The sequence below is a fragment of the Arachis hypogaea genome, chromosome 19, assembly GCF_003086295.3.
Source record: "Arachis hypogaea cultivar Tifrunner chromosome 19, arahy.Tifrunner.gnm2.J5K5, whole genome shotgun sequence".
NCBI lineage: Eukaryota > Viridiplantae > Streptophyta > Magnoliopsida > Fabales > Fabaceae > Arachis > Arachis hypogaea.
The window spans coordinates 34,075,746-34,147,834 of NC_092054.1; the positions used below are offsets into that span (position 1 = coordinate 34,075,746).

The following is a 72,089-nucleotide window of genomic DNA, read 5'->3' on the forward strand; positions in this document are numbered from 1 at the left end:
GACGCGGACGCATGAGGGACGCGTATGCGTGATAGGGCTTGTGCTTCCAGCACCCTTCCAGCCCCACTTCATCATAACCCTCTGCCATACACCTATTTACGTCGATTTTGTAGGGTCACACGTGCGCGTGGGTGACGCGCACACGTGGGAGGCTGATTTTTGTAAGTGACGCAGAGACATCTGGGACGCGTTCACATGGGCGTGTTTGTGCCTAAGGCACGCCTCCAGCCATGCTCCCGCGTGACTCTCTGCTTCTTTTCTTTATTGTCCCAAATGCACTTATGACGCGTACGCGTCAACGACGCTCGCGCGTCGCGTGCCCCTTTTTTTTTATGCAGAATGCATATGCAAATGCAGACTATATGCAGAGATTATGAGAAGAGTCATTAAGAAAAATAAAGTAGAATAAAATAAAATAAAACTAAGACTAAAACGGAATGATCATACCATCCTGGGTTGTCTCCCACCTAGCACTTTGCTTTTACATCCTTAAGTTGGACAGTCTTCAAGCTCATTCTGCTTCTGTTGGTGGGTCTCCCAAAAGGAAGACCTCTAGCTCTTTGTGATCCTTCATCTTCTCACCATGATAGAGCTTTAGGCGATGTCCATTGACCTTGATGAATTTGGAGCTAGAAGGATGACGCAGGTGAAATACTCCGTATGGCTCTGCCTTTTCTACTCTGTAGGGACCTTCCCATCTTGATCTCAGTTTGCCTGGCATGAGCCTCAATCTGAACTCTCTCCTTTTTATGTGCTTGTCATGGACAGCCTTCATCTTCTCTTTGTATCGCTTGGAGTTGTCATATGCTTCTAGGAAAAGGTTCTCCAATTCTGCCAGTTGTAGCTTCCTTTCAGCACCAGCTTCCTCCAAATTCATGTTGCACTCCCTCACAGCCCATAAAGCATTGTGTTCCACCTCTACTGGAAGGTGGCAAGCCTTTCCGTACACTAAGCGGAAAGGGCTCATCCCAATGGGTGTTTTATACGCTGTTCGATATGCCCAGAGTGCATCTTGTAGCCTGGCACTCCAGTCCTTCCTATGAGGCTGTACTATCTTCTCCAGAATACGCTTTATTTCTCTATTAGATACTTCTGCTTGCCCATTAGTCTGGGGATGATAAGCTGTTGCTACTTTGTGAACAATCCCATACTTCTTCAGTAATCCTGTTAATCTCCTGTTACAGAAGTGAGTGCCTTGATCACTCACGATTGCTCATGGTGATCCAAAGCGACAGATAATATGATTTCTAACAAAGGAAACGACAGTGTTAGCATCATCAGTACGGGTAGGAATTGCTTCTATCCATTTAGAGACATAATCTACAGCTAACAGTATATAAAGGTAACCACTAGAGAAATGGACCCATGAAGTCAATGCCCCAAACATAAAAAATTTCACAAAAAAGCATAATCTGTTGAGGCATCTCATCCCTCTTGGATATATTACCAAACCTTTGGCATGGGAAACAAGATTTACAAAAAGCAGCAGCATCTTTAAAAAGAGTAGGCCACCAGAATCCACAGTCTAAGATTTTTCTAGCTGTTCTTTGAGGGCCAAAATGTCCTCCACTCTCAGAAGAGTGGCAGGCCTCTAAAATGGATTGGAATTCTGATTGGGGCACACACCTTCTAATTACCTGGTCAGCACCACACCTCCATAAATATAGATCATCCCATATATAATATTTAGACTCGCTTTTCAGCTTGTCTCTCTGATGCTTAGTAAAATTAGGAGGGAAAGTATGGCTAACTAGATAATTAGCTACAGGTACATACCAAGGAACTACTTCAGATACTGCATGCAAGCTATCAAATGGGAAAGTATCATTTATAGGAGTGGAGTCATCCTTAATGTGCTCAAGACGACTCAAGTGGTCTGCCACTAAATTCTGGTTACCACTCCTATCCTTAATTTCTAAATCAAATTCTTACAGTAACAGTATCCAACGTATTAGCTTTAGACTCTTTTTTAGCTAATAAATACTTTAGAGCTACATGGTCCGAGTATACTACCACCTTAGTACCAAGTAAATAGGCTCAGAATTTATCTAGAGCAAAAACAATAGCTAGAAGCTCTTTTTCAGTAGTAGTGTAATTAGACTGCACAGCGTCTAAGGTCTTAGACGCATAAGCAATTACGAAAGGATCCTTACCTTCGCGCTAAGCCAGCGTCGCTCCTACTGCATGGTTGAAGGCATCGCACATAATCTCAAAAGGCTGGCTCCAGTCTGGTCCTCTCACAATCGGAGCTTGAGTCAGGGCGATCTTCAGCTTATCAAATGCTTGCATGCAATCCTCACTGAACTCGAACTCAATATCTTTCTACAGCAGTCTGGATAAAGGTAATGCTACCTTACTGAAGTCTTTAATGAATCTCCTGTAAAAACCTGCATGGTCCAGGAACGAACGGACTTCCCTCACGGAGGAGGGGTAAGGCAAATTAGAAATGACATCTACCTTTGCTAGATCTACAGACTAGTATTAGACACAACATGTCCTAGAACAATCCCTTGTTTTACCATAAAGTGACATTTTTCAAAATTTAAAACAAGGTTTAAACTAACACACCTGTCTAATACTTTAGCTAAACTATCCAAACAAAGGCTAAAGGAATCACCCTATACGCTAAAATCATCCATGAAAACTTCCATACAGTTCTCAATAAGATCTGAAAAGATACTCATCATGCATCTTTGGAAGGTAGCCGGTGCATTACATAAGCCAAAAGGCATCCTCTTATATGCATACGTTCTAAAGGGACATGTAAAAGTAGCCTTCTCCTGATCATCAGGAGCTATATGAATTTGAAAGTAGCCTGTATAACCATCTAAAAAGTAGTAATGGGATTTACCTGACAGGCGATCTAGCATCTGATCAATAAATGGCAAGGGGTAATGATCCTTGCGAGTAGCTTGGTTGAGACGCCTGTAATCAATGCAAACTCTCCATGAATTCTGCACTCTAGTTGTTAGGAGCTCTCCATGCTCATTCTTTACTGTTGTGACTCTGGACTTCTTGGGCACCACTTGTACTGGACTGACCCATTCACTGTTTGAGATGGGGTAAATGATATCTACTTCAAGTAGCCTAGTCATTTCTTTCTTGACAACTTCTAAGATGGTGGGATTTAATCTTCTTTGGGGTTGACTGACAGGCTTTGATCCCTCTTCTAAGAATATCCTGTGCTCACAAACTTGAGGGCTGATGCCTACTATATCCGCCAAGCTCCACTCAATTGCTCTCTTGTGTCTTCTCAGCACACTAAGTAGCTGCTCCTCCTGTTGGGAAGTGAGCTCCCTTGCAATGATAACTGGGAACTTCTGATTATCCTCAAGGTAAGCATACTTGAGGTGGGGAGAAAGTGGCTTTAATTCCGATTTCTGCTCATAGCTAGGCTCTAGATCATCCAGGGCTAGTGATATTGGTAAAATATCTTCATTATGTTCAGAGGGTGTTCCCACACTTGGACATTGCTCCTTGTGCTTCTCTTCTACTTCTTCTTGGTGAACTTCAGCTACAGTTTCATCAATGATATCGCACTGGAAGATAGAATGATCTTCCGGAGGGTGCTTCATAGCTTCATTTAAACTGAAACTCACTGCTTTGCCATCTATCTCAAAGGAGTAAGTTCCTGAGAATGCATCCAGCTTGAACTTCGAAGTCTTCAGGAATGGTCTTCTAAGCAGGATTTATGATGGTCTTCCTAAGTCATTAGGGGGCATTTCCAGGATATAGAAGTCAATGGGAAATGTGAGCCCCTTAATGCTCACTAATACATCTTCAGCAATTCTAACCACTGTAATAATGCTCTTATCTACTAACACAAAACGAGCTGCCGACCTTTTTAAGGGAGGGAGCCTCAAAGCATCATATATAGACAATGGCATTATACTAACACACGCTCCTAAATCACACATACAATCAGAAAATATTACACCTCCAATGGTACAGTTAACCATGTATGGACCTGGGTCACTACATTTTTCAGGTATACCCCCCATTAAAGCAGATATAGAACTACCTAAAGGAATAGTTTCTAATTCATTAATTTTGTCTTTATGTATGCATAAATCTTTCAGAAACTTTACATATTTAGGTACTTGCTGAATAACATAAAAAAGGGGAACAATTACCTCAACTTTTTTTGAAATTTCTACCATTTTGGGATCAAGTTCCGTCTGCTTCTTGGATTTTCTTGCAAGGTGTGGGAATGGGATAGGGATGGTGCCACTTGCCGCCTCTGCATCCCTTGGTACTCCATTCCTTGGCTGAGCTACTTCTTCTTCAACCTTATCTTGTATTTCTTCTTCCTCTTCAGCATCTTCCACTTCAACTATATCTTCAACTGGGACGTGTTCTATTAGGCTTGGCTCCTCCTGGTTCCTCTCTTGCAGTGTGGTTCCGAACCTCAAAGTGATGACATTGATGCCATCCTTGGGTTTAGGTAGGGGTTGAGAAGGAATTTCACTGGAGTTTGAAGGTTGGTTGGTGGAAGCAGGTAATGAATCTATTTAGGAGACGAGAGCTTGTAAAGTGGCATTTAGACCATTTAGAGTAGAGTTCAGTGTAGTCTGCATGTCTTGTTGTCCTTGTGCAAGAGAACGAAGCATCTCATCATTTGATGAGGAAGGGGGATAAGTGATCTGAGGGGCCTGTTGTTGGTTATGCTGGGGTCCTTGTGACTGCCTTAGGTGAGGTGCTCTGTAAGGCTGGGTCTGATTCTACTGTCTGTTGTTGTTATTCCACCTCTAATTTCCATTGTTGTCTCTACCTCCTCTGTTATAGTTGTCCCTCCAGCCATGGTTGGAAGTATCTCTCCAACCCTGGTTGGAGTTGTCCTGCCATCCTTGGTTATAGTTTCCACCTTGGTTGTAGTTGCTGCCTTGTTGATTGTATCCTTGATTCGGGCAGTCATAGAAGTTATGAGTAGCTGCCATAGTGTTGTCTTCTTATTGGAGTTACGGGCACTCATCAGTATAATGACTATAATCAGCACAGATTTCACATACTCTTTGGGGAACTAACTGTTGGCTTTGTTGTGGTGGGGGAGGCTGAGTTTGTTGTTGATTCAACTGCATCTACTTCAGTAGGTTGGTCATTTCACATATACTCTGTGTAAGAGCAGTAGTTTCACTGCTAGAGGAAACCTTTGCAACAGTCTTTGAGTGGCTGTTACTGTGCCTGTGGTTCCTAGTGGACTCAGCTAAGTCGCTGATCAGTTGCCATGCTTCATCTACAGTCTTGTACTTTTTCAAAGAACCATTACTAGCACATCTAGTGTAGTTTTATCCCGAGGCTTCATGCCTTGAGTGAAGTAGCTGATCAACACTAACCTGTCAATCATGTGGTGGGGGCATGCGTCCAGAAGGTTTTTAAAGTGCTCCCAGTACTCATAAAGAGTCTCTGATTCTCCTTGAACAATATAGGAGATCTCTTTTCTCAATCTATCTGTAACTTCAGCTGGAAAGTATTTTTCTAGGAATTCTCTCCTGAGCGTATCCCAGTTGGTGACAGTTGCTTCAGGTTGGGAGTAGTACCACTCCCTCGCCATTCCCGCAAGAGAAAACGGGAAGGCGGTTGACAAAATAGAAGTTTTATTTGCACCATGACGCCTAACAATAGAACAGGCTGTCTAAAAATTCCTGAGGTGCTTGATGGGCTCCTGAGCAGGTAAGCCATGAAACTTGGGCATCAAGTTGATTAGTGCAGTCTTCAGCTCAAAATCTGCAGCCAGAGTTGGATGATGTACTTGATACGGCTGTAGTGTAAAATCTGGAGCTCCAGCTTCCTAGAGAGAAATTGATGAGCGGATAATTTATACCCTTTTTGGCATTATTTTTACATAGTTTTTAGTATGTTTTAGTTACTTTTTATTATATTTTTATTATTTTTTATGCAAAAATTACATTTTTGGACTTTACTATGAGTTTGTGTGTTTTTCTATGATTTCAGGTATTTTCTGGCTGAAATTGAGGGACCTGAGCAAAAATCTGATTCAGAGGCTAAAAAATGACTGCAGATGCTGTTGGATTCTGACCCTCCTTCACTTGAGGTAGATTTTCTGGAGCTACAAAAGCCCAATTGGCATGCTCTTAATTGTGTTGAAAAGTAGACATTTTGGGCTTTCCAGTAATATATAATAGTTCATACTTTTCCCGAGATTTGATGGCCCAAACTGGCGTCCAAAGCCAACCTAAAATATCTTGGCGTAAAACGCCCAAACTGGCACCAGAATTGGAGTTAAACACCCAAACTGGCACCAAAGCTGGCGTTTAACTCCAGGAACAGCCTATGCACGTGTAAAGCTCAATGCTCAGCCCAAGCCATACCAAGTGGGCCTCGGAAGTAGATTTCTGCACTACCTGGACTTAGTTACTCATTTTCTGTAACCCTAGGCTACTAGTTTAGTATAAAAACTACTTTTAGAGATTTATTTTATGTCTTTGGTTGATCATATGCTATCATAGACTATTTTTACATTTGGAGGCTGGTCTCACGGCCATGCCTAGACCCTTTTCACTTATGTATTTTCTACGGTGGAGTTTCTACACCCCATAGATTAAGGTGTGGAGCTCTGTTGTTCTTCATGAATTAATGCAATTACTACTGTTTTTCTATTCAATTCACGCCTACTTCTTCTCCAAGATATTATCTCATACTTAATTTAGTTAAGTCAGAATGAAGGGGTGATCCGTGACAATCACCCAATCTTCGTTACTCGCTTAGCCAAGATTGCGTTCCTGACAACCACAAAGCGATCTACATGATGTTCAATGTAGTCATTGGACGACAGCCGGAGTATACTCTCTTGGGTTTCTAATCAATGATTCACATCATCTCTCCTGACAACAGAGCATCTGGATCTGAGATTAGAACCTTTGTGGTATAAGCTAGAACCATTGGCAGCATTCCTGAGATCCGGAAAGTCTAAACCTTGTCTGTGGTATTCCGAGTAGGATCCGGGAAGGGATGACTATGACAAGCTTCAAACTTGCGAATGCTGGGCACAGTGGCAGTGTGCAAAAGGACAATGGTCTTATTCCGATGCTAGCGGGAACCGACAGATGATTAGCCATGCGGTGACATCGCATATGGATTTGTTTTCATCCGAGAGGATCATACAGCTTGCCATGGAAAGAGGTAACGCATGGTTGGAAGAAGGCAATAGGAAAGCAGAGGTTCAGAAGCAACAAAGCATCTCCATACGCTTATCTGAAATTCCCACCAGTGAATTACATAAGTAACTTTATTTTATTTTATGTTTTATTTATGTTTTAATTATCAAAACCTCATAACCAATTGAATCCGCCTGACTGAGATTTACAAGGATGACCATAGCTTGCTTCAAGCTGACAATCTCCAGGATCGACCCTTACTCACGTAAGGTTTATTACTTGGACGACCCAGTGCACTTGCTGGTTAGTTACGCGGAGTTGTGAAGAAGTGTTGAAATCACGATTTCGTCGTGTACCAAGTTTTTGGTGCCGTTGCTGGGGATTGTTCGAGTTTGGACAACTGACGGTTCATCTTATTGCTTAGATTAGGTAATTTTATTTTATTTTTATTTTCAAAAAATTCAAAAAAAAATATTTGTTCTTCAGAGTTTTTAAGAATGAATTCTAGAGTTTCAGATGATATGTGAAGCCTGGCTGGCTGCTAAGCCATGTCTAATCTTTTGGACTGAGGCTTCCACTTATCATTGCAAGAGCCTTTGGATTCCCATCTAATTGGCTGTTGTATGTCTAATTTGTATGCTGAAGCTTGGCTGGCCATTTGGCCATGTCTAATCTTTTGGACCGAAGCTTTCACATAAAGCTTAGCTGGCTATTTAGCCATGTCTAAATTTTTGGACCGAAACTTTAGACTAACATTGCATGATTCCTGGAATTCTTATTAAAAATTTTGAATTTCTTATTTTTCTCTTTCCAAATTATTTTCGAAAAATCCAAAAAAAAATTTAATAAAATCATAAAAACCAAAAATTTTATGTTTCTTGTTTGAGTCTTGTGTCAAATTTTAAGTTTGGTGTCAATTGCATCTTTTTAATCTTTCTTTAAATTTTTGAAAACTCATGCATGGTGTTCTTCATGGTCTTCAAGTTATTCTTGATGATTGCCTTTGTTTAATCTTGTGATTTTCTTGTTTTGTGTTTGTTGTTGTTTTTCATATGTATTTTCAATTTGTTAGTGTCTATAGATTAAAAATTTCTAAGTTTGGTGTCTAGCATGTTTTCCTTTTCTTAAAAATTTTCAAAAACATGTTCTTGGTGTTCATCATGATCTTCAAAGTGTTCTTGGTGTTCATCTTGACATTCGAAGTGTTCTTGCAAGCATTAGTTATTTTGATTTTAATTTCTTATGTCTTGTGTCTGTTTGTTGTTTTTCTCTTTCCTCATTAATTTCAAAAAAATAAAAAAATATATCTTTTCCTTAAATTGCTCATAATTTTCGAAATTTTAGATTGATTTAGTCATAAAATTTTAAAATTTAGTTGTTTCTTGTTAATCAAGTCAAAATTTCAAATAAAAGATTCTATGTTTTTTAAATCCTTTTCAAAAATCAAATCTTTTTTATTTTTTTTACATTTTCAAAAACTTTAAAAATTTGATTTTCATAAGTATATTCTATGATGGTCTGTCTGAATTGTCCAAGATGTCATTGGATCACTCTGCTGGTGGATCTCTTCATCTGAAGAAGATACCTGCAGAAGCCCAGGAACTTATTGAAATGGTTGCAAATAACCAGTTCATGTACACTTCTAAAAGAAATCCTGTGAATAGTGGGACAACTCAGAAGAAAGAAGTTCTGGAGATTGATACTCTAAATGCCATATTGGCTCAGAATAAAATATTGACTCAGCAAGTCAATATGATTTCTCAGAGTCTGTCTAGAATGCAAGCTGCATCAGGCAGTACTAAGGAAGCTTCCTCTGAAGAAGAAGCCTATGACCTTGAGAACCTTGGAATGGAAGAGGTGAATTACATGGGAGAATCCTATGGAAACACCTATAATCCTTCATAGAGGAATCATCCAAATTTCTCATGGAAGGATCAACAGAAGCCTAATCAAGGCTTCAGTAACAATAATGGTGGGAGAAATAGGTTTGGCAATAACAAACCTTTTTCATCATCTTCTCAGCAACAGACAGAGAATTCTAAGCAAAGCCACTCTGACTTAGCAACTGTAGTCTCTGATCTATCTAAGACCACTCTCAGTTTTATGACTGAAGCAAGGTCCTCCATTAGAAATTTGGAGGCACAAGTGGGTCAGCTGAGTAAAAGAGTTATTAAACTCCCTCCTAGTACTCTCCCAAGCAATACAGAAGAGAATCCAAAAAGAGAGTGCAAGGCAATAAACACGTCCAACATGGCCGAACCTGTAGAGGAGGGAAAGGCAGTGATTTCCAGTGAGGAAGACCTCAATGGACATCCACTGGCCTCCAAGGAGTTCTCTAATAAGTAACCAAAGGAATCTGAGGCTCATACAGAGACCATAGAGATTCCACTAAACTTACTGTTGCCATTCATAAGCTCTGATGAATGTTCTTCCTTTGAAGAGGATGGAGATATTATTGAAGAGCAAGTTGCTCAATATCTAGGAGCAATCATGAAGTTGAATGCCAAGCTATTTGGTAATGAGACTTGGGAGGATGAACCCCCATTGCTCATCAATGAACTAAATGATCCGGTTCAACTGAAATTACCTCAGAAGAAACAGGATCCTGGAAAGTTCTTAATACCTTGTACCATAGGCACCATGACCTTTGAGAAGGCTCTGTGTGGCCTGGGGTCAGGGATAAACCTCATGCCCCTCTCTGTAATGGAGAAACTAGGGATCTTTGAGGTACAAGCTGTTAAAATCTCACTGGAGATGGCAGACAATTCAAGGAAATAGGCTTATGGACCTGTAGAGGATGTCTTAGTGAAGGTTGAAGGCTATTACATCCCTGCTGACTTCATAATCCTAGACACTGGGAAGGATGAAGATGATTCCATCATCCTTGGAAGACCCTTCCTAGCCACAGCAAGAGCTGTGATTGATGTGGACAGAGGAGAGCTAGTCCTTCAATTGAATGAGGACTACCTTGTGTTTAAGGTTCAAGGATCTTCTTCTGCAACCATGGAGAGGAAGCATGAAAAGCTTCTCTCAATACAGAGTCAAACAAAGCCCCCACACTCAACTTCTTAGTTTGGTGTTGGGAGGCCACCAGTAAGCTCTGAGTCTCTGTGAAGCTCTCTAAGAGCTTCATGGTCAAGCTATTAACATTAAAGAAGCGCTTGTTGGGAGGCAACCCAATATTATTTAATTATATTCACTTATTTTCCATTGTTATTTTATGTTTTCTTTAGGTTGATGATCATATGAAGTCACAAAAACAAATGAAAAATAAAAAACAGAATGAAAAACAGCATCAAAAATAGCACACCCTGGAGGACAGGCTTACTAGCGTTTAAACGCCAGTAAGGATAGCAGAATGGGCGTTTAACGCCAGAAAGGGCTGTCTGGCATATTTAAAGTTGTGTTATTCAAGTGTGAGTGGTTTATTGCTGAGGAAGATGATTATGGTCTGACATACGTTCTTTTCAACAAAAGATGTTACCAAGACGAACCATTTGTGTTGGCAAGCCAAGCACACCAGTGCTTTTATGTGAAAGATCCATATATTCCCCAAAAGCATTATGTGATGAAAACGGTTCCAAGAGACTTGTTTAACATTGGGGTCCAATTACAGTTTGACCCTAACATAAGAGAGCCACATGAATCGGCAAATAGTCCGATACCCTTGATGATATTGGCGATGTAGACTTGGTTAGACAGGGTGTGCGACCCACTATTGTTGATGTGACACCGAACAAGATCAAACCTAACCACAAAGAAATAGAGTCTGATGATTTTGACAGTGAAGCTGAAATTGAGGTAGTACAAAAATTGTCCATGATGCTTTATTTGTTCATGATGCTTTATATGTGGCTGCCATATGATTTATTTGTACAAAAATTGATATGACAATAGTGGTCCATAGCCCTCTTAAAATATGTGGCTGTCATATAATTTATTTATCCATCAAGCTTTATTTGTTCATACTTTATTTGTTCCTGAAATCTCAATGTTTGTTTACTTTATTATGTGGCTGCCGTATGATAATGCATATGTCTATTTCTTTATTAGTTTTGATGCTTTATTTTTCTCTCTTCATGCAATTTAATTATGTTGATGCTTTATTTGACATTTTTTAATACAGGATGAACAATGAAGGAAATCCCAAAAGAAAAAGGTTAAGTACCCTATCACAAATAGAGTCACAAAGAAGTCCCTTGAAGATGAGGAGTCCAGTAAAAAATTCAGGAAAAATACAATTCACAAGTGCTTATGCATTGCTAAAACAATTTCAAATCAAAAGGGAGCATGTTTTAGCTGCATGTGGGGATAGTAGTAAACATGAGACAATGAAAAAGGGAAAGATGCCGAAAAAGAAGCTGACAAGAGTTGACGATGAAGGTCAAAGCAAAATGGCAACCAAGAAGATAACAAACATGAAAGATCGTGAAGATCAAATCAAGATGCCAACAAAGAACTGCAATGAAGAAAATCATCTAGTCAAGATGAAAGCCAATGAAATTGAGGGTCAAAGTGGGAAGAAGCCGTCTAAGAAGAAGGTGCCAATGAAGAAATCAAAGGTGGAAGATGATAAAACCAAGATGAATACCAATGACGCTGATGGTCAAAGCAAGAAGCCAACCAATAAGAAGATGCTGATGAAGAAATCGAATGAAGAAGATGCCAATGAAGAAGAACATAAGATTGAGTCTCTTATCCCAGCTATGACTTTGGATGAATTCTTCGAAAAATATGGGATATCGTTGGATGAAAATGATGAAGAATATGAATATGATTATGATGATCACAATCCAAGTGTTGGTGATAGTAGTGATAGTCAACTCGGTAATTCCTTTATCCTTTTTTTTTCAATAGCAAATAGTGAAAGACATCAACCTAACTCTTGTATTTAGTTGATTACTCTTTTATTTACTTTAATAGTATTCTTGTTAATATTCTCTAGTAATGACATTGGAAATAGGTACCAAAAAGAAAAAAGTTCGTGGTCCCACCCAACTCAAGCATATTCATGCTATGGAGACACAGATAGAGTTAACATGGTGCAACGACAGACCTATAGGCCCAACAAAGACACAGGTTCAATTGTTTAGTCGATTTTTAGGTACACTTGCAAGAAACTCTAATTTGGTCACGTTATTATATACTAGTTGGCAAGCTGTGTCAAGTGAGACTAAAACTTCAATGTTGGATTATGCAAAGGTAACTAGACCATTCTCCTTTTTAAATTGTTTACAATTAGGCTTAGCATTGTACGGTAAAATAACATAATTCACTGTTTATTCATAGTCTAAATATAAAATTCCAAGTGATGCTGAGCCTTGGGTGATAGATACCATTGGAGAGTCATAGAAGCAATTTAAGAAACGCATAAAAAAATATCACTATACACCATACAGCTCATTCAGAGAGATGATGAAAAATCATCCGATTACCGTACCTGAACTGTATTTTAGAAAATTAGTTCAATTTTGGAGTCTTGATATCATCAAAGTAAGTTATTTTCACAACTTTCTTGGCTTTATTAATGGTATCGTGTATTTAACTAACTTAATGTATTTTTACATTACAACAATATGTAGGTTATTTCTGACAAAAATCGTGAAAATAGATCCAAACAAAAATGGAATCATCGAATGGGTCTAGTTAGTTTTGAATTAGTACGAGCTGAATTGGTATTATATTTGTGCTTCGCATTTAAGTATCTTTGCATCTTTCATGTCATCTGTGCTGACTTCGAGTAATCTTTGTGGTTTCTTTGTAGCGTACAAAAAAAGAGGGCAATAAAGATCTATCACAGTCTGAGATGTTTGTTGTAACTCGTACTAACAAGAAAGGAGAGACTGATTCGGGAACACAAGAGACGATTGTGAGTTGTTTAGTTTCGTAGAAATGTACACTAAAAGAAATGTGTAAATCATTTTTTATATTTTTAGCATATACGCACATGAACTTATTTCAATTTTCCTTCTATGTAATAGGATCATCTTCAAAATTTGAAGCAAGATGGATACAGTGATGATGAAGCGCTTCAAACGGTTTTTGGAAAGGAGAGACATGGTAGAGTTCGTTTCTATGGTCGATCAGTCACAAAATTCTCTCTTAAAAAGGATAAGCAAATCCGACAAATGCAATAACAACATGCTGAAGTGGTTTCAACTATGGAGAAAAATCAAAATAACTTAACTTCCAAGTTGGATGGTTTAACGAGCTTGATCAAAACGGTGTTGCAACAAGTTAATCCTGGTATGAGTGCGGAACAAGTGCAAGTAATGATAGAAGCTGCCCAACAATCTCCGCCTGATGCAAGTAGTGTACCAAATGATGCGAGGCGAAGCATTCCTCCTTCACTGGGATCGAACCATGTGTCAAAAGATATGGAAGTAAGTACTGTCAAAATTAGTAGTTAAATTAATGGTGGCTGATTGCTTAATAGTGGGTGATTGCTGTTGATGTTAATTTTATTGTTGATTTTATTCGCTAATTGGCTCCATGAGTACATATTAAATAGAAGGGTAAGAAACTAATTACGAACTAAGATGCATAACCTACCATTGTTTCTCTTTAGAAGGTATAGAAAAATAGATAAAGCAATAATAATACATGAAGGTGAAGTGGTAGCAATCAGCATTGAATTAGTACTCAGTAATATATAGCAATCAGCATTATTATTATTTTAAAATTTACTTTGTCTATTGATTTCACACTCGATCTGGTTTTTCTGTTTCGCTGGTGTTGATTACTTGATTTGTTTGATGGGTTGGAAGCTAATAATAGTATTTCGGTATTACCTTATTTTTTAAGCTTCTATTTTGGTTGTGGTTGTTTCTTTGTGCTGGATTTTTTTCAGTTTTAAGCGACTTCAACAGGGGAGTTGAAGTTCCACTCAAAGATAGATTAAAAACAAATAAACATTACCAAATGGCTCAAAACCACATGCAAATACTCCTTGTTATTTAGTTGTTGAAATTTTCATATTGATTGACTTACTTAACTTGTACTCCATATTCATTACTCAACTGCACTGCATGTGCATCATCAAAAATATTTTTGTTCTGTTCTAACTTCTTTATTTCTTTTGCTAGTAGGAGGACATGATGTGAAGAAAATATGTTCTATACAAATATAAGATGGGATGGGTCTTATAATGATTTTGGTTATCTAAATGTATTATTTTGATGTGTTCTTTACATTTTGATAAGAGACTTTATCCGATAATACATGTAATGGATAAATTACACCCTATTTTGATTAGTGTTGTAATGGATATCTACTTTTTAATGAAACTTTTAGGATTTACATTTATTGAATTTCTCATTCTTAGATTTATTTTGTGATTATCATCATTTTGGAATGTGATTATGCTTCAAAAAAAATTCATAAAATAAAACAGGTTACCATAGATAACTTATGGCCACGATTTTAAGGAGGGGTGACCATAGATAAGCTATGGCCACGGTGAAAACAGTGACTATAGATAAGGCTATGGTCATGGTTTTAAGGCGGGGTGACCATAGACACTATGGTCACGGCAAAAAACCGTGACCATAGATAAGGCTATGGTCACGGTTTAAGGAGGGGTGACCATAGGGGCTATGGTCACGGCTAAAACCGTGACCATAGATAAGGCTATGGTCACGGTTTTTAGGTGGGGTGACCATAGAGGCTATGGTCATGGTTTTTGGTGGAGTGACCATAGAGGCTATGGTCACGGCCAAAACCGTGACCATAGATAAGGCTATGGTCACGGTTTTGGGAAGGAGTGACCATAGAGGCTATGGTCACGGTCAAAACCGTGACCATAGATATGGCTATGGTCATGGCCAAAACCGTGACCATAGATAAGGCTATGGTCACTGTTTTGGAAAGGGGTGACTATAGAGGCTATGGTCACGGTCAAAACCGTGACCATAGATATGGCTATGGTCACGGTTTTTGGTGGAGTGACCATAGAGGCTATGGTCACGGCCAAAACCGTGACCATAGATAAGGCTATGGTCATGGTTTTGGGAAGGGGTGACCATAGAGGCTATGGTCACGGTTTTGGGTGGAGTGACCATAGAGGCTATGGTCACGGCCAAAACCGTGACCATAGCCTTATCTATGGTCACGGTTTTGGGAAGGGGTGACTATAGAGGCTATGGTCACGGCCAAAACCGTGACCATAGATAGGCTATGGTTATGGTTTTATCGCGTGACCATAGATTAACCTATGGTCACGGTAAAAAAACGTGGCCTAAAGTGCCAGAATTTGAATATTACAACCGTGACCATAGAAACCATGACCATAGATAAAAAAACGATGACCATAGGTCTATGGCCACGAGAGAATAGGCCACGGCAGAAAAACCGTGACCATAGGTCAAAAACCGTGACCATAGACCTATGGTCACCCTTTTCACTAGCTATGGTCACGGTTTTTCACCGTGACCATAGACCTTTTTTTTGTATTGGTAGAGGAGGGAAATGCAGTGATTTCCAGTGAGGAAGACCTCAATGGACGTCCAATGGCCTCCAAGGAGTTCTCTAATGAGTAACCAAAGGAATCTGAGGCTCATACAGAGACCATAGAGATTCCACTAAACTTACTGTTGCCATTCATAAGCTCTAATGAGTGTTCTTCCTTTGAAGAGGATGAAGATATTATTGAAGAGCAAGTTGCTCAATATCTAGGAGCAATCATGAAGCTGAATGCCAAGCTATTTGGTAATGAGACTTGGGAGGATGAACCCCCATTGCTCATCAATGAACTAAATGATATGGTTCAACTGAAATTACCTCAGAAGAAACAGGATCCTGGAAAGTTCTTAATACCTTGTACCATAGGCACCATGACCTTTGAGAAGGCTCTGTGTGACCTGGGGTCAGGGATAAACCTCATGCCCCTCTCTGTAATGGAGAAACTAGGGATCTTTGAGGTACAAGCTGCTAAAATCTCACTGGAGATGGCAGACAATTCAAGGAAACAGGCTTATAGACCTGTAGAGGATATCTTAGTGAAGGTTGAAGGCTATTACATCCCTGCTGACTTCATAATCCTAGACACTGAGAAGGATGAAGATGATTCCATCATCCTTGGAAGACCCTTCCTAGCCACAGCAAGAGCTGTGATTGATGTGGACAGAGGAGAGCTAGTCCTTCAATTGAATGAGGACTACCTTGTGTTTAAGGTTCAAGGATCTTCTTCTGCAACCATGGAGAGGAAGCATGAAAAGCTTCTCTCAATACAGAGTCAAACAAAGCCTCCACACTCAACTTCTAAGTTTGGTGTTGGGAGGCCACCATTAAGCTCTGAGTCTCTGTGAAGCTCTCTAAGAGCTTCACTGTCAAGCTATTAACATTGAAGAAGCGCTTGTTAGGAGGCAACCCAATATTATTTAATTATATTCACTTATTTTCCATTGTTATTTTATGTTTTCTTTAGGTTGATGATCATGTGAAGTCACAAAAACAAATGAAAAATAAAAAAACAGAATGAAAAACAGCATCAAAAATAGCACACCTTGGAGGACAGGCTTACTAGCGTTTAAACGCCAGTAAGGATAGCAGAATGGGCGTTTAACGCCAGAAAGGGCTGTCTGGCATCTGGCTGGCGTTAAACGCCAGAAATGGGCATCTGGCTGGCGTTTAACGCCAGAAATGGGCAGCAAACTGGCATTTAACGCCAGGAAAGGTAGCAGAGCTAGCGTTAAATGCCAGATTTGGCACAGAGTGGGCGTTTGAATGCCAGAATGGTGCAGGGACTCAAATTCCTTGACACCTCAGGATCTGTGGACCCCACAGGATCCCCACGTACCCCACCTCTTCTTCTCTCCTCTTCACACCTTTCCATAACACTCTTCCCCAAACACCCTTGACCAATCCCATCAATAACTCTTCCCCAAATACCACTCACTTATCAAATCTTACCCTCTTCTCCATAATCTCTTCACCACTCAACTCTATCCATCATAAAACCCTACCTACCTCACCATTTAAATTGAAACCATTTCCCTCCCAAACTCAAATCCTCATACACGGCTACCCTCTCTCTCCTACCCTATAAATACCCCTCCTCACTACCTCCACTTTCACACATCACAAACACTTCTTCCCCCTTGGCCGAACCTCTCACCCCCCTCCATCTCCTCCATTTCTTCTTCTTCTACTCATTTCTTTCTTCTTTTGCTCGAGGACGAGCAAATATTTTAAGTTTGGTGTGGAAAAAGCTCTGCTTTTTGTTTTTCCATAACCATTAATGGCACCTAAGACCGGAGAAATCTCTAGAAAGAAGAAAAGGAAGGTAATTGCTTCTACCTCCGAGTCATGGGAGATGGAGAGATTCATCTCAAAAGCCCATCACTAAGAAAAGGATGGAGCAAACAAGAGAGCCCACTCATGGACCTCAACAAGAGCATGAGGATATTCCTCATCATGAAATCCCTGAGATGCCTCAAGGGATGCACTTTCCTCCACAAAACTATTGGGAAAATCAACACCTCCTTAGGAGAATTATGTTCCAACATGGGACAACTAAGGATGGAGCACCAAGAGCATTCCATCCTCCTCCATGAAATTAGAGAAGACCAAAGAACTATGAGGGAGGAGCAACAAAGGCAAGGAAGAGACATAGAGGAGCTCAAGCACTCCATAAGATCTTTAAGAGGAAGAACTAGCCGCCATCACTAAGGTGGACCCGTTCTTTAATCTCCTTGTTTTTATTTTTTCTGTTTTTCGAATTATATGCTTTATGTTTTGTCTATGTTTGTGTCTTTATTACATGATCATTAGTGTCTAGTTTCTATGTCTTAAAGCTATGAATGTCCTATGAATCCTTCACCTTTCTTAAATGAAAAATGTTTTTAATTGCAAAAGAACTAGAAATGCATGATTTTAAATTATATCTTGAAATTAGCTTAATTATTTTGATGTGGTGGCAATACCTTTTATTTTCTGAATGAATGATTGAACAGTGCATATTTTTGAATTTGTTGTTTATGAATGTTAAAATTGTTGGCTCTTGAAAGAATAATGAAAAAGGAGAAATGTTATTGATAATCTGAAAAATCATAAAATTGATTCTTGAAGCAAGAAAAAGCAGGGAATAGCAAAAGCTTGTGACAAAAAAAAAGAAGCGAAAAAAAAAAGAAAAAGAAAAAGCAAGCAGAAAAAGCCAATAACCCTTTAAACCAAAAGGCAAGGGTAAATAAAAAGGATCCAAGGCTTTGAGCATTAATGGATAGGAGGGCCCAAAGGAATAAAATCCTGGCCTAAGCGGCTAAACCAAGCTGTCCCTAACCATGTGCTTGTGGCGTGAAGGTGTCAAGTGAAAAGCTTGAGACTGAGCGGTTAAAGTCGTGGTCCAAAGCAAAAAAAGAGTGTGCTTAAGAGCTCTGGACACCTCTAACTGGGGACTCTAGCAAAGCTGAGTCACAATCTAAAAAGGTTCACCCAGTTATGTGTCTGTGGCATTTGTGTATCCGGTGGTAATATTGGAAAACAAAATGCTTAGGGTCACGGCCAAGACTCATAAAGTAGCTGTGTTCAAGGATCAACATACTGAACTAAGAGAATCAATAACACTATCTGAATTCTGAGTTCCTATAGATGCCAATCATTCTGAACTTCAAAGGATAAAGTGAGATGCCAAAACTGTTCAGAAGCAAAAAGGCTATAAGCCCCGCTCATCTAATTGAAACTAATCTTCATTGATAAGTTTAGAATTTATTGTATTTTCTCTTCTTTTTATCCTATTTTGTTTTCAGTTGCTTGGGAACAAGCAACAATTTAAGTTTAGTGTTGTGATGAGCGGATAATTTATACCCTTTTTGGCATTGTTTTTACATAGTTTTTAGTATGTTTTAGTTACTTTTTATTATATTTTTATTAGTTTTTATTCAAAAATCACATTTCTGGACTTTACTATGAGTTTGTGTGTTTTTCTGTGATTTTAGGTATTTTCTGGCTAAAAAAGGACTGCAGATGCTGTTGGATTCTGACCCTCCTGCACTCAAAGTGGATTTTCTGGAATTACAGATACCCGATTGGCGCGCTCTTAATTGCGTTGAAACCTAGACATTCTGGGCTTTCCAGCAATATATAATAGTCCATACTTTGCCCGAGATTTGATGGCCCAAACTGGCATCCAAAACCAGCCTAAAACATATTGGCGTAAAACGCCCAAACTGGCACCAGAATTGGAGTTAAACGCCCAAACTGACACCAAAGCTGGCGTTTAACTCCAGGAACAGCCTATGCATGTGTAAAGCTCAATGCTCAGTCCAAGCACACACCAAGTGGGCTCCGAAAGTGGATTTCTGCACTACCTGCACATAGTTACTCATTTTCTATAACCCTAGGCTACTAGTTTAGTATAAAAACTACTTTTAGAGATTTATTTTATGTCTTTGGTTGATCATATGCTATCATAGACTATTTTCACGTTTGGAGGCTGGCCTCACGGCCATGCCTAGACCTTTTTCACTTATGTATTTTCTACGATGGAGTTTCTACACCCTATAGATTAAGGTGTGGAGCTCTGCTGTTCTTTATGAATTAATGCAATTACTACTGTTTTTCTATTTAATTCATGCCTACTTCTTCTCCAACATATACTCTCATACTTAATTCAGTTAAGTTAGAATGAAGGAGTGACCCATGACAATCACCCAATCTTCGTTACTCGCTTAGCCAAGATCGCGTGCCTGACAACCACAAAGCGATCTACATGATGTTCAACGTAGTCATTGGACGACAGCCGGAGTATATTCTCTTGGGTTTCTAATCAACGACTCACATCGTCTCTCCTGACAACAGAGCATCTAGATTTGAGATTAGAACCTTTGTGGTATAAGCTAGAACCATTGGCAGCATTCCTAAGATTCGGAAAGTGTAAACCTTGTCTGTGGTATTCCAAGTAGGATCCGAGAAGGGATGACTGTGACGAGCTTCAAACTTGGGAATGTTGGGTGCAGTGACAGTGTGCAAAAGGACAGTAGTCCTATTCCGACACTAGCGGGAACCAACAGATGATTAGCCGTGCGGTGACAGCGCATATGGATTTGTTTTCATCCGAGAGGATCATACAGCTTGCCATGGAAGGAGGTAACGCATGGTTGAAAGAAGGCAATAGGAAAGCAGAGGTTCAGAAGCAACAAAGCATCTCCATACGCTTATCTAAAATTCCCACCAGTGAATTACATAACTTTATTTTATTTTAAGTTTTATTTATGTTTTAATTATCAAAACCTCATAACCAATTGAATCCGCCTGACTGAGATTTACAAGGATGACCATAGCTTGCTTCAAACCGACAATCTCCGTGGGATCGACCCTTACTCACATAAGGTTTATTACTTGGACGACCCAGTGCACTTGCTGGTTAGTTACGCGGAGTTGTGAAGAAGTGTTGAGATCACGATTTCACCGTACCAGTAATCCTCCTAGGTGCTGCCATCCTATCTGCACGTGAATCAACTGAATCAGTAGTAAAGGATCTTGTTTCCTCCTCAGATGGCGGTTCAGATTCGCCCTCAGATGAGACTGGTGAATCGATAACAATCACTTCACCATCCTCTGAGGCTAACATGCGCCGAGCTCGCCTAATACGTGAAAGAGTTCTTTCAATTTCAGGATCAAATGCAGCTAAGCTCGGATCAGCCATTGAACGCGTTATTCAATGAAAGAAACATACAGATCATGGTAATAAAATAAAATAAAATATGCAAATAAAATAGAAATATGTACACTAATTAATAATTTAGCACACAATTGCAACTCCCCGGCAACGGCGCCAAAAATTGATGTGTGGCAGAAATTAGAACAATTAAGAGATTATAATATAAGAACAGCGTTGCGAGTATAGCTCTTAACCAGCAAAAATCTGCCTCATCAATTTAGAAAGGTTGTCACAAAAGTTTAGAATAAAAAATACTGGGAGTATGAGTCCCAGGTCATCCCCCAACGAGTTTCTTGAAAGGGTGCTAAGTTATTAATCAGGAGTTTTCCGAGGATTTTGAGAGTTGAATGACAGAAAATAAATAATTGTAATTTAAAAGAGAAATATATGTTTCAATTAAAAATCCTTGACTGGGGGAATGATTAATTGGAAGTTCTATCCTTGTTGGAAATTTCTCAAGTGTAGTATAAAGAAGTTGTTGTTTTCACTTAGTTAACCCTTACTAAATAAAGGAAAGTCAAGTAATTGAGCTAATTCTTATTCGCAAATCCTAGTCCTCTCCCGTGGGAAGGTCTAGTGTTAGTAAATACAGAATTAGCCAACAACTTCCAATTTAACTAATCACTTAAGCATTCCAACTCAAGTGTCTCCTCTTAATCAACCCCCATGTCAAGTTGGGAATCTACTCCATTGACATGAAAATTACTTGCATAAAATTAAAAAGGGAATAAAAGAAAGACATGATAGACAATAACTGCAATTTAATTGAAACTAAAAGTAATCCTTTTCATTAACAATCCATGAAAATAATCCAATTGTAACTTTAAACAAGAATTAAGAATATGGAATAAATAAAAGAGTAAGGAAACAAACTAGAATAGCATCTTCAACGGAGGTGATGACTCTTCAATATCCAAAAGCAAAAGCAATAAACTATGAATGTAAAGAAAACCTAGAGGAAGAGTAATTTTTCTCTCTAGATTCCGATCTAAAATCCTAAAACTATGCTAATGAGAATGTGTCTTGAGTCTCTGCATGTTCCTTGGCTCTAATATGTGTTTCTGGGCCAGAAATTGGGTCAAAACTTGGCCCGAAATCGCCCCCATCATTTTCTGTTATTTCTGCAGATCGCGCATGTCACGCGAACGCATCAGTCACGCGTGCGCATCGCTGGTCGTTTTGGCGTGTCACGCATACGCGTCATCCACGCGTGCGCGTCTTTTGTGCAAACTCCAACCCACGCATACGCGTCAGGCACGCGCACGCATCGTTGCAATTTTCTCCATGTCGCGCGCACGCGTGAGCCATGCATGCACGTCGATGCTCGCTTGTTATCTCCTTGGTTTCTTGTGTTCCTTCCATTTTTGCAAGCTTCCTCTCCATCCTCTAAGCCATTCCTGCCCTATAAAGCCTGAAATACTTAACACACGGATCACGGCATCGAATGGTATAAAGGAGAATTAAAATATACAAATTAAAGATCTCTAGGAAGCAAGTTTTCAACCATAAAACAAAACTAGGAAGGGATTGTAAAATCATGCAAATCATATGAATAAGTAGGTAAAGACTTGATGAAACCACTCAATTAAACACAAGATAAACCGTAAAATAGTAGTTTTATCACTTCTCTCTTGACATTCTTGCATCTCGGCAATGACATCGTCAAAGGCTCGGTGCAAAATTCTGGTTAGCTCCTAGGACTCTGACGTAAATTCACAGATATTGTGTGACCAAAACACCAAATCATTGAATCCCTTGCTTCTTAGCTCCAGTAGCGGCTCGTCTTGGTTGCTCTTGATGTGCAGATGCCTCCTCTTTATGTTCTTGCTCTAGCATTCCAGTATGTATTTCAGTGTCACGTTATCTACTCGCTCGAAGCTTAAGACGCTCAGGGAATGGCGGCACAGTATGCCCCTTGACTCAAACAGCAGGCACTGGCACTTTACCTCTCGTGATACTGCATCGTAGGTGACAAATAACTTGTTGAATGTGGAGTTAGAAACCTGATTTACGACTTTGTATGTTGTGAAACCTAGGGTGGAATGCATTGATCTTGTGATGCAGTTCACCTTTTCTCTGAATTTTCCTTGAACTTTCCTGAACTTCTTGTGGGTATACACGTGCTGAAACTAGGCCTCTATTGGTGATTTTGTTATGCATGGTATCACGGTGTGAAAATCTGCAGCGTCGAATTCTCTCTCTTTCTCTCTCTTTACTCTCTACTTGCTAGGCAATTGTCGTATTGCTTCACGAATTGACTCAAGGAGCTATTGCGTGTGATGAACTTGTTGAAAAATGTGTGCAAGCTCTCGCACCTTTGTGTGCTTCTCATCTCAGCCCAGAAGTGGTGATCCAGGTAAACTTGAATCCATATATGCCGATCTTCGTATAGCTCTGCATAATGAACCAAAAACATGAGCTAGGATAGACCGAAATTTGTGCACGTTTAAATTGAAAAAGCAACAGCGTGAAAATAATTCGAATTAAAACCTTGGTTACTTGAGAGCCACTTGTTGCCTCCGAGGCCGTACTTTATGTGAAAATCGTTCTAGTTTCTGTCGAATGCATCTTTTGTGAACGAGTTCCAAATGACGTGGCTCATCTCTTGTTCTATTTCTTCGTGTCGCTTGTAGCCGTTTAGTTTGTTTAGGATCTTCTTCATGATGTGCCAAATGCACCACCGGTGAATTGTTGTTGGCATGCACATCTCGATGGCTCTTTGCATCGATGCGCATTGGTTGGTAAGAATGCCTTTTGGTACCTTCCCTCCCATGCAACGGAGCCAACACTCGAATAGCCATTTGAATGATTGGGTATCCTCATTTTTCATCAGGGCGTATCCGAGAAGTGTCGACTGACTGTCATGATTCACGCTCACAAAAGAACAAAAAACCAGATTGTACCTGCATAAATGGACACTCTCACAATGTGATGAACTAAAATGTGTAGATTTGGTGAATTTAAAGACTTAATTTGGGTGAACCGAATTAAGTGAACAACTTGGCACTCTTCTGTTATCTGTTTAGATAGCTGCTGTCTTGTCTGATCCAATTGTACTTCCATATTCCTGTTAGCATTTTTAGTGTCTTGTAGCATCTCTTTAAATTCTACTAACTATTTTGTTATAAAAAGCAATTGCTGATTGAGTTCAGCAACTTGTTCTGGAGGACTAAGTTCAGAGGATACTGCTTTAGCCTCTTCTTTCATGGAGGACTCACTACTTAAGTACAGATGCTGATTTCTAGCAACTGTATCAATGAGCTCTTGAGCCTCTTCAATTGTCTATCTCATATGTATAGATCCACCAGCTGAGTGGTCTAGAGACATCTGGGCCTTTTCTGTAAGTCCATAGTAAAAGATGTCTAACTGTACCCATTCTGAAAACATTTCAGAGGGACATTTCCTTAGCATCCCTCTGTACCTTTCTCAGGCATTATAAAGAGATTCATTATCCTCTTGTTTAAAGCCTTGGATGTCCAGCCTTAGCTGTGTCATCCTTTTTGGAGGGAAAAATTGATTCAAGAATTTGTCTGATAACTGTTTCCATGTTCTTATGCTTGTTGTGGGTTGGTTATTTAACCACCTCTTAGCTTGATCTTTTACAGCAAATAGAAATAGTAACAATCTGTAGACATCCTGATCTACTTCCTTATCACGTACTATGTCAGCAATTTGTAAGAACTGTGCTAGAAACTCAGTAGGTTCTTCCTGTGGAAGACCGGAATACTGGCAATTTTGCTGTACCATGATAATGAGCTGAAGGTTTAGCTCAAAACTGCTGGCTCTGATGGGGGGTATACAGATACTACTCCCATATGAGGTAGTAGTGGGGTTAGCATATGACCCCAGAGTTCTTCTGGACTGTTCATTTCCAGTTAGATCCATGATGGAGAGAAAGGGAGATGATGTGGATTGTGAATAAAAATTTTATTCCCTTTTTTTTTAATTTAACGAAATTAAAAATAAAGTAAATAAATAAAATGAGGCAAATTTCGAAAATAAATAAAAAGAAATAAACGAAATTAGAAAACTAAATTAATTAATTAATTAAAAAGATTTGAAAATTTTTGGGTGAGGATTTTCGAAAAATGAAGAGAGAGAAAGTGGTTAGGAAGTTTTAAAAAAGATATGTCTTAAAATTAAAGATACTTGTAAGAAAATAAATAAGAGAAAAGATTTGAAAAAGATTTGATTTTAGGATTTGAGATTAGAAAAGATAAGATAAGTTAGGTAAGAGAAGATAAGGAATTTTGAAATTTAAAACTAAGATAAGATAAGATAAAAATTTTAAAATAAAAATATAAATTTTTAAATGTAATTTTCGAAAATTTCAATTTAAAATAAAGAGAAAAGATATTTTTGAATTTAATGAGGAAATAGAAAAACAATAAAATGACACCAAACTTAGAATTTTTAGATCAAAACAAAGAAAACAAACAAGAAAACTTTGAATGTCAAGATGAACACCAAGAACACTTTGAAGATCAATATGAACACCAAGAACAAATTTTGGAAATCTTTAAGAAAATAAAAACACAAAGAACACCAAACTTAAAAATTTTTATACTTTGGACACTAATAATTCGAAAATGCACAAGAAAAATAAGGAAAGACACAAAACAAGAAAAACTAAAGATCAAACAAGGAAAATAAATAAGAACAACTTGAAGATCAAGAAAGAAATAAGAACATGTAATTCGAAAAATTGAAAGAAAAATAAAGGCATGCAATTGACACCAAACTTAAAACATGAGACTAAACTCAGACATAAGACTAAATTATGAGGTTATTGGTTTTTATTTATTTATTAAAAATTTCGTAAAGAAATTTAGAAAAATAAAACAAGGATTTTAAAAATTTTAACAAGAACAATAATAAAAGACTCAAAGACAAATCACAGATGAATAAAGAAAAATAAAAATTTTTGAAAAGAAAATAAAAGACTCAAATTTAGTGACTCTATACCAACCAAAAAGGTAAATTCTTCCTAATCTAAGCAACAAGATGAACCGTCAGTTGTCCAAACTCGAACAATCCCTGGCAACGGCGCCAAAAACTTGGTGCACGAAATTGTGATCACACTTTTCACAACTCTGCACAACTAACCAGCAAGTGCACTGGGTCGTCCAAGTAATACCTTACGTGAGTAAGGGTCGATCCCACGGAGATTGTCGGCTTGAAGCAAGCTATGGTTATCTTGTAAATCTTAGTCAGGAGATTAATGATAAGAATGATTCTGTTTATGAAAAGTAAATAACATGAAATAAATGGTACTTGTTATTCAGTAATGAGGAACATGTTGAGGTTCTAGAGATGCTCTGTCGTCTGAATCTCTGCTTTCTTACTGTCTTCTTCTCCAAACACGCATGGCTTCCTTCAATGGCAAGCTGTATGTTGGTGGATCACCGTTGTCAATGGCTACCATCCGTCCTCTCGGATGAAAAATACCAGGCACGATTTCTGTACAGCTAATCAACTGTTGGATCTCTCGTCTCGGATGAAAAATACCAGGTACAACTACCGCACGGCTAATCATCTGTCGGTTCTCACTTGTGTCGGAATAGGATCTCTCTATCCTTTTGCACACTGTCATTGCACCCAACATTCATGAGTTTGAAGCTCGTCACAGTCATCCCATTCCAGATCCTACTCGGAATACCACAGATAAGGTTTAGACTTTCTGGATCTCAAGAATGCTGCCAATTGGTTCTAGCCTCTACCACGAAGGTTCTAATCCCACGGACTCGGTCCGTGGATTAGAGACTGGTGCGGAATTTAAAGTCCACAAACTAACTGGCAAGTGCACCGGGTCATACCAAGTAATACCTTACGTGAGTAAGGGTCGATCCCACGAGGATTGATGGATTGAGCAACAATAGTATTTGATAGGCTTAGTTAGACAAACAGAAAACAGTGTTTGAATATTCAAAGAGCATTAAAAAGTAGACAGGGAAATTATTAATTTGGGAATAAAATATGGAGAAGATATTTAAGGCTTCAGAGTTGTCTATTTTTCTGGATTAACTTTTCTTACTAACTATTTTAATTATGTAGGATTTAATTTATGGCAAACTATATGTGACTAGACCCTAATTCCTTAGACCTTTCTAGTCTCCTCTAAAATTCATTAACTGCCAATTCCTTGGTCAATTAATTCCAATTAGAAGCTACATGATCAAATTCCAGTTTATATGCCACAAAAATTCTAATTACCCAAAAAAAGGATTATCTGTCACATATCCCGTTAAATCCAGATAATTAAATTTTAGGAGAATATGTTTTCAAGCTATTGTTCAAGTAAAGAGCTTTTCCAAGTTATACAAGAACTCAAATAGAAAGAGGGTCATACTTCCGTTCCACCTAAATTCATAAAATGAAGAGCAAAAACAATTCTTAAATTATAAATCCATGCATAAATTAAAATAGAAAAAGCAATAAAATTAATCCATACAAATAGACAGAGCTCCTAACCTTAACAATGGAGGTTTAGTTGCTCATGGTTCAGAGTAGAAAACTAGGATTGTAAATTGGAATTGGAATAATGTTGTGGTGGTATCCCTTGTTAACTAATTGGGATCCTTTTATATCGAATCCTAATAAATTTAAAATTCAAATTTCTAAAACTAAAATAATATGTTTTCCTAAAAATAATATTTTAATTTAAATCAGAATAATTAGCAAGTCTTCAGTTGATGGGTGGGACCACTTGTTTTGTCTATTCTGCAGCTTCTAATCTGTGTTTTCTGGGCTGGAAACTGGGTCAAAACAGCCCAGAAATTGCCCCCAGTATTTTTCTGCGTTTTCTGTACGTGGCGCATGTCACGTGTACGCGTTAGTCACGTGTACGCGTCGATGGTCTTTTTCGCGAGTCACGCGGATGCATCGGTCACGTGCACGCGTCGCTGTGCAAATCTTCAAATCACGCGTATGCGTCAGTCACGCGCACGCATCGCCATGGAAAGCTCCAAATCACGCGTACGCGTCAGTCACGCGTACGCGTCGCTCCTCGCTGCCATCTCCTTTGATTCTTGTGCTGCAGAAACTCCATCAAATTCTGCCAAATGCTACCTAAAATAAACAAAATTGTAAAAGACTCAAAGTAGCATCCATATTGGCTAAAAGATAATTAATTCTTTATTAAATTCAACAAATTAGATGCAAATTCACTAGAAAAAGATAGGAAAGATGCTCACGCATCAGAACACCAAGCTTGAACTGTTGCTTGTCCTCAAGCAACCAAAACTAATATAAGCTTAGGATGTGAATTTGCATGAGAATGAGAGTTCGATTAAGCTCATGCCTCTTCTTATAGTGGGGTTTACAACTGTAATCCTGAATAGTTTTGGCATCTCACTTTATCCTTTGAAGTTCAGAATGATTGGCATCCATAGGAACTCAGAATTCAGATAGTGTTATTGATTCTTCTAGTTCAGTATGTTGATTCTTGAACACAGCTACTTTATGAGTCTTGGCCGTGACCCTAAGCATTTTGTTTTCCAATATTACCACCAGATACATAAATGCCACAGACACCTAACTGGGTGAACCTTTTCAGATTGTGACTCAGCTTTGCTAGAGTCCCCAGTTAGAGGTGCCCAAAACTCTTAAGCACACTCTTTTTGCTTTGGACCATGACTTTAACCGCTCAGTCTCAAGCTTTTCACTTGACACCTTCACGCCACAAGCACATGGTTAGAGACGGCTTGATTTAGCCGCTTAGGCCAGGATTTTATTCTTTGGGCCCTCCTATCCATTAATGCTCAAAGTTTTGGATCCTTCTTTATATATATATATATATATATATATATATATATATATATACACAAGCTTCGTGTTTTTCACTGCTTTTTCTTGCTTCAAGAATCAATTTTATGATTTTTCAGATTATTAATAATATTTCTCTTTTTTTCATCATTCTTTCAAGAGCCAACAATTTTAACATTCATAAACTTCACTATAAAAAAATGCACTGTTCAAGTCATGCATTCAGAATCACAGAAAATACCACCACATTTAAGTAAGTAAGACTACTCTTAAAATTAACTCAATTTCTCATGCAATACATCACTTCTGTAATTTTTTTTTATTTGAATTCAAGTTCAGTGAGTAATGCATGAGACCTCTTTTTAGAATTAAAGTAATTAAGAGAAAACTAAACTAGACCTAGGATTCTAGCTAATAAAGGATCATGCAACAAACAAAGCAAAATAGCAAAAAAGTGGAACATAACATAGTAAAAGCGGGAAGGAATATAGAATGAAAGGAACTTAACCACCTTAGTTATCCTAGCGGTCGTTTTATTCTTCAGGTTGTGCTCCTCAGTGAAGATGATTCGCCTCCCTTTTTGGTGCCATAAAATTAGACAGCAAACCCATAAGCGAAGCGTCAACACCAAACTTAAAGTTTTGCTTGTCCTCAAGCAAAGAAGAACTGAAAACAAAAACAAATACTAAGATAAAAGAAGAATAAAAGGATAAAAGAATAAGAGAAAATTAGGATTTGGGGGGTGGATGATTTGAAATCAGGTGCTGAGGTAGTTTAATTGGGGGTCGCATGCGACGCGGAAGCGTAAGGCACGCGTAAGCGTGGAACGCATGAATTTCAAGTGACGCGTACGCGTCGGAGACGTGTACATGTGGACGGCCAGGATGGAAAAACGACGCGAACGCATCAGGGATGCGTCCACGTGGTGGGGCTTGTGCGCCCAGCACATTTCCAGCCCCACACCGGCATAACTCTCTGGCCAAAACACCTTTTACGCTGATTTTACTCATCCACGCGTGCGCGTGCTTGACGCGGACGCGTAGAGTGCCAAAATCGCAAGTGACGCGGACGCATCATAGACGCGTACACGTGAACAAGTTTATGCGCAAGGCACCATTCCTGCGCCACTCTCGCACAACTCTCTGTCAAATTTTATTTTTCACGAACACACATATGACGCGTACGCGTCAGCGACGCTTGCGCGTTGTGTGCTCTTTTTTTTTTTTGAAATTGTTCGGTTCCTGTTCTAAGATAGCTGCATGATCTGAAAAACAGTAAAAAATTTAGTAAAAATCAAATAAGGAAGCAAACTACTACTACGAAAAATAGCTAATAAGGATACGAAATTATCGGGTTGCCTCCCGACAAGCGCTTCTTTAGCGTCACTAGCTTGACGGTCAGTTCTGCTAGTTCAGCAGATGAATGGACCTCTAGCGATCAATCTCGCCTCCAAGATAGTGCTTCAACCTCTGGCCATTCACTGTAAACTTCCTGTCAGAATTCCCTTCCTGTATTTCCACATGACCATATGGTAAAGCTCTGGTAACCACAAACGGTCCTGACCACCGGGATTTCAGCTTTCCGGGAAAGAATTTGAGCCTTGAATCATACAGAAGCACTCTTTGTCCTGGCTCAAAGACTCTGATGGCAATCTTCTTGTCATGCAGCAGCTTGGTTCTTTCCTTATACAGCTTGGCATTCTCATAGGCTAAATATCTGAATTCATCAAGCTCATTCAACTGAAGCATCTGCTTAATTCCTGCAGCTTCTGAATCAAGATTCAGGTACCTGATTTCCCAGTAAGCCTTGTGCTCCAGCTCAACTGGCAAGTGACAGGCTTTGCCATAGACTAACTGATAAGGAGATATGCCAATAGGAGTCTTGTAAGCTGTCCGGTATGCCCAGAGAGCATCATCAAACTTCCTAGACTAGTCCTTTCTTGAAACACTGACGGTCTTCTCTAGAATCCTCTTAAGTTCCCTGTTGGAAACTTCAACCTGTCCACTTGTCTGAGGGTGATAGGGGGTTCCCATTTTATGACGGACTCTATATCTATGCAGAAGAGAGTCCAGCTGTCTGTTACAGAAGTGGCTTCCACCATCACTAATGAGTGTCCTTGGAACACCAAACTGGCTAAAGATATATCTCTGAAGAAAGCTCATTACCACATTGGCATCATTGGTGGGTAGAGCCACAGCTTCCACCTACTTGGACACATAATCAACTGCCACTAGAATATAGTTGTTTGAATGTGAGGGTGGGAAAGGTCCCATGAAATCAATACCCCACACATCAAACAACTCAACCTCAAGAATCCCCTACTGTGGCATTTCATGGTTGGCATGGAGATTCGTGGCCTTTGCACATCTGTCATAATGCTTCACAAATTCTCTTAAATCTTTGAAGAGAGTCGGCCAGTAAAACCCGCTCTGAAGGATCTTTGTAGCTGTCCTTTTACCACCAAAGTGGCCTCCATAATCAGAACCATGACAGTGCCAAAGAATCTGCTGTGTTTCTTCATCTGGGACACATCTCCGGATTATACCATCTGAACACCTTTTAAAAAGGTATGGTTTCTCCCAAATGTAGTACTTGGCATTAGTCAATAGCTTCTTTACTTGTTGCCTGCTGTACTCCCTTGGGATAAAATTCATGGCCTTATAATTGGCAATGTCTGCAAACCATGGAGCCTGCTGAATGAGGAACAATTGCTCATCCGAAAATGTCTCAGTCACGGCTGTGGGTGGTTGTTCTCCTGCTTCAGGCTCAATTCTGGAGAGATGGTCAGCTACTTGATTTTCTGACACTTTCCTGTCTTTTTATCTCAATATCAATCTCCTGAAGGAGCAACACCCATCTGATTAATCTTGGTTTAAAATCCTGTTTGGTTAGAAGGTACTTCAAAGCAGCATGGTTAGTATAAACAATAACCTTAGAACCAAGTAAATAGGACCTAAACTTATCAACAGCATACACAACAGCTAATAATTCATTTTCTGTAGTTGTGTAATTCTTTTGAGCATCATTTAACACACGACTAGCATAGTAAATGACATGTACAAGCTTACCATGCCTCTGTCCTAAAATAGCTCCTATAGCAAAATCACTAGCATCACACATTAATTCAAAGGGTAAATCCCAGTCAAGAGGAGCTATAATGGGAGCAGAGGTAAGTTTTGCTTTCAGAGTTTCAAAAGCATGCAGACAATCAGAGTCAAATACAAAAGGAATATCAACAACCAACAGGTTGCTCAATGGTTTAGCAATTTTAGAAAAATCTTTTATAAATCTTCTATAAAATCCTGCATGACCCAAGAAACTCATAACTGCCTTAATATTAGTTGGTGGTGGTAATTTTTCAATTACCTCCACCTTTGCTTTATCTACCTCAATCCCCTTACTTGAAATCCGGTGTCCAAGAACAATGCCTTCTGTAACCATAAAATGGCATTTTTTCCAATTTAAAACAAGGTTTGATTCTTGACACCATTTCAAGACAAGAGATAAATGTTTAAGGCAGGATTCAAAAGAATTACCAAAAACAGAAAAGTCATCCATAAATATCTCAATAAACTTTTCAACCATATCAGAAAAAATTGAAAGCATACACCTCTGAAAAGTTGATGGAGCATTACAAAGTCCAAATGGCATTCTCCTGTAAGCAAATACTCCAAAGGGGCATGTGAATGCTGTCTTCTCTTGATCTTGAGGGTCCACTGCAATTTGATTATATCCAGAATATCCATCTAGAAAACAATAAAAAGCATGACCAGCTAACCTCTCAAGCATCTGATCAATGAAAGGGAGGGGAAAATGATCTTTCCTTGTAGCAGTGTTGAGCCTCTTGTAGTCTATGCATATTCTCTATGTTGTGATTGTTCTTGTAGGAATAAGCTCATTCTTTTCATTCTTGATCACTGTCATCCCTCTTTTCTTGGGAACTACCTGCACAGGACTTACCCAAGGGCTGTCAGAAATAGGGTAAATAATACCTGCTTCCCATAATTTCATTACCTCTTTTTGGACCACCTCTTTCATAGTTGGATTAAGTCTCCTTTGTGGTTGCACAACTGGTTTAGCATCATCTTCAAGGAGAATCTTGTGGATACACTTGGTTGGACTAATCCCCTTCAAGTCACTAATGGTCCACCCAAGAGCTGTTTTATGGCTCCTGAGCACTGAAACAAGCGCCTCTTCTTCTTTAGGCTTCAGAGAAGAGTTTACTGGATATGAATCATTTCCACCCAAGAACACATATTTCAGAGAAGGAGGCAAAGGTTTGAGCTCAAGCTTGGGGACTTCTTCCTCCTTTATTGGTGTGTTCATCAGCTCCTTTTGGGGTGGTGAATCATCAACTTCAACTAATTCGTACTCAGAGATAGGATCCAGAACATCATCAAGTACCTCAGCTTCCAGTACTTCTTGAACAAGTGGTTCAATAACATCTATTTTCATACACCCCTCAGAATCATTAGGGTGCTTGAGGGCTTCAAAAATATTTAGGACCACCTATTCTTCATTGACCCTCAGGGTTAATTCACCCTTTTGCACATCAATCAGAGCTCTACCTGTAGCTAAAAAGGGTCTACCAAGTATAATAGAGGATTTTACCTCCTCTTCCATGTCTAATATAACAAAATCAACAGGGAAGATAAATGGTCCTACTTTCACAAGTAAATCTTCAACAACACCCACAGGTAATTTAATAGAAAAATCAGCAAGTTGAAGAGAAATACGAGTGGGTTTTACCTCCTCAATTTGAAGCTTTTTCATCACTGAAAGTGGCATTAGATTGATGCTAGCTCCAATATCACATAAAGCTCTCTGAAGGCCGACATCTTCAATGGTGCAAGGAATGACAAAACTTCCTGGGTCTGGCATTTTCTCAGGAAGGGTGTGTTGAATAATGGCACTACATTCCTTGGTTAACACCACTGTCTCTTGTTCCTTCCAATTCCTCTTATGAGTCAACAATTCTTTCATAAATTTTGCATAGAGAGGCATTTGCTCTAGAGCCTCTACAAAAGGAATGCTGATCTGCAGCTTCTTGAAGACATCTAAAAATTTTGAGAATTGCTTTTCCTTGGATGCCTTTTGAAGCCTATGAGGATATGGCATTTTTGGATTGTATTCAGGAGCCTTTGACAAGGTGGGATAAGTGTCAAGAGAGTCAGGAAACGGGTTGTCTGCACGTTTAGGAGGGGCGTGCTCTACATCTCCCTTCTTCTCCTCTAGAGCTTCTTTTTCAACTAGCTCTTCATTGGTCTTGGTCTCAGATCCAGCTACTTTACCACTTCTCAACTGAATAGCCTTGCAATCTTCTCTTGGGTTCACCACTCTATCACTTGGAAATGTACTTGCAGACCTCTCAGGTATTTGCTTGCTTAGTTGGCCCATCTGCACTTCCAAATTTCTAATGGAGGCTCTGGTTTCCTGCATAAAACTCCTCATCAGCTCCCAATTAGAATCTTCTTGGGATTTAGAGTTTTCCTGCTGAGGTGGTTGTTGCTGCTGAGACTGAAATTGGCGGTTGTTGTAATTGTTCTGTTAGAAGCCGCCCTGAGAATTATTGTTAAAGTTCTGAGGTCTCTGAGGTTGGTCCCTCCATCCAGAATTAGGGTAATTCCTCCACCCCTGATTGTATGTCTTAGAATATGGATCATTGTTGGGATTCCTAGGACCACTCCCCATGTAATTGACCTGTTCAGAAGAAGGTTGAGCATAATCATAATTATCATTTTGCACAAAGTTACCTGCCATGTCATAGGAGGTCTCTTGGGGTAGATTTTGAGTGTTGATGGCTGAGACTTGCATGCCACCCATCTGTTGAGTAAGTAGATTTATCTGCTGGGACATAAGCTTGTTCTGAGCAAGAAGAGCATTAACAGCTTCCACTTCTAGCACGCCTCTCTTCTGAGAGGTCTCAGAGTTCACAGGATTCCTGTTAGATGAGTATAAATATTGGTTGCTTGCAACCAATTCAATCATCTCAATAGTCTCCTCTGGTATCTTCTTCTTGTGCAGTGAACCACCCGCAAAAGTATCTAAGCTCATCTTGGACATCTTGCCCAAGCCTTCATAGAAGATATCTAGTTGGGTCCATTTGGAGAACATGTCCAGAGGGCATTGCCTAGTCAGTAGCTTGTATCTCTCCCAGGCTTCATAAAGGGTTTCACCCTCCTTCTGTCTGAAGGTCTGAACCTCCAACCTAAGCTTAGTCAGCTTCTTTGGTGGGAAAAATTTAGTGAGAAACTCTGTAACAATCTTTTTCCAAGTATTCAGACTCTCCTTTGGTTGTGAATCTAGCCATAGCTTTGCTTTATCCCTCAGAGCAAACGGCAAAAGCATCAGTCTGTACACCTCTGGGTTCACTCCATTTGTCTTCACAGTATCACATATCTGCAGAAAATCAGAAATAAATTGATTTGGATCTTCATGAGGAAGTCTGTGATACTGGCAATTTTGTTGCACCAGGGTGACTAGTTGTGGCTTCAACTCAAAGTTGTTTGTAGTTATAGGAGGCACCACAATGCTCTTTTCATAAAGATCTGCAGTAGGAGAAGAATAAGAGCCAAGCACTCTCCTTTGTTGATCATCCCCATTCGGATTTACCACATTGGCATTAACAGAATTATTATTATCCATCGTGGACTCTGTAGCCTTGTAAAGTCTTGCTTGTTGTAAACGTCGCCTGAAAGTTCTTTCAGGTTCAGGATCAAAGTCTAAGAGATGTTCTTTGTCTCTGTTCTTGCGCATAAACAAACAGAAGACAAGAAAAGATGGGACTCTCTACGTCAGAGTGCAGAGAAGTCCCTTTGAGGTAACCTGTGTAAAATAATAAAATAAAAATACTAAATAAATAACTAAAAAAATTTCAAAAATAATAACTGAAATTAATAAAAAAATTTCAAAAATTTAAAAGGAAAAATAAACAGAAAAATGAAAATAAAATCAACTGGGTAACACCAAACTTAATTTCAGAAATTGAGGAAAAAATATTAATACTAAAATATTTTTTTTTTAATTTAAAGATAAAAATAAAACAAAACTAATAGAATATAGAAAGAGAAAATAAAATAATGGGAGTAAACAAAAATGAAAATAAAAGAAAGTAAAAATAAAAAGAAAATAAAATAAAAATGAAATAAAAAAATATAGAAGAAAATAAAAAAAATGAACTAAAGCAAAAAAAAGAAAGATCAAAAGCAAAAGGACGTAAAGGAAACAGGAGGGGGGGAACGAACGAAACTGTACGGGAATGAAAATAAACAAAAATAAAAAATAAAAATTAATAATAATAAAATAAAACTAATTAAAATTAAAATGCCTAACCTAAGCAATCAAGTAACTAATAGTTGTTAATCACAGTCAATCTCCGGCAACGGCGTCAAAAACTTGGGGCGGAATTTAAAGTCCACAAACTAACCGGCAAGTGCACCGGGTCGTACCAAGTAATACCTTACGTGAGTAAGGGTCGATCCCACGAGGATTTATGGATTAAGCAATAATAGTATTTGATAGGCTTAGTTAGACAAACAGAAAATAGTATTTGAATATTCAAAGAGCATTAAAAAGTAGATAGGGAAATGATTAATTTGGGAATAAAATATGGAGAAGATAGTTAAGGCTTCAGAGTTATCTATTTTTCTGGATTAACTTTTCTTACTAACTATTTTAATTATGTAGGATTTAATTTATGGCAAACTATATGTGACTAGACCCTAATTCCTTAGACCTTTCTAGTCTCCTCTAAAATTCATTAACTGCCAATTCCTTGGTCAATTAATTCCAATTAGAAGCTACATGATCAAATTCCAGTTTATATGCCACAAAAATTCTAATTATCCAAAAATAAAAGGATTATATGTCACGTATCCCGTTAAATCCAGATAATTAAAATTTAGGAGAATATGTTTTCAAGCTATTGTTCAAGTAAAGAGCTTTTCCAAGTTATACAAAAACTCAAATAGAAAGAGGGTCATACTTCCGTTCCACCCAAATTCATAAAATGAAGAGCGAAAATAATTCTTAAATTATAAATCCATACATAAATTAAAATAGAAAAAGCAATAAAATCAATCCATACAAATAGATAGAACTCCTAATCTTAATAGTGGAGGTTTAGTTGCTCATGGTTCAGAGTAGAAAACTAGGATTGTAAATTGGAATTAGAATAATGTTGTGGTGGTATCCCTTGTTAACTAATTGGGATCCTTTTATATCTAATCCTAATAAATTTTAAATTCAAATTTCTGAAACTAAAATAATATCTTTTCCTAAAAATAATATTTTAATTTAAATCAGAATAATCAGTAAGTCTTCAGTTGATGGGTGGGGACCACTTGTTTTGTCCATTCTGCAGCTTCTAATCTGTGTTTTCTGGGCTGGAAACTGGGTCAAAACAGCCCAGAAATCGCCCCCAGCATTTTTCTGCGTTTTCTATACGTGGCTAATGTCACGCGTACGCGTGACTGACGTGTCGATGGTCTTTTTCGCGAGTCACGCGGACGCGTCGGTCACGCGTACGCGTTGTTGTGCAAATCTTCAAATCACGCGTACACGTCGCTCCTCGCTGCCATCTCCTTTGATTCTTGTGCTGCAGAAACTCTATCAAATTACGCCAAATGCTACCTAAAATAAACAAACACTACAAGAAAAATACCCATTTAGCCACACTTTTTTTAAACTACATTTGCAAAGCGTAGCCTATTCATAAAATAGGCTACGCTTTTCAACGTGTTACTTTTTTACATGACAATAGGAAACATAGTTGTGGCATCACTTGAAAAGTGTCTCCTTAGATATTATAAAAATCACTTATAAAGCGTAGCCTTATCTAAATATCTATGAATACACTTTTCTCATCAAAGGGAACGCTTTTAAAGAGTAGCTTATTTATTCTGTTTCAGGTGCGCTTTTAAAATGTCTCCTAATATGAGAATCCTCAATAAACACTTAGTAAAAAAATTTTTTGGCCTTCCCCCTTAGTCACGCAGCAGTGTAGCATACACTCTCATCCTCACTCAATATACACAAACACAAAAGAGAGAAGAAATCAAAGAGGAGAAGGGAAGGAAGGAAAGAGAGGACGACGCCGTCTAGGGCTCCGCCGACTTCGCCATCGTCGTCGAGCGCCAAAGAGAGAGAGCTCGACAATGACAGGAAATGCGATGGAGGAGAGAAAAAGGAGGTGCTCCGTCGCCGCTGAAACTCCACCACCACTGCTAGGGCTTGTTTCAGTCACCGTTCTGCCACCGTCGGGATTCTGTGCCCCCGCCGAGGAGCTCGAAAGGAGGAAGGAGGTTTTTTAATTTTGGGGGTTTCGCCTTCTGATTCTCAATTTGTTATGATTCCTTTCTGTGTTTGGCATAAACAGAAGCAAGAGGTGCTGGAAATTTCATATGTGCATGCTAAACTAGGGAAATCATTCTGTAGGAAAGTGTCGAGCTGCAGGAGTTTTCATTGGGTTCATGCCCTCCTAGTGTGGGTCTTCAAGGGATGCGATGGTCAACTATCGTTGATCAGGTTTTACTTCCTTCACATTTTAATATTATAACCTGAAAAATAGTAGTTTTAGATATTTTATTAAGAATATTTCACATGATTAGGTTTTGATTCAAACACAAATGAAATGAGCATTTTCTTGGTATTTCACAGCGAGTCCTAAAACTGGGTTTAGATTGGGACACAAATGAAATGAGTATTTTGATGTTTGCTAAGCTTGCAAAGCCATTGATCGAAATTGTTGGGATTGTGATTAATAGTCTACATATCAAGGTTGATGTGTGTAAAAGCAATGTCCACATTTTGAATTTTGACGAAGCAAATTTAGAGAAAAAGAAAACATGTGGATATCTTATCTTTACTTCTGGGGCTATGAACTATTGAACTGATTTTCATGCATTAATTAAAAACATGGTTTGGTGCTTTATATTTTTGTTATTAAAATTCATATTCATTTTGCAGCTTCTATTTACACCAATCCTAGATGGAAAAGCACTTTTGTATTCATTTGTATCCTGAATGGCCTGGTGTTTCTTCTTGGCTGGTGTGTTTCTACTATGTTTGATTTAATATAATTGTTGTAATAAAAATAATAAAATTTGAGTTGTGCTATTTTCCATAAAAGACTTCTGTTTGCAATGCTTTTGTAGAAAGAATATGAACTTCAGTTTTGATGCAAATCTTAGAAATTGTAATGCATTGTGGATTATGAAGCTGATTCTATGTAAATGGATATCAGCTTGATGCCTTTCTTGTAATCATGCTTATTTTGAATTTAAATTTTTGTAGGAAAAGCTTTTTGTAAGAGCCATTCAAGAGTTATGGCAGTGGTGGTCGCGGTTATTGCGCGTGGTGGTGGATACAGAGGAGGAGGAGGCAGTGGTGATGGTGCTTGCTACAGCTGCGGTGGTGGTGGAAGCTGTAACAACTGTGGGTATTTTAGGCTTTTGCAAGGGACTGCCCAACAAGCTCTCGCTGAAAAATGTAAGTATATAGCCTTAATTTCTCTGATCATTATGTTGTGTTTGAAAAATAGTAGTTTTGCAGAATCTTGTGTCTTTCAAGTAGGATTGATTGAAAATTTTTGGTACCCTTTTGGTTAAAAAATGATTTTAAAACTGAATTTTTGGTTAATTATAATAATTTTAATTTTTAACTTACTATTCACCTGCAAGTGTTTATGCAAAATAATTGGTCCTTATTCTCAGTGCAGCCTGGTGGGTTTGAGGGGAAGGAGGAGACTGTAATTTAGCAGAGGAATGGTGTAGTTGAGTGGGGCAGCAGAGGTGGTGGCAATGGCCTGATCAGATTGGCTCTTGGGAGTAGGCAGAGGAGCATTACTGAACTCCTTCAGGTGAGAATTTACGCCAATTTCTATATCTTGGTTTCCTTGATTGGTTAGTTTGTTTGTATTGTTTCATGTTTATGTTTTTTGAAATTCCAATTACTGTGATATAAGAGATTCTAATTGAGAACAAATTGCCTTGTCCTTTTTATAAGAGAGGGTGCAATGAGAAGCACATTCACATGTATCTTTTTGTTATTGATGATGCATGCGTTATGCTTGATTGGTTGAGGCGCAGTTTCATAGCATTGACATTTATAAATCATGATATAATTGGTCGTGAAATTTGCTCTTTTAATTGATTTTGGTTGGCTAGCAAGCAAGGATGCTTTAAAAATGTCTGTTGTTTTGGTGCCGAATGTCCACTTAGGTTAATTAACAGATGCTTTAATTTCACCGTTCCATTGGATACTCCAATAGTTACAAATGTTGTTTGTATTGTATTTGCATGATTAAGCTGAGAATGAAAGCACTTTTTCCTCCATCTTCCCCTTCAACCGTGGATTGGTGCTACTTTGTTGTTTTATTTAAGAGGTGCTGTGATGATTTCATATTCCCCTTAAGAATGTTACTTTATGTGTTGGCCGGATCCTAATTTTATCAATGAATGCTATATCATTGTCTAGTATTGGCACCATATAAAATATCCATTCTTAAATACTTGTCCTATCTATAATCTTACTTTGTATGCGTGTGTGTGACATCATTTCTAATACCTGTGCTATATCCAATGTTTTCACATTCATTTGAGCATCATGAAGGTGAATAGTAAGTTAAGAAATAATATCTTGTGTTTAAAAAATAGCAATAACTAGTTTCTCTTAGATGGTCAAAGAATTGTGCATCTGTACTGGGAATTGTAGATAGTGAATTTATTATGTATGATCATGCTAAAAAGTACTTATCATGTATGATCATGCTATCACTTCATATTTTGATGGGTTTCTTATTGTGCAGGAGTCTGATTTAGTTTGATTTAGATAGTTTATTAGAGTAGATTAATGTAGCATTTTCAGCCAAAATAATTGTTGGCTCAACACCTCTGAAGCAGAATCAGAGGCATGAAGGTAATGCAAGGATTATTAGAAGCATACTCTCAAATAAGGAAATGCACCAAAGTCAGTCAGCCATGCCTCAATCAGAGCAGGCAGTACCAACATCTGATCTACAAAAAGAAAGATAACCACCTCGCCCTGTACATGTGCAATTGATTTGGAAGTAATTTATTTTTAGAGAAATAAATTTTATTTTTAAAAAAATAATTTGTATTATTCTCAAATAGAAGATCTTATGACTGCTAATTTATTATGGCAACTTAAATTTTGTTTAAGGATAATTTTTATTATTTCAAGAATATTGAATTGTATTATTATGTATTTATTTTTATTTAATAATATTTTACTAATTTAATTAAAAATATAGGATTATATATATAATTATATTATTAAATATTAGGTTTTAGAAAAAAAAAAAAAATATATATATATATATATATATAGAAAATAAAAAAAAAAGCAATGATGGATCTAAGGCTACACTTATATACAGTAGCTATGGTATACAAAAAAGAAGGACCTAAGGCTACACTTATAAAGGGTAGCCATGGTATACAATGTGGCTACGTGTTACAGGTGATGCAGTAATGCTGAAAAGCGTAGCCTATTCTGTTAAAAATAGAAGCTGAAAAGCGTAGCCTTTGGTCCTGAACAGCATCACTTGAAAAGCGCACCCTATTCCCAAACGCCAAAAGCGTAACACTTGGTGCAGAAAAGCATAGCCTTTGAGAATAGGCAATGGCCGAATAGGAATCACCTCAGAAAGTGTAGCCGTAGCCCAGAAAGCGTAGCCGTAGCCTAAGGCATCATTTTTTTTCACTCTTGGCTACACTTTTCAAGTGTACCTGAATGAGTGTTTTTCTTGTAGTGAAAATTGCAAAAGACTCAAAGTAGCATCCATATTGGCTAAAAGATAATTAATTCTTTATTAAATTCAACAAATTATATGCAAATTCACTAGGAAAAGATAGGAAAGATGCTCACGCATCAGAGACCCAAGAGATACGCACTCAAGCTGTCGCCCAATGACTACGTTAAGCTCAGGTAGAACGGGAGTGGTTGTCAAGCATGTGTTCATAAGTTTGAGAATAATGATGAGTGTCACGGATCATCATATTCTCTATATTGAAGTACGAGTGAGTATCTTAGAACAGAATCAAGCGTGATTGAATAGAAAACAATAGTAATTGCATTAATCCATTGAGACACAGCAGAGCTCCTCACCCCCCACCTATGGGGTTTAGAGGCTCAGGCTGTAGAAAATACAATATGAGATGTAAAATGTCATGAGTTTCTAAATGAATCTCTAAAAGTAGTTTTTATACTAAACTAGTAACTTAGGGTTACAGAAAATGAGTAACTAGGTGTAGATAGTGCAGAATTCCACTTCCGGGGCCCACTTGGTGAGTGTTTGGACTGAGCTTTCAAGCTTCCACGTGCATATGCCTCATATTGGAGTTAAACGCCACCCTGGGTGCCAAAATGGGCGTTTAACGCCGAAAAGTATGCCAGTTCTGGTGTTTTACACCAGAAAGTTTTTGGCTGGATTTTAACGCCAGTTTGGGCCATCAAATATCGGGAAAAGTATAAACTATTATATATTGCTAAAAAGCCCAAGATGTCTACTTTCCAACGCAATTAAGAGCGCACCAATTGGGCTTCTATAACTCTAGAAAATTCATTTCGAGTGCAGGAGGGTCAGAATCCAACAGCATCTGCAGTCATTTCTCAGCCTCTGAATCAGATTTTTGCTCAGGTCCCTCAATTTCAGCCAAAAAATACCTAAAATTACAGAAAAACACACAAACTTATAGTAAAGTCCAGAAATATGATTTTTGAATAAAAACTAATAAAAATATAATAAAAAGTAACTAAAATATACTAAAAACTACCTAAAAACAATGCCAAAAAGGGTATAAATTATCGACTCATCATGGTACTTGTTTGATTTAATGATTAGCTCAATAATAAATGATGCATAATAAAATATTCTTTGAAGTGTGAATTAGTTTGCTGCTATAAATCTTTTTATTAATGAATACCCCTTGAGAACAAAGTAAAATAAGCAAGAAAAAGAAAGAGAAAAGCTAAGAATTGGCAAAGAAACAAACAATAAGGCTAGACACCAATAGCTTGGACCCTAGGACATATGCCTGTGGTGTTTTTGTACTAGGATATGCTTGGACAATTAGGTTTTGAGGAGTATTTTAAAACTTGGCCACTTGGATTAACTAATCTGGGATTGCCAACTGAAAGTCCATTATCAAGAGCAACCTAGTTACAAAGCACTTAGTAATCCAAAGAGATGCTGGGCATCAATGTTCCTAGGAAGAAATTGTGAGCCATGTGTGTGGTGAAGAAGTGTTGGGCAAAAATTGAGCCAAAAGGGCTGCTGCAACACTTGCCACCAAGCTTTCATTAATAAATAAGCTTTCCAAAGCAAAAGAAAGAAAGAAAAAGCAAGCAAGGGATCAATCAAAAAGCAAGGCAGCATAGCAGCAATTCTAGTGAGCCATCAAGGAGACATTTTATATCAGATAGCTAAGAATAATTGAGCTACATTTGACTACATAAAACCCCATGAACCAAGTTCAATTATCTGCTAAATAAAGACATACATGCTTCTCTGTTTCATTTCATTTCTTCTTATGTTTAGTGCTTTCTTGGAGACAAGCAAGATTTAAGTTTGGTGTTGTGATGACAAGTCATCTTATGCTAGCTTTTCAAGCATTTTTCACTTTTTTCATTAGGTTTTATGCACTTTCTTGCATTATAAGTAAGTTATTTGGAGAAGGTTTGCATGATTATGATTTATCAATCAACCATCCTTTATTTGACACAAAATCATGAGGTTTAAGCTAGAATTAGTTGGTTTTTGAATGATTTATAAACCTTGTGAATTTGGTGATGCTTTGATTGGTTGTTTTGATTACTTGTAGATGAAGAAAAGAAAGAAACAAGGAAAGCATGCTCAACCAAGCGTGGCCCAAGATACAAAAGTGTAGCATTCAAAGGAGCCAAGCATAGCACTCTTTATTCAAGCGGAGCGTTCACTCTTTGAATGCTAGTTGGAGCACCAGCTCCCACCAAGAAAAAATCAAGCATAGCGCTAAGTTATGTTTGTCAACTGAGCACCACAAGGAACCAAAGGAAGCAAGGGTGCTACGTTAACTTAGTTGCCTTTTTTGTGGGGCTCAACAAAGAAAATCAAGGCGCAATATCAAGGAAAGGTGGAGCCAGGATTCGAAATGGGGACCTTGTGCTAGCAAGGAAGGAGCGCTAGTGTGCAAGGGAATTGGCACAAATGGGAGAGCTAGGATTCGAAATTGGAAACCATGCCCAAAGCATGAAGCGCTACACTGGAAGGTTTTGGCATGAGGAAATTGGCAAAATGAAACCAGCAAGGCTCGAAGAGGGAGCCTCTCTTCAAAGCATGAAGCGCTACGTTGAAACAAGTAACTGAGCGCTATACAAGGCTTGACACGAGACAAAATGAGCCGAGGCATAAGGCAATTGAGTGCTACGTTGGGTTACATGACTGAGCACTCCACTGGAGGTGTCCCTGAGCCCAATTTCAATTAAATGCCACCTTGGACCAAATTCTTCATCAATTTGAAAAAGCCCACTCCAAAGTCTGAAGATCAAAACTAGAAAGTGTATAAATAGGAATTAGTTTGATTTGTAGAGGACTTTTGAACCTTCTTTCATTTTTCGTTTTACCTTTGGCTCACTCTTCAATTTTACTTTTAGTTCAAATTTAGTTATTTTTGTATTTGGGAATTTGGATCTGAGTTCTTCTTTCTACATTTTCATTCTTCAACTTTTGCTATCTGTTCTTGGAATTTGAATTGAGATTGAAGAGCTTCATTGATTCTAAGTTTGAGAATCATCTTTACCTCTCTTCTCAATTGTTCTAAGAATTGGTTTAAGTTTTCTTTCTGTTTTTCATTTTCTTGCTTCAGCAACTTTTACTTTCTGTTTTGAGTTCTGGATTGAGATTGAAGAAATTCTGTTTCAATTCTTGATCTGAAATTCAGCTTTGTTTTTCTTCTGCATAATTATGAGAATTGAGGAATTGGATCTGAGTTTATTGCTGTTTCATTTACATTTTCTTCTTCAATTTAGTTTTTACTTGATTAAGGGTGTAATTGAGATATAGATCTGTGTTCAAATCTCATTGCTCCTCTTAGATCTTCATTTTTCTTTTATATTTCATAATTGAGCTAAGTTTCCTTTCTGTTTTGCTACTGAATTGAATCTTTTCATCTAATAGCTTTCTGTTTTACTTCAATGTAAATTTTCTTGTTAAATTCTGAATCCCAGCTCCCAAATCCCTTTTAATCTTCAAGCAATTTAAGTTTCTCAGCAATTTAGATTCAGTCATTTACTTTTCTTGCAATTTAAGTTTCAGCTATTTTACTTTCTTGCAATCTAAGTTTCAGTCATTTACATTACTTGCACTTTAAGTTTTAGCTCAATTTACATTTTCTGCATTTTAGATTCTGTCAATTTCCCCTCTCCCATTTATTTTTTTGCAATTTAGCTTCTGTTGATCACAATTCACTCAAATCATCAACTGTTTGCTTAACTAAATTAACCACCTAACTAAAATTGCTTAATCCATCAATCCCTGTGGGATCGACCTCACTCATGTGAGTAATTACTACTTGATGCGACCCGGTACACTTGCCGGTGAGTTTTGTGTTGGAATTGTTTTCCACACATCATTGGCTATTTTGATTCACTTGATTGTTAGTATGCTTAGTTGAGTCCTTTTGCATGCAGAAATATTTTTCTTGATAATTGAATGTTTATCACGTTTTATTCAGTACATGAATGGTGTTCAATTCAGTGGAGTTGGTCATTTTCATTCACTTGATTATTCGTGTCTTCAGTTGGGTCCTTTGGCAGGCCAAAATATTTTTCTTTTTGATTGAATGTTTATCACATTTTATTCAAAACATGAATGTTGTTCAGTTCAGACGTTCAGTGGAATTGGCCATTTTGATTCACTTGATTGTTAGTGTGTTCAGTTGGGTCCTTTTGCATGCAGAAATGATTTTCTCACCGACTGAATGTTTATCACATTTTATTCAAAATATGAATGGTGTTCAGTTCAGTGGAGTTGCTAATTTTGATTCACTTGATTGTTAGTATGTTCAGTTAAGTTCTTTTGCATGCAAAAATGCTTTTCTAGCCATTTCAATGTTTATCACGTTTTATTCAATACATCAAAGGAGTTCGGTTCAGTGGGCTTTGACATTTTCATTCACTTAATTGTTAGTGTGTTCAGTTGGGTCCTTTTGCATGCAGAAATGATTCTCTTGCTGATTGAATGTTTATCACATTTTATTCAAAACATGAATGGTGTTCAGTTCAGTGGAGTTGGCCATTTTGATTCACTTGATTGTTAGTGTGTTCATTTAGGTTCTTTTGCATGCAGAAATGCTTTTCTAGCTGTTTTAATGTTTATCACGTTTTATTCAGTACATCAAGGGAGTTCGGTTCAGTGGGCTTGGACATTTTCATTCACTTGATTAAAATATGCATGCTTGTGCTTGTCGGTGTATTAAGTGAAGTATTGACCAAATTTTTTTGTTCTTACAGCAAAAATGAAGAATACAATGGTAACAAAGAAGGAGAAGTCGTGCTAAAACGTAAGCATATGTACACATTAAATATATTTATCGCCTTTCATTAGAAAAAACTCTATTTTTTATTATAAATATATCTTGACATACTGTTTTGAAACATTACAGAAAACTCATGATCTCAGATGCTAGATAAAGGCAATAGAGAGGGTGTTCAAGGAATTGAGTAAGGAAATGAGAGATATAGTTGAAGAAATGGGATTTGGTGTGTTGGTACATGTCCCGAAAATGAACGTCTCTCACAGCCTCTTGAGAGAGTTGATAGCTTGCTGATAAACCCCATTTTTAGGGTTTATCTTGTGCTTAATTTAGGTGGATTTCATCCACTTTACCCACATTTATTCAATGAAATAGCATGGTTTCATGATTGTCTCCTAATTTGTGCTTAAGTGTGAAAACATGCTTTTTGAGCCTTAATTAGCTAAATTTAATTTACCTTTGATTCCACTAGATGCCTTGATATGTTTGTTAGTGAATTCAGATTGGAAAGGCTAGGAATGGATCAAATGGATGAAGAGGAAAAGTATGCAAGTGGAGAAATCATGAGGAAACAAGGATTTGGGATGTTGAGATCGATGCGCACGCGTGGATTGTGACGTCGCATGGCGACGCGTACGCGTACATGGCACGTACGCGTCGATGCTTGCACGTGACTCCTTTAAAGGCAAAACGCTGGGGGCAAATTCTGGGCTTCCCAGGCCTAAATCCAACTCATCTCTGATGCTATTTAACCCAAGGACTGAAGGGGAATCACAACTTTTTCACCACTTAGTTTAGTTTAGTTTAGTTTTGGAGGGAAAGTTAGTTTCTAGAGAGAGAAGCTCTCCCTTCTCTCTAGAATTAGGATTAGGTTAGATCTAGATTAGAATTTCTTAGATCTAAGTTAATTTCATGCTTTGATTTACTTTTCCTTTGCAATTTCTTCTTCTTCTACCTTTCCTCTCTCTAGTTTAGCATTTAATTCTTGTAATTCTTTACTTTTATGTTGATGCACTTTTGTTCTTCTATTTCTCTTTTAATGCAATTTATGATTCCTTTATTGTTGAATTGCTTTGTTGTTGTTTAATTCCTTTTACTTTCCTTTTATTCCTTCCAAGTATTTGATGAAATGCTTGGTTGGATTTTAGTATAGATTTTTCTCCTCTTGGCTTTGGTAGAGTAATTAGTGACTCTTGAGTTATCTAATTCCTTTGTTGATTGATAATTAGAAGTTTCTAATTGATTTGAATGCCACTAAAGCTAGTCTTTCCTTTTGGAGTTGGCTAGGACTTGTGGACTCAAGTTAATCCATCCACTTGACTTTTCTCCATAGTCAGAGGTTAACTAAGTGGGAGCAATAGACAATTGTTGTCACAATTGAGGAGGATAACTAGGATAGGACTTCTAGTTCTCATACCTTGCCAACAGCTTTTCTAGTTGTTAGTTTATTTTCATTGCCATTTATATTTCTTGTCTCTTACCTCAAAAACCCCAAAACTTACTTCATAGCCAATAACATGACACTTTATTGCAATTCCTAAGGAGAACGACCCGAGGTTTGAATACTTCGGTTATTAATTTTAGGGGTTTGTTACTTGTGACAAACAAATTTTTGTATGAAAGGATTATTGTTGGTTTAGAGACTGTACTTCGACGAGATTTTATTTGTGAAATTCTATACCATCAAAATCCCGTTCATCACTTCCTATAACGACTATTATGGATGCCTGAACACTCTCCATGGGAAAATATACATAACACCTGAGAAGGTAACAACTGTGCCGGGCATAAATCACGGCGGTAATACACTTTATACCTTGTGCTTATTTCGGTTCATTGCTTGCTATATTTTCGGTTCACTTGTGTAGAGAAAATAAAACTGAGCCTATTTGACTAGTTAAAATATTGTAGGGGATCGTTTTCCTGAAAAAGTTAACTACGTCAGACTAAATGAGGCAGACAAGCAGATTACTAATGGCTTTAAATGTGTTATTGATGCCAGGGCATTATGGCTAGTTTTACTAGCCATTTTTTGTATGCTTTAGGTTGGTTTCATGCATTTTCTTAGGAAATAAGAAAGTATTTGGTTGAAAATGCATTCACACCATGATTCAAGAAAACATTGTGAATTTTGAATGATTTCATGAGAATTATGCATGAATTGAATGATAAAATGGATGATGCATGATCTCATGATTAAGAGCAAGACTTTGATGTACTTTGTTTGATTGATTTCAGGTAACAAGAAGCAGAGAAGAGCCACGTTAGTGGCTACGTTAGTGCCACTAACGTGGCCATTAAAGTAGAAGAAATGAAAGCTTGGAAAGTTAGTGAGAACGTTAACGCCACTAACGTTAGCAAAGGGCAAGAAGACCCACGTTAGCGACCCCGTTAGCTCCACTAACGTGGTCACTAACGTAGAAGAAAAGAGAAGCCCCAACGTTAGTGAGAAAGTTAATGGCATTAACTTTGAAGAAGGAGCAGCGTTATTGACAAAAGTGAGTACCAATAACGCTAGCGTAGCAAAAGAAGACCCACGTTAGCTTCCACGTTAGTTACATTAACATGGGAACTAACGTGGAAGGAAAGGGAAGCACCAACGTTAGTGGAAAAAGTGAGTGCCACTAATGTTTGCGAAGCAAAGGAAGACCCACGTTAATGGCCACGTTAGTTACACTAACGTGGATATTAACGTGGGCAAAAGTCTCACCTAGCAGCCTGACCACGCCTTCTTCAAACAAGAATAACTTGAGCCACAAAGCTCCAAATGAGGTGATTCTAATGGCATTGGAAAGTAGGATTCCAGATCTTTCCAAGCATATATGGCACTACATGGTGGACTGATGAGCGGATAATTTATACGCTTTTTGACATTGTTTTTAGTATATTTTTAGTAGGATCTAGTTACTTTTAGGGATGTTTTCATTAGTTTTTATGTTAAATTCACATTTCTGGACTTTACTATGAGTTTGTGTGTTTTTCTATGATTTTCAGGTATTTTCTGGCTGAAATTGAGGGACTTGAGCAGAAATCAGATTCAGAGGTTGAAGAAGGACTGCTGATGCTGTTGGATTCTGACCTCCATGCACTCAAAGTGGATTTTCTGGAGCTACAGAACTCAAAATGGCGCGCTTCCAATTGCGTTGGAAGGTAGACTTCCAGGGCTTTCCAGCAATATATAATAGTCTATACTTTGGCCAAGAATAGATGACGTAAACTGGCGTTCAACGCCAGCTTTCTGCCCAAATCTGGCGTCCAGCGCCAGAAAAGGAGCCAAAACCAGAGTTGAACGCCCAAACTGGCACAAAAGCTGGCGTTCAACTCCAAGAAGGACCTCTACACGTGCAACACTCAAGCTCAGCCCAAGCACACACCAAGTGGGTCCCGGAAGTGGATTTATGCATCAATTACTTACTCATGTAACGTCCAGCGCCAGAAAAGGAGCCAAAACCAGAGTTGAACGCCCAAACTGGCACAAAAGCTGGCGTTCAACTCCAAGAAGGACCTCTACACGTGCAACACTCAAGCTCAGCCCAAGCACACACCAAGTGGGCCCCGGAAGTGGATTTATGCATCAATTACTTACTCATGTAAACCCTAGTAGCTAGTTTATTATAAATAGGACCTCTTACTATTATATTAGACATTTTTGGATCTTTGGATTATCTTTTGATCTATTGATCACGTTTTAGGGGGCTGGCCATCTCGGCCATGCCTGGACCTTTCACTTATGTAATTTTAACGGTAGAGTTTCTACACTCTATAGATTAAGGTGTTGAGCTCTGCTGTTCCTCAAAGATTAATGCAAAGTACTACTGTTTTCTATTCAATTCTTCTTATTTCGCTTCTAAGATATTCATTCGCACTTCAACCTGAATGTGATGAACGTGACAATCATCATTATTCCCTATGAACGCGTGCCTGACAACCACTTCCGTTCTACCTTCGACTGAATGAGTATCTCTTAGATCTCCTAACCAGAATCTTCGTGGCGTAAGCTAGAATGATGGCGGCATTCAAGAGAATCCGGAAAGTCTAAACCTTGTCTGTGGTATTCCGAGTAGGATTCAATGATTGAATGACTGTGACGAGCTTCAAACTCGCGAGTGCTGGGCGTTAATGACAAACGCAAAAGGAGGGTGAATCCTATTCCAGCATGATCGAGAACCGACAGATGATTAGCCGTGCTGTGACAGAGCATGTGAGCATATTTTTCACTGAGAGGAGGGGATGTAGCCACTGACAACGGTGATGCCCTTGCATAAAGCCAGCCATGGAAAGGAGTAAGACTGACTGGATGAAGATAGCAGGAAAGCAGAGGTTCAGAGGAACGAAAAGCACCTCCATTCACTTATCTGAAATTCCTACCAATGATTTACATAAGTATTTCTATCCTTTATTATTTATCTTTTAATTATCTAATCCAATCACATTTAACCCTACCTGACTGAGATTTGCAAGGTGACCATAGCTTGCTTCATACCAACAATCTCCGTGGGATTCGACCCTTACTCACGTAAGGTATTACTTGGACGACCCAGTGCACTTGCTGGTCAGTTACACGGAGTTGTGAACCGTGGTCTTGGCATCACGTTTTTGGCGCCATTACCGGGGAAAGAAAGAGCGATGAATTTTACATAATTAAAGTGTAATCACGATTCCGCGTACCAAGTTTTTGGCGCCGTTGCCGGGGATTGTTCGAGTATGGACAACTGACGGTTCATCCTGTTGCTCAGATTGGGTAACTTTCTTTTCGTTTTCTTTTCAAAAAATTTTCAAAAAAATATTTCAAAAAATTTTCTCACCTGTTTTCAAAATAAATTTTAGATTCAAAATTTTTAAGAATGAATTCTAGTGTTTCATGAAGCATGTGAAGCCTGGCTGGCTGTAAAGTCATGTCTAAATTCTTTTGGACTGAGGCTTCCAACCATCAGCTGTTACACGACTGTAGGGTATGTCAGGCATGTCATGTCTGAATTACATGCTGAAGCTTGGCTGGCCATTGGCCATGTCTAGTATTTTGGACCGGAGCTTTCATTGAAAGCTTGGCTGGCTAGTGAGCCATGTCTAATTCCTGGACTGATGCTTTAGACTAAGAATGCAAGATTCCTGGAATTCATATTAAAAATTTTGGAATCCTTATTTTCCTTTTTCAATTAATTTTCGAAAAAATCCAAAAAAATGTAGAAAATCATAAAAATCAAAAACAATTTTTGTGTTTCTTGTTTGAGTCTTGAGTCATGTTATAAGTTTGGTGTCAATTGCATGTGCATCTTGCATTTTTCGAAAATATCATGCATTCATAGTGTTCTTCATGATCTTCAAGTTGTTCTTGGTAAGTCTTCTTGTTTGATCTTGATGTTTTCATGTTTTGTGTCTTTTCTTGTTTTTCATATGCATTCTTGAATTCTTAGTGTCTAAGCATTAAAGAATTCTAAGTTTGGTGTCTTGCATGTTTTCTTTGCATTAAAAAATTTTTCAAAATTGTGTCTATGATGTTCATCTTGACATTCATAGTGTTCTTGGTGTTCATCTTGACATTCATAGCATTCTTGCATGCATCACATGTTTTGATCTAAAAATTTCATGCATTGCATCATTTTAGTGTTTTTCTTAAAAAAATTCAAAAATCAAAAAAATATCTTTCCTTTTTCTCTCATCAAATTCGAAAATTTGGATTGACTTTTTCAAAAATTTTTAAAATCAAGTTGTTTCTTATGAGTCAAATCAAATTTTCAATTTGAAAATCTTATCTTTCTCAAAATCTTTTTCAAAAATCAAATCTTTTTCAAAATTCTTAGTTATTTTCGAAAATTTCAAAAATATTTTTCAAAAATATTTTCTTATTTTTATACCAAATTTTCGAAAATAACAATAACAATTAATGTTTTGATTCAAAAATTTCAAGTTTGTTACTTGCTTGTTAAGAAAGATTCAAACTTTAAGTTCTAGAATTATATCTTGTGATTTCTTATGAATCAAGTCATTAATTGAGATTTTAAAAATCAAATCTTTTTCAAAACTAATTTCTAAAATATCTTCTTATCTTACCTTTTTCAAAAAGTTGGTTTCAAAATATCTTTTCTAACCTCCTAACTTCTTATCTTTTCAAAATTTGTTTCAACTAACTAACTAACTTTTTGTTTGTTTCTTAACTTTTTTAAAACTACCTAACTAACTCTCCCTCTCTAATTTTCGAAAATATCTTCCCTCTTTTTCAAAAAATTCTTTTTTATTAACTAATTATTTTTATTTTTGATTTTAAAAATTTTTTCGAAAAAAAATACTAACCTTTTTTCAAAAACTTTTTTCAAAAATCACTAAGTCTTTTTCAAAATTTATTTTCGAAAATTCCTTCTCTCTCATCTTATTCTATTTATTTATTCATCTATTAACATCTCATCTCACATCTCAACCCTCCTCACAGTTGTGTTTCTTCCATTATATTACATTCTTTGTCTCCCCCTCTTCTTCTACTCACACAGGAATCCCTATACTGTGGCATAAAGGATCTCTATTATTATTATTATTATTTTTTCTGTGTCCTCTTCTTTGTCATATGAGCAGGAGCAAGGATAAGAACATTCTTGTTGAAGCAGATCCAGAACCTGAAAGGACTCTAAAAAGAAAACTAAGAGAAGCTAAAATACAACAATCCAGAGATAACCTTTCAGAAATTTTCGAACAAGAAGAGGAGATGGCAGCCGAAAATAATAATAATGTAAGGAAGATGCTTGGTGACTTTACTGCACCTAATTCCAATTTACATGGAAGAAGCATCTCCATTCCTGCCATTGGAGCAAACAACTTTGAGCTGAAACCTCAATTAGTTTCTCTGATGCAGCAGAACTGCAAGTTTCATGGACTTCCATCTGAAGATCCTTTTCAGTTCTTAACTGAATTCTTGCAGATATGTGATACTGTTAAGACTAATGGAGTAGATCCTGAAGTCTACAGGCTCATGCTTTTCCCTTTTGCTGTAAGAGACAAGAGCTAGATTATGGTTGGATTCTCAACCCAAAGACAGCCTGAACTCTTGGGATAAGCTGGTCACGACTTTCTTAGCCAAGTACTTTCCTCCTCAAAAGTTGAGCAAGCTTAGAGCTGATGTTCAAACCTTCAGACAGAAAGAAGGTGAATCCCTCTATGAAGCTTGGGAAAGATACAAACAGTTGACCAAAAAGTGTCCTTCTGACATGCTTTCAGAATGGACCATCCTGGATATATTCTATGATGGTTTATCTGAGCTATCAAAGATGTCACTGGACACTTCTGCAGGTGGATCCATTCACCTAAAGAAAACGCCTGCAGAAGCTCAAGAACTCATTGACATGGTTGCTAATAACCAGTTCATGTACACTTCTGAAAGGAATCCTGTGAGTAATGGGACGCCTATGAAGAAGGGAGTTCTTGAAGTTGATACTCTGAATGCCATATTGGCTCAGAATAAAATATTGACTCAGCAAGTCAATATGATCTCTCAGAGTCTGAATGGAATGCAAGCTACATCCAACAGTACTCAAGAGGCATCTTCTGAAGAAGAAGCTTATGATCCTGAAAACCCTGCAATAGCAAAGGTAAATTATTTAGGTAAACCTTATGGAAACACCTATAACTCATCATGGAGAAATCATCCAAATTTCTCATGGAAGGATCAAAAGCCTCAACAAGGCTTTAATAATGGTGGAAGAAACAGGTTTAGCAATAATAAACCTTTTCCATCATCCACTCAGCAACAGACAGAGAACTCTGAACAAAACACTTCTAATTTGGCAAACTTAGTCTCTGATCTGTCTAAGGCCACTGTAAGTTTCATGAATGAAACAAGATCTTCTATTAGAAATCTAGAAGCACAAGTGGGCCAGCTGAGTAAAAGGATCACTGAAATCCCTCCCAGTACTCTCCCAAGCAATACAAAAGAGAACCCAAAAGGAGAGTGCAAGGCCATTGACATAAGCACCATGGACGAACCTACAAGGGGAGTGGAGGACGTGAATCCCAAGGAGGAAGACCTCCTGGGACGTCCAGTGATCAATAAGGAGCTTCCCTCTGAGGAACCAAAGGACTCTGAGGCTCATCTAGAGACCATAGAGATTCCATTGAACCTCCTTATGCCCTTCATGAGCTCTGATGAGTATTCCTCTTCTGAAGAGAATGAGGATGTTACTGAAGAGCAAACTGCCAAGTTTCTTGGTGCAATCATGAAGCTGAATGCCAAACTATTTGGCATTGATACTTGGGAAGTTGAACCTCCCTTGTTCATCAATGAACTAAGTGATCTGGATCAACTGACATTGCCTCAGAAGAGACAGGATCCTGGAAAGTTCATAATACCCTGTACCATAGGCACCATGATCTTTAAGACTCTGTGTGACCTTGGTTCAGGAATAAACCTCATGCCCCTCTCTGTAATAGAGAAACTGGGAATCTATGGGGTGCAAGCTGCTAAAATCTCATTAGAGATAGCAGACAGTTCAAGAAAACAGGCTTATGGACAAGTAGAGGACGTGTTAGTAAAGGTTGAAGGCCTTTACATCCCTGCTGATTTCATAGTTCTGGATACTGGAAAGGAAGAGGATGAATCCATCATCCTAGGAAGACCTTTCCTGGCCACAGCAAGAGCTGTGATTGATGTTGACAGAGGTGAAATAGTCCTTCAATGGAATGAGAACTCCCTTGTGTTTAAAACTCAAGGATCTCCCTCTGCAACCATGGAGAGGAAGCAGAAAAAGCTTCTCTCAAAGCAAAGTCAACCAGAGCCCCCACAGTCAAACTCTAAGTTTGGTGTTGGGAGGCCACAACCAAACTCTAAGTTTGGTGTTGAACTCCCATATCCAAACTCTAAGTTTGGTGTTGGAGAGTCTCAACAAAGCTCTGCACATCTGTGAGGCTCCATGAGAGCCCACTGTCAAGCTATTGACATTAAAGAAGCGCTTGTTGGGAGGCAACCCAATTTTTATTTATCTAACTATATTTTTCTTGGTTATATGTCTTTGTAGGTTCATGATCATGTGGAGTCACAAAATAAATATAAAAATTGAAAACGGAATCAAAAACAGCAGAAGAAAAATCACACCCTGGAGGAGCATCTGTCTAGCGTTCAGCGCCAGAACAGAGCATAGTTCTGGCGCTGAACGCCCAAAATGGGCAGCTTCTGGGCGCTGAACGCCAGAACAGGCATAGTTCTGGCGTTCAACGCCAGAATTGGCACACATATGGGCGTTGAACGCCCAAAATGGCCACCAACCTGGCGCTGAACGCCCAGAGTTGTGTGCAAAGGCATTTTTACATGCCTAATGGGTGCAGGAATGTAAATCCTTGAACAACTCAGGATCTGTGGACCCCACAGGATCCCTACCTACCTCCACTCACTTCTTCTCACCACTTTCTTTCACACAACCCCATAAACACTCTTCCCCAAAAACCCTTCACCAATCACCTCAAACTCTCTTCCCCATCACCTCTTCACCACTCACATCCATCCACTCTTCCCCATAAACCTACCTCATAAACCCCACCTACCTCCAAAATTCAAAACCAATTTCCCACCCAAACCCACCCATATGGCCAAAACCTTCCCCCCTCCCTTCCCTATATAAAGCCCTCCATTCTTCATCAAATTCACACAACACACCCCTCTACACCCTTCTTGGCCGAAACACTTCCCACTCTCCCTCTCCTCCATTTCTTCTTCTTCTTCATCTATTATTTCTTTTATTGCTCGAGGGCGAGCAAAGTTCTAAGTTTGGTATGGTAAAAGCATAAGCTTTTTATTTTTCCATTACCATTGATGGCACCTAAGACCGGAGAATCCTCTAGAAAGGGGAAAGGGAAGACAAGAGCTTCCACATCCGAGTCATGGGAGATGGAAAAGTTCATCTCCAAAGCCCATCAAGACCACTTCTATGATGTTGTGGCCAAGAAGAAGGTGATCCCTGAGGTCCCTTTCAAACTCAGAAGAAATGAGTATCCGGAGATCCGACATGAAATTCAAAGAAGAGGTTGGGAAGTTCTAACAAATCCCATCCAACAAGTCGGCATCCTAATGGTTCAAGAGTTCTATGCTAATGCATGGATCACCAAGAACCATGATCAAAGTAAGAACCCGGATCCAAAGAACTATGTTACAATGGTTCGGGGGAAATACTTAGATTTTAGTCCAGAGAATGTGAGGTTGGCGTTTAACTTGCCCATGATGCAAGGAGATGAACGCCCCTACACTAGAAGGGTCAACTTTAATCAAGGGTTGGACCAAGTCCTTATGGACATATGCGTGGAAGGAGCTCAATGGAAGATTGACTCCAAAGGCAAGCCGGTTCAACTAAGAAGATTGGACCTCAAGCCTATAGCTAGAGGATGGTTGGAGTTCATTCAATGCTCAATCATTCCCACTAGCAACCGGTCTGAAGTTACTATAGACCGGGCCATCATGATTCATAGCATCATGATTGGAGAAGAGGTGGAAGTTCATGAGATTATACCTCAAGAACTCTACAAGGTGGCTGACAAGTCCTCCACCATGGCAAGGTTAGCCTTTCCTCACCTCATTTGCCACCTATGCAATTCGGCTGGGATTGACATAGAGGGAGATATCCTCATCAAAGAGGACAAGCCCATCACTAAGAAAAAGATGGAGCAAGCAAGAGAGCCCATTCATGGAGCTCAAGAGGCGCAAGAAGCTCATTACCATGAGATCCCGGAGATGCCTCAAATGCACTTTCCTCCACAAAATTATTGGGAGCAAATCAACACCTCCCTAGGAGAATTGAGTTCCAATATGGGACAACTAAGGGTGGAACATCAAGAGCACTCTATCATGCTCCATGAAATAAGAAAAGATCAAAAAGCAATGAGGGAGGAGCAACAAAGACAAGGAAGAGACATAGAAGAGCTCAAGGACATCATTGGTTCCTCAAGAAGGAAACGCCACCATCACTAAGGTGGATTCATTCCTTGTTCTTATTTCTTCTATTTTTCGTTTTCTATGTTATGTGCTTATCTATGTTTGTGTCTTCATTACATGATCATTAGTAGTTAGTAACTTTGTCTTAAAGTTATGAATGTCCTATGAATCCATCACCTCTCTTAAAGGAAAAATGTTTTAATTCAAAAGAACAAGAAGTACATGAGTTTCGAATTTATCCTTGAACTTAGCTTAATTATATTGATGTGGTGACAATGCTTCTTGTTTTCTGAATGTATGCTTGAACAGTGCATATGTCTTTTGAAGTTGTTGTTTAAGAATGTTAAATATGTTGGCTCTTGAAAGAATGATGACTAGGAGACATGTTATTTTATAATCTGAAAAATCATAAAAATGATTCTTGAAGCAAGAAAAAGCAGCAAAAAGCAAAGCTTGCAGAAAAAAAAATATAGGCGAAAAAATTAATAGAAAGAAAAGCAAGCAGAAAAAGCCAAAAGCTCTTAAAACCAAGAGGCAAGAGCAAAAAGCCAGTAACCCTTAAAACCAAAAGGCAAGGGCAATAAAAAGGATCCCAAGGCTTTGAGCATCAGTGGATAGGAGGGCCTAAAGGAATAAAATCCTGGTCTAAGCGGCTAAACCAAGCTGTCCCTAACCATGTGCTTGTGGCGTGCAGGTGTCAAGTGAAAACTTGAGACTGAGCGGTTAAAGTCAAGGTCCAAAGCAAAAAAAAGAGTGTGTCTGAAAAGGTGAGTCACAATCTGAAAAGGTTCACCCAATTATGTGTCTGTGGCATTTATGTATCCGGTGGTAATACTGGAAAACAAAGTGCTTAGGGCCACGGCCAAGACTCATAAAGAAGCTGTGTTCAAGAATCATCATACTGAACTAGGAGAGTCAATAACACTATCTGAACTCTGAGTTCCTATAGATGCCAATCATTCTGAACCTCAATGGATAAAGTGAGATGCCAAAACTATTCAAGAGGCAAAAAGCTATAAGTCCCGCTCATATGATTGAAGCTATGTTTCATTGATAGTTTGGAATTTATAGTATATTCTCTTCTTTTTATCCTATTTGATTTTCAGTTGCTTGGGGACAAGCAACAATTTAAGTTTGGTGTTGTGATGAGCGGATAATTTATACGCTTTTTGACATTGTTTTTAGTATGTTTTTAGTAGGATCTAGTTACTTTTAGGGATGTTTTCATTAGTTTTTATGTTAAATTCATATTTCTGGACTTTACTATGAGTTTGTGTGTTTTTCTGTGATTTCAGGTATTTTCTGGCTGAAATTGAGGGACTTGAGCAGAAATCAGATTCAGAGGTTGAAGAAGGACTGCTGATGCTGTTGGATTCTGACCTCCATGCACTCAAAGTGGGTTTTCTGGAGCTACAGAACTCGAAATGGCGTGCTTTCAATTGCGTTGGAAAGTAGACTTCCAGGGCTTTCCCGAAATATATAATAGTCCATACTTTGGCCAAGAATAGATGATGTAAACTGGTGTTCAACGCCAGCTTTCTGCCCAAATCTGGCGTCCAGCGCCAGAAAAGGAGCCAAAACCAGAGTTGAACGCCCAAACTGGCACAAAAGCTGGCGTTCAACTCCAAGAAGGACCTCTACACGTGCAACACTCAAGCTCAGCCCAAGCACACACCAAGTGGGCCCCGGAAGTGGATTTATGCATCAATTACTTACTCATGTAAACCCTAGTAGCTAGTTTATTATAAATAGGACCTCTTACTATTATATTAGACATTTTTGGATCTTTGGATTATCTTTTGATCTATTGATCACGTTTTAGGGGACTGGCCATCTCGGCCATGCCTGGACCTTTCACTTATGTAATTTTAACGGTAGAGTTTCTACACTCCATAGATTAAGGTGTGGAGCTCTGCTATTCCTCAAAGATTAATGCAAAGTACTACTGTTTTCTATTCAATTCTTCTTATTTCGCTTCTAAGATATTCATTCGCACTTAAACCTGAATGTGATGAACGTGACAATCATCATTATTCCCTATGAATGCGTGCCTGACAACCACTTCCGTTCTACCTTCGACTGAATGAGTATCTCTTAGATCTCCTAACCAGAATCTTCGTGGCGTAAGCTAGAATGATGGCGGCATTCAAGAGAATCCGGAAAGTCTAAACCTTGTCTGTGGTATTCCGAGTAGGATTCAATGATTGAATGACTGTGATGAGCTTCAAACTCGCGAGTGCTGGGCGTTAGTGACAAACGCAAAAGGAGGGTGAATCCTATTCCAGCATGATCGAGAACCGACAGATGATTAGCCGTGCTGTGACAGAGCATGTGAGCATATTTTTCACTGAGAGGAGGGGATGTAGCCACTGACAACGGTGATGCCCTTGCATAAAGCCAGCCATGGAAAGGAGTAAGACTGACTGGATGAAGATAGCAGGAAAGCAGAGGTTCAGAGGAACGAAAAGCACCTCCATTCGCTTATCTGAAATTCCTACCAATGATTTACATAAGTATTTCTATCCTTTATTATTTATCTTTTAATTATCTAATCCAATCACATTTAACCCTACCTAACTGAGATTTGCAAGGTGACCATAGCTTGCTTCATACCAACAATCTCCGTGGGATTCGACCCTTACTCACGTAAGGTATTACTTGGACGACCCAGTGCACTTGCTGGTCAGTTACACGGAGTTGTGAACCGTGGTCTTGGCATCATGTTTTTTGCGCCATTACCGGGGAAAGAAAGAGCGATGAATTTTACATAATTAAAGTGTAATCACGATTCCGCGTACCAAGTTTTTCCTTCTCTTTCTTTTCTTTGGACTTTTCATTTATGAATTTTGAAGTTTCAATTTTAGCTTTAATCTTCATTTTTACTTTTCTGCACTTTCTTTCTTTTCTATTTTGGTAGAGCAATGATCAACTAACTCTTTTCATTGGGTTAGAGAGCTCTATTGTGATTCAATGGATCAATTGTAGTTTTTATTCTTCTTCTTCTTTCTTTTCTCTTAATTTTACTAGAGAGCTTTCAATCTTCATCTAATTAGGTAATTGTCTCGGAAGAGAAATTGCTCATACTTGGATTTTCTCTGAACCTTGGAAGAGGAATGAGGAAATCATGCTAGAAATGCTCTCTCACATTGGATTAGGTTGGGGGTTGGATGGATATTGTGACATTTAATCCTACCAATACTTTGATCTATGAATGTGTGTGGTATAATCAGTGACCAAACTTCATCTCTTCTCATGAGTAATTAAATCAAGGAATTGGGAAATTGTTCAAGCTTAGAGAGATTGGGTTGCCAAGGAATTGGGACCCAATCACTTAAGATTGCCAAGGAGATCAATAAATGCATTGATTGAGGAAGAGATGAGAATGAACTTGATCCAGAGGATTGCAATATCTCTTGATCCCAATGTTCATTTTATTTTTAGTTCTTACATTTACTTTTCTTGCCATTTTACTTTTCTGCACTTTATCTCTTTCTTTACTTTTGTGCTATTTACTTTTCCCGTTGCTCATCATCCAAATCTGAACCATCTAACTAGGATAATCAATTAACCATTGATTACTTAATTCATTAATCTCTGTGGGATTCGACCTCACTCTTTTGTGAGTTATTACTTGACGACAATTCGGTATACTTGCCAAGGGAAATTTGTTAAGAGACAAGTTTCCGTGCATCAAGTTTATGGCACCGTTGCCGGGGATTAATTGTGATTAACAAATTACCAGTTGATTGATTTACTAGATTAGACACTTTTCTTTTGTCATGGTTTTCTTTTGTTTCTTTATTTTCTTTTGCTAACTAACTGGATGTGATATTGCCTCACTGGGAATTTCCTCATCTGTGACAAGGGGAATTCTAAATCTCTTTTATCTTGGTGATTGTTGTTTGGTACAGAGTATTTTGAAGAAAAATGGAGTATAGATCATCTTTTGGTTAATCAAGTTACATAGGATACTTCTCACCACCACAAAATAATTCAGGTTATTATGATAATGGTGGTTGGGAATATCAAGAAGATGAAATGGGGTACTTTCCAGAGCCACAAAATGGTCCATATTTTGACGAATTTGATCACTACTCAAATTGTGGCTGGGAAGATCAAAATCAAAGAGATTTCACTCATTCATACCCTATTCATCAAGAACCATCACCTCTCAATTATCCAACCTCACCTCTAAGTTTTACATGCCTAAATTCTTCATCACTTGAGTATACCTCAGCACAAAATTCTGTCCCAAATCCATACAATTCATTTCACCATCCACAAAACTCAATCCACTACCCACAAGAGTCATACCACTTTCAGAACACACAACCACAAAACAACCAATTCCATTCACAAGCCAACCCCGACCAACCATTACAACCTATCCAACATCCTTTAGATAGACTTGCTAGGATGGAACTCATCATTGAAGAACTCAAAAAAAGTAGAGAAGAAGAGAGACTCGCTAGGATAGAACTCCTCCTTGAAGAAATGATAAAGACAAACAAAGAGGAGGAAATAGTAAAAAGAGACCATGAAGAAAAATTGAGACAGAATGCACAACTCTATTCTAAAGAATAATTTATTGAAGAGCTGAGATCACAAAGAGAGACCACTTCACTCTCTCCAGAAATAGAGGAGTTCATTCAAAAGTCAAGAACAATGGAGGAATCAGAAGAATAAGAAAAGGAGGCACCAATACCAAGTGAGATTTCTATCAAGAAAGAGAAGGTGATAGACCAAATTTCTTGTTGATATAGAATTTCCTCAATTGAATGATTTCTCGTTGTAAAGTATAGTTCTACACCAATAAATAATCCTTCCAATAAAAAATATTGAGTTGTCACGAAGAATAAACCCCAAATAAGAATTAACCGGAGCATTTGGACTCCGGGTCGTCTCCCTAGGAATCAATGGAGTGCATGTGTATTGGCTATGATGGGGTAAAAAAAAAGGGTTTTTATTTATAAGATAGCAAGAGAGTAAATTAAGCGAGCAAGTAAAGAAAACAAAATAAAGAACTCTTGGCTAAGACTTGGGTACTCGAGATCACCATCTCGGTTAACAAACCTATTATTGACAATTATGAGAGGCCAACCCATTAAGTCTACTTCTCGAAGCCTTAAGTACGTAATATTTACTCCTAGACTAGAAGTATGTCAAATAGGCCTAATCACATCCACCCATAAGTCCTAACCTACCTACTAATTAGCTTAGTAGTGGGTTAGCGTCAATGAGCTTCAAATTGATCACACAGGGTTCTCAAATTACCAAATTCATTATGTCCAAAAACTCAAGACCACTCAAGTCCCTTGACCTAGGCCAAGAGTTGATAAAACTACTCAAGAACTAAAGAGAACATTTCATCGAACACTTGGAGTGCAATAAAAATTAACACCATAAAATGCAAGGATATCAAAATCTATCACTATTAATTGCAAGAAAAGTGAGGTCACAATTCAAATTCATCAATCAAAGAAACATCAACATCAAATTGCACTAAATGTAAACAAATCCAACATGAGTCATCATCACAAAAGAGAGCAAATTGAGAAATTGACATAAAAACTAAGAGGGTTAAGATGTAGAAATGAGAAATTATCAAAGAAACAAGATGAGATCTAATATTCAAACATGAAATTGAGATAATCTAACCTAATCCTAACCTAATTCTAGAGAGAAGAGGGAGCCTCTCTCTCTAGAAAACTAACTAAAGGCTCATGTTGGCTAAACTAATTGCTCCCCCTTACTTGGACTTCAATTCTGCATGAAATACACTCAGAAAGAAGTTGGATTTGGGCCTGGGCAGCTCAGAAATCGCCCCCAGCGATTTGCCTTCAAGTGGGCCACGTGAAGGTATCGGCGCGTGCGCGCCATGTGCGCGCGCGCGTCGATGGAAAATTCTCAATCCGCGCGGATGCGATATGTACGCGTACGCGTCCATAGGTGAAATTACTTCTGCGCGTGCACGCCCAGTGCGCGTGCGCGTCCTTTGGTGCATTCCCAATCCTTGTTTCTCCATGCATTCTCCCCTTGTGTATGCTTTTCTCCTCATTTCTTCCATCCAATACTTTCCTTATGGACCTGAAATCACTCATCAAACACATCAAGGCATTGAATGGAATTAAAGTGAATTAAAATCACCAATTTAAGGCCTAAAAAGCATGTTTTTACACTTAAGCAAAATTCAAGGGAGAATTACAAAATCATGCTATTTCATTGAATAAATGTGAGAAAAAGTGACAAAATCCCCCAAAATAAGCACAAGATAAATCATGAAATCGGGGTTTATCAAATCTCCCCACACTTAAACTAAGCATGTCCTCATGCTAAAATCAAGAAGAAGCAAAAGGGTATTAATATTTATTCAATGCAAACTAACTAAATGTAATCTATCTACATGATGCAATGGCTTAGTCAAAATAAATCAACCTCCAAGAATATGCATATAAGCACGAGGGCCATGGTATTAGCAATCAAGCAAACCACAATTAGATTGAATCATGGAAAGAGTTCATAAACTTGCAAGAAAAGATGATCACAGGTGGAAACATGTAATTGAGCGATCGAACCCTCACCGGATGTGTATCCGCTCTAGGCACTCAAGTGTATGGGGTTGATTCACTCATTTTCTCCTTAATCATGCTTTTCAAGATTTGTTTTTCATCTAACAATCAACAATTACCTTATGCATGCATACAGATATCATGAGGTCTTTCCCATAGGTTGTGATGAGGCTAGGGTTAAGGTAGGATGCTTTTGGTCAAGTGAGCTTGACATTTGAATCTTTGATTAGCTTAAACTTCCCACCTAACCTATGACAACCTATACAATTCTAAACAAGCCTAAATACCCATTCTTCACTTTTCTCACACACTCATGTATTCTCTTTTTGATCACCATACCTATGCATTGACTCTTATCGAACTTCACTTTGGGGCATTTTGTCCCCTTTTTATTGCTTTTCTTTTTCTTTCTTTTATATATGAGAAATAAATTTTTTTTTCAAGTAAAGATATATATACAAGAACATCAATGCATATGGTTTACACATGATTAATACATGAGCATGTACCCAGTTCTCAATATTTTTCAACAAGAAACATAAACACACTTTTATCTCTACTCAATGTTCTCAATTCTCCCAAAATCAATTGACAAACACTCTCACTAGCCTAAGCTAATCAAGGATCCAAATTAAGGGATATTTATTATTTTTCACTTAGGCTTGTAATGTGCTACAATTAAGAACAAGTGGGTTAAGCGTAGGCTCAAAATCGGCTAACAATGGAAGATAAAAGTGTAAGCTGTTTTGGGTAAGTGAGCTAATTGAACAATGGCCTCAATCATACAAATACATGTATACACAAAATAATGGACATATAGAATTAAACAAATTAAGGATTACAATCATAGGAGGAGAATAATGCACACAAAAATGAAAATAAGTGGTTATACGTGATGTAACCACACAATTAGCCTCAATTCTCACATACTTGTGTTCTCAGCTCAAAACATGATCCACAAGTATATAGCTCAAGCAAGTTCTAAAAAAATTTCAACCAATTGGGGTGGTGCCCTAAAAATGAGTTTCTTGGAAATTTTCATCATATTGATTAAGCTTATTCTAATGCAATATTGTGATTTAGAAAATTTTAAAAATTTCCTAGTTTACCCCTTTTTCAATCAAAACACATTTCTTATATATATATATATATATATATATATATATATATATATAAAAGTTGACTAGATTTTTAGCAATCCATTAATTTTCTAATCACACTCAACGACTAAGATGCAAAGCACACACACACACACACACACACACACACATATATATATATATATATATATATATATATATATATATATATGGCTAAGTGAGCTATAAATTGAATCTTTGAGTAACCTAAGCTATCACCTAACATACATACACTTTATATAACTCTAGAATCATACATAGCTACCCAAAATTCCCACTTTTGCATTACATACTCATGCATCAACTCTTCTTTTAATTTGTATCACATATGCATTGATCTTTTTATTAACTTAACATTGCATTGGGGTAATTTTGTTCCCTTATTTATTTACTTATTTATTGAACATTTATTTATTTATTTATTTATTTTTTGAAGCATAAACATGACATTATCAATGCACATGGATTTTTAATTTTTCTGGTCTTACATGAGTAGGTACCCAAATTCCCAATATTTTATCAATTGTAAAAACATAACATATTCCCTTCTTAACCCATGTTCCCACAGTTTTCCCATACTTGATTGACTCACAATCTCTATCTTAAGCTAACCAAAGATTCAATTTGGGGTATTTAATTATTTTTCTGCTTAAGGCTAGTGATGTGGTAAAATATAGAACAAATGGGATTAAAAGGCTCAAAGTGGCTAACAAAGGTAAACGGAAGGGTAGGCTGTTTGGGATAAGTGAGCTAATAAACAAATAATGGCCTCAATCATATGCATGCATATAACACATTAAACATTGGACATATAGGATGGAACAAAATATAGATTACAATCATAGAGAAGCAAACACATAAGAATAAAATATTATGGTTAAATAATGTAACCATGTAATTAAGCTCAAGTCTCACGGGTTGTGTGTTCTTAGCTATCATTTATGTTTCAGTTTATAGTCTTCAAACAGGTTTTAACACAAAGGTTTTGATTTAAATTAGTGAAATTTTCAAAATAGAGTCTTGAAAAGAAACATATTATTTTTCAACCAAATAGAACATGCATGCAAATATCTATTACTATACGATCTATCCTATCCTAACAAAAGAAAAATAACTAATTTATTAGTGCTAAGAAAGAGAATTTACCTCCAGAAGTCAGGTACTGACCGACCTCCCCACACTTAAAGCTTGGCACCGTCCTCGGTGCCATCAGTCAGGAACAAAGGGGGGCTGGTAGCAGCATCTCCACAATCGTGACCATCATGGCTCCTTGTCCTGGTAAATAAAGTGGAGTCCGGAGTATCTGGGCCATCTTCAGGTGGATGGTTACCAACAATCAGCTCCTTGAGGTATGTAAATCGGCGCTTGTTATGGCGCTCTCTTTGCTTTCCCTGCCGGTCTAGTCTGTCTAACCTCTGAATTATCTGTAGGAGTAGCTGATTTGTTGAAGGTTCTTGTGATGTGGAATGAGAAGGAATATCTTCCGCCGCTTCTGTGGTCCAGTTGATAGTGGCTGCTGGAGGTCTGATGTACTTCCCGTTGGGGACGTACTGATTATCCCGCGGAAGTATGGTCTTGGTATCCCCAGCTCTGTAGGAGACTCCGGCTACTGAGACTAGATCTGAAACCAAGGCGGGAAAAGGTAGATTGCCCACAATTTGTACGTGTCCCATAGCATTCCGGATGTGACTTGGTAAGTTGAGAGGTTGGTCTGTAAGGATACACCAGAGAAGAACAGCCATATCTGCAGTGAAGGAGGACTCGTGAGTGCTTGGAAAGACGTAATGGGACATAATCTGTGCCCATACTCGAGCCTCCAAGGTGAGTGCTGAAGCCAAGATTCCCTTAGGTCGGGATCGATGGTATCCATAGATCCATCTGCCGCTAGGTTGTCCTATAATTCTGAGAACGGCGTCCCAGTCAAATTGGTATGTCTGGCGCTTGAAAGAGGCTTTTTGGAATGCGTCCAATCCTTTTGGAGCAGGCGGAAGATCTAAAACTTGCTGAATAGCTTCTTTAGTTATGGGGACTTGCTTCTGATGGACATAAACAGACTACAGGATTGGCATGTGAAAGTTTGAGTAGAATTCAACTACCCATGAAAGATTGACCTGTCGTGGCTGTCTCCGTAGGAATCTCCATTGTCTTCGTTCAATTCAGGGCTCAACAAATTCAATAATGTTGGTCGAGAGGATGAGAAGGTACTCATTATTATACTTCCGCTGAGCCAGGATGGGGAACATCTGCTCACAGTAGCGGTTAGTGAACCGCGCAGTGTCCTTTGCTGGAAAGGCTTTCTCTTTTTAATCGACCTTGATGATCCTCTTGATTCGCTTTGTCGAGGGCTTTACTGTTGTTGAAGATGGCTTCGCAACTAGTGCTCTTTTTGTTCCTTTCGTTGCCGGTGGTTTGGGAGTAGCTTTCTCTTTACCTTTCTTGGTGGCCATCCTGAAAAGGGAAAAAAAAGTAACTTTTAAAGCTAAGGGTTAGAGCAGGGAAGAGGATGGTACAAGTGATAATCAATGCACGGTAAAGAAGGATGTCGTTAACACATAGTCGCGACTACATGTGATAAGTTCATCAAGGGAAATATAGCAAGTGCAGATAATGGCAATTAGATACAAGATGTTCATTGGCATGCTGGCAAAGGCATGAGTAGCATAGATCAAGCATGAATTGCCCAATTTGATTATCAAGTGTTTCAAACTAACAATCTGTTTGTATTGACAATTATATTCAATCAATAAAATATTAAAAGGGATTTTGTGAAAAATAGGCATTAGAGTAGAAGAATAGAGTATTTAAATATGCACAATGCCATACGGGCTTTTTCACAATGGTAAATATGTTATTGAGAGTATTGAATTTGAACATGCAAGCAACCCTAAAATAATTAATAATTGTCAAACAATTCCTAAATAATCCACAAGCAAAATATAGAAGAAAACAATCACCCAATAAATTTCTAACACCAATTAAAAGGATGTAAAAAGAAAAAGAAAGACTAAGAAAACATAGATAATGAAAGTAAAAAGAAAAAAAGAACAAGAAAACATAAATAAAAATAATAATGGAAAAGTAAGAAGAAGAAAAGAAAAAGAACCTTGATGATGATGATAAAGAAGGAGGGAGAGGGTAAAAAGTGAGAAGGAATAAAGAAGAAAGAAGGAAGAAGAAAGAATTAAAAAGGAGGAAGAAAGAATTAGGATTAGGGAAGAAAAGATAGGAATTCTGGCACTGATCTGGATAAATTGTGCGTCGCATGCGACGCGGACGCATGGAGCACGCGTTCACGTGCTTGGCACTAGTTTCAAGTGACGCGTACGCGTGACCTGATTTATGCTATTGGCGCGAGTGTAGCCTTGCGCACGCACAACTCTCTGTTTTATACGCAAATTGCCAAAATTTAGGGTGATGCGTGCGCGTGAGGGACCCGCACGCGTGAATGGCCTTATTTCGAAAAATGACGCGGACGCGTGAGGGACACGTATGCGTGATAGGGCTTGTGCTTCCAGCACCCTTCCAGCCCCACTCCATCATAACTCTCTGCCATACACCTCTTTACGTCGATTTTGTAGGGTCACACGTGCGCGTGGGTGACGCGCACACGTGGGAGGCTGATTTTTGTAAGTGACGCAGACACATCAGGGACGCATTCACGTGGGCGTGTTTGTGCCTAAGGCACGACTCCAGCCAAGCTCCTGCGTGACTCTCTGCTTCTTTTCTTTATTGTCCCAAATGCACTTATGACACGTACGCGTCAACGACGCTCGCGCATTGCGTGCCCTTTTTTTTTTATGCAGAATGCATATGCAAATGCAGACTATATGCAGAGATTATGAGAAGAGTCATTAAGAAAAATAAAGTAGAATAAAATAAAACAAAACTAAGACTGAAACGGAACGATCATACCATGGTGGGTTGTCTCCCACCTAGCACTTTGCTTTTACATCCTTAAGTTGGACAGTCTTCAAGCTCATTCTGCTTCTGTTAGTGGGTCTCCCAAGAGGATGACCTCTAGCTCTTTGTGATCCTTCATCTTCTCACCATGATAGAGCTTTAGGTGATGTCCATTGACCTTGATGAATTTGGAGCTAGAAGGATGACGCAGGTGAAATACTCTGTATGGCTCTGCCTTTTCTACTCTGTAGGGACCTTCCTATCTTGATCTCAGTTTGCTTGGCATGAGCCTCAATCTGAACTCTCTTCTTTTTATGTGCTTGTCATGGACAACCTTCATCTTCTCTTTGTATCGCCTGGAGTTGTCATACGCTTCTAGGCAAAGGTTCTCCAATTCTGCCAGTTGCAGCTTCCTTTCAGCACCAGCTTCCTCAAAATTCATGTTGCACTCCCTCACAGCCCAGAAAGCCTTGTGTTCCACCTCTACTGGAAGGTGACAAGCCTTTCCGTACACTAAGTGGAAAGGGCTCATCCCAATGGGTGTTTTATACGCTGTTCGATATGCCCAGAGTGCATCTTATAGCCTGGCACTCCAGTCCTTCCTATGAGGCTGTACTACCTTCTCCAGAATACATTTTATTTCTCTATTAGATACTTCTGCTTGCCTATTAGTCTGGGAATGATAAGCTGTTGCTACTTTGTGAACAATCCCATGCTTCTTCAGTAATCCTGTTAATCTCCTGTTACAGAAGTGAGTGCCTTGATCACTCACGATTGCTCATGGTGATCCAAAGTGACAGATAATATGATTTCTAACAAAGGAAACGACAGTGTTAGCATCATCAGTATGGGTAGGAATTACTTCTACCCATTTAGAGACATAATCTACAGTTAACAGTATATAAAGGTAACCACTAGAGAAATGGACCCATGAAGTCAATGCCCCAAACATCAAAAATTTCACAGAAAAGCATAATCTGTTGAGGCATCTCATCCCTCTTGGATATATTACCAAACCTTTGGCATGGGGAACAAGATTTACAAAAAGCAGCAGCATCTTTAAAAAGAGTAGGCCACCAAAATCCACAGTCTAAGATTTTTCTAACTGTTCTTTGAGGGCCAAAATGTCCTCCACTCTCAGAAGAGTGGCAGGCCTCTAAAATGGACTGGAATTCTGATTGGGGCACACACCTTCTAATTACCTGGTCAGCACCACACCTCCATAAATATGGATCATCCCATATATAATATTTAGACTCACTTTTCAGCTTGTCTCTCTGATGCTTAGTAAAATTAGGAGGGAAAGTATGGCTAACTAGATAATTAGCTACAAGTACATACCAAGGAACTACTTCAGATACTGCATGCAAGCTATCAAATGGGAAAGTATCATTTATAGGACTGGAGTCATCCTTAATGTGCTCAAGACGACTCAAGTGGTCTGCCACTAAATTCTGGTTACCACTCCTATCCTTAATTTCTAAATCAAATTCTTATAGTAGCAGTATCCAACGTATTAGCCTTGGTTTAGACTCTTTTTTAGCTAATAAATACTTTAGAGCTGCATGGTCCGAGTATACTACCACCTTAGTACCAAGTAAAGAGGCTCGGAATTTATCCAGAGCAAAAACAATAGCTAGAAGCTCTTTTTCAATAGTAGTGTAATTAGACTAAGCAGCGTCTAAGGTCTTAGACGCATAAGCAATTACGAAAGGATCCTTACCTTCACGCTGAGCCAGCGCTCCTACTGCATGGTTGAAGGCATCGCACATAATCTCAAAAGGCTGACTCCAGTATGGTCCTCTCACAATCGGAGCTTGAGTCAGGGCGATCTTTAGCTTATCAAATGCTTGCATGCAATCCTTACTGAACTCAAACTCAATATCTTTCTGCAGCAGTCTGGATAAAGGTAATGCTACCTTACTGAAGTCTTTAATGAATCTCCTGTAAAAACTTGCATGGCCCAGGAACGAACGGACTTCCCTCACGGATGAGGGGTAAGGCAAATTAGAAATGACATCTACCTTTGCTAGATCTACATACTAGTATTAGACACAACATGTCCTTGAACAATCCCTTGTTTTACCATAAAGTGACATTTTTCAAAATTTAAAACAAGGTTTAAACTAACACACCTGTCTAATACTTTAGCTAAACTATCCAAACAAAGGCTAAAGGAATCACCCTATACGCTAAAATCATCCATGAAAACTTCCATACAGTTCTTAATAAGATCTGAAAAGATACTCATCATGCATCTTTGGAAGGTAGCCGATGCATTACATAAGCCAAAAGGCATCCTCTTATATGCATACGTTCCAAAGGGACATGTAAAAGTAGCCTTCTCCTGATCTTCAGGAGCTATATGAATTTGAAAGTAGCCTGTATAACCATCTAAAAAGTAGTAATGGGATTTACCTGACAGGCGATCTAGCATCTGATCAATAAATGGCAAGGGGTAATGATCCTTGCGAGTAGCTTGGTTGATAGGCTTTAATCAATGCAAACTCTCCATGAATTCTGCACTCTAGTTGTTAGGATGGGGTAAATGATATCTGCTTCAAGTAGCCTAGTCACTTCTTTCTTGACAACTTCTAAGATGGTGGGATTTAATCTTCTTTGGGGTTGATGGACAGGCTTTGATCCCTCTTCTAAGAATATCATGTGCTCACAAACTTGAGGGCTGATGCCTACTATATCCGCCAAGCTCCACTCAATTGCTCTCTTGTGTCTTCTCAGCATACTAAGCAGCTGCTCCTCCTATTGGGAAGTGAGTTCCCTTGCAATGATAACTGGGAACTTCTGATTATCCTCAAGGTAAGCATACTTGAGGTGGGGAGAAAGTGGCTTTAATTCTGATTTCTGCTCATGGCTAGGCTCTGGATTATCTGGGGCTAGTGATATTGGTAAAGTGTCTTCATTATGTTCAGAGGGTGTCCCCACACTTGGACATTGCTCCTTGTGCTTCTCTTCTACTTCTTCTTGGTGAACTTCAGCTACAGTTTCATCAATGATATCGCACTGGAAGATGGAATGATCTTCCGGAGGGTGCTTCATAGCTTCATTTAAACTGAAACTCACTGCTTTGCCATCTATCTCAAAGGAGTAAGTTCCTGAGAATGCATCCAGCTTGAACTTTGAAGTCTTCAAGAATGGTCTTCCAAGCAGGATTGATGATGGTCTTCCTGAGTCATTAGGGGGCATTTCCAGGATATAGAAGTCAATGGGAAATGTGAGCCCCTTAATGCTCACTAATACATCTTCAGCAATTCTAACCACTGTAATAATGCTCTTATCTACTAACACAAAACGACCTGCCGACCTTTTTAAGGGAGGGAGCCTCAAAGCATCATATATAGACAATGGCATTATACTAACACACGCTCCTAAATCACACATGCAGTTAGAAAATATTACACCTCCAATGGTACAGTTAACCATGTATGGACCTGGGTCACTACATTTTTCAGGTATACCCCCCATTAAAGCAGATATAGAACTACCTAAA

General features: G+C 38.4%; 2 protein-coding genes and 2 non-coding genes across 8 annotated transcripts; 3 read left to right on the plus strand and 1 right to left on the minus strand.

The window, feature by feature from the left end:
- The first annotated feature begins 11,250 nt into the window (after positions 1 to 11,250).
- LOC140181941 (uncharacterized) lies at positions 11,251 to 12,538 on the plus strand. Of its 2 annotated transcripts, XM_072227721.1 has the most exons (3): positions 11,251 to 11,942; positions 12,079 to 12,317; positions 12,405 to 12,538. In XM_072227721.1, the coding sequence occupies exons 1-3, from the start codon at positions 11,321 to 11,323 to the stop codon at positions 12,465 to 12,467; spliced, it is 924 nt and encodes a 307-aa protein (XP_072083822.1). In that variant the 5' UTR covers positions 11,251 to 11,320; the 3' UTR covers positions 12,468 to 12,538. The 2 variants fall into 2 exon arrangements, with proteins under 2 accessions (XP_072083822.1, XP_072083821.1); XM_072227720.1 differs by having other exon boundaries at positions 12,079 to 12,538.
- A 22,107-nt stretch (positions 12,539 to 34,645) lies between these two features.
- On the plus strand, positions 34,646 to 34,752 carry LOC112781440 (small nucleolar RNA R71). Its single transcript, XR_003192216.1, has one exon. It is a non-coding gene; the product is annotated as a small nucleolar RNA R71 (small nucleolar RNA).
- Positions 34,753 to 37,488: 2,736 nt separating this feature from the next.
- LOC112779435 (uncharacterized) lies at positions 37,489 to 40,736 on the plus strand. 4 transcript variants are annotated; one of them, XM_072227861.1, is made up of 5 exons: positions 37,489 to 37,838; positions 37,972 to 38,061; positions 38,830 to 39,024; positions 39,249 to 39,394; positions 40,343 to 40,736. In XM_072227861.1, exons 1-4 carry the CDS (start codon positions 37,692 to 37,694, stop codon positions 39,285 to 39,287), a joined length of 471 nt encoding a protein of 156 aa, XP_072083962.1. In that variant the 5' UTR covers positions 37,489 to 37,691; the 3' UTR covers positions 39,288 to 39,394; positions 40,343 to 40,736. The 4 variants fall into 4 exon arrangements, with proteins under 4 accessions (XP_072083962.1, XP_072083963.1, XP_072083964.1 ...); XM_072227862.1 differs by having other exon boundaries at positions 40,437 to 40,736; XM_072227863.1 differs by having other exon boundaries at positions 37,546 to 37,838; positions 39,254 to 39,394.
- A 12,428-nt stretch (positions 40,737 to 53,164) lies between these two features.
- LOC112780673 (small nucleolar RNA R71) lies at positions 53,165 to 53,272 on the minus strand. The gene has a single exon (XR_003191494.1). It is a non-coding gene; the product is annotated as a small nucleolar RNA R71 (small nucleolar RNA).
- Positions 53,273 to 72,089: the final 18,817 nt, after the last annotated feature.

Excerpts from the sequence above, each read along its gene's own strand:
- LOC140181941 (XM_072227720.1), top strand. The coding sequence starts at position 11,321 with ATGAGGAGTCCAGTAAAAAATTCAGGAAAAATACAATTCACAAGTGCT. Across the intron at positions 11,943-12,078 it reads TAGTAGTGATAGTCAACTCG|GTACCAAAAAGAAAAAAGTT; the intron begins GTAATTCCTTTA and ends CATTGGAAATAG.
- LOC112779435 (XM_072227861.1), top strand. The coding sequence starts at position 37,692 with ATGACAGGAAATGCGATGGAGGAGAGAAAAAGGAGGTGCTCCGTCGCC. Across the intron at positions 37,839-37,971 it reads AGCTCGAAAGGAGGAAGGAG|GAAAGTGTCGAGCTGCAGGA; the intron begins GTTTTTTAATTT and ends ATCATTCTGTAG. Across the intron at positions 38,062-38,829 it reads GGTCAACTATCGTTGATCAG|GAAAAGCTTTTTGTAAGAGC; the intron begins GTTTTACTTCCT and ends AAATTTTTGTAG.